The following is a 64002-nucleotide window of genomic DNA, read 5'->3' on the forward strand; positions in this document are numbered from 1 at the left end:
CTCCGTTGTGCATCTGGTTTACAAGGTCCTGTAGTATCGAACTGGGATCTTTAGGCTTCACAGGCAACCCTGTAAGCCATCTCTCCAGCCCTAGACAACGGATCTTATTTGAGCCTTTAAGATCCCCAAACTGGGTCACACAAGCCACTTGGAACCTCAAAAAGCATCAGAAAGTCATCCTGGGATTAGCTTTAGGCTGTGGGCTAACAGCTGGCAGGGCTCAGGTTGGGGACCTGGGAGCTACTCCAATCCTGAGGCCTAATTGAGTAGAGTCTCCTCTTGGTAACTGCTGATTTAGTGAAGGGTTCCTGGGATCTGAGAGGCCCATCAAACGTCTGAAATGTGAAGCCACACAGTTACAACCCACTCATTATCCCTGTGGCCACTGGAGGCCCTCTTAAGAGGTGACACCCTTCAGGAGAAAAGCAGCCATCAGTTAAATACTATATACTTCATTACACTGAGGACACCAGTGCCTGCTGCTGCCCGGCTGCCTCTTCGTGGAAATGCCTGGTAGTCTTTCAGGAGAGAAGGAAGCACCCAGCCAGACAGTCCTCCTATTCCAGGCTTAACCGCTGGGTTAAGGCACACATAGTGGTTTGGCACTTATTTACTGGAATATCTGGGGCTCTTTAGGAAGGGCTGGGTAGAGTCCTATCTGTATCTCCCACAGCATTTTTTTTTTTTTTTTTTTGGCACAAAATGCCATGCCATGCCATTTGCCTGACTACAAACTGCAGGGGGTGAGCATTAACTCTGAGAAGACCTGCGGTAGGATGGACTAGGGCGCTTCGACCCACTTGCCAGGACTCCCTCTCCGTGTTGTGAACAAGAATGCGAGACCCAACCAGGGAAGTCTGGAGATTTGCCAACGTTCCTCCACCCCTGAAAGCTCTGGAACCTTCTGGGATGCACGGAAGATGCCAGCAGCCCTGGACGTTCCCATTGGTCAGGGGAGGTTGGACTGGGGTTGGAGAAAGCACTTCTCTGGCTTCCTATTGGAGGATGCGTGTTCCATTCGCTACCATAGCAACCCTGCTTAAAGGGCCAGCCAGCCATTAGAGGGCTCCTTTTTAATTTAAGAGGCTAAACTTACTTAGGGTGATAGATAGGGTCTCCAAGCTGGGAATACAAGGATCTAGGTATATGTGCCCCTGTGGCAAGCCCTCCCTATACTCATGGGTTCGCTTTCAACTCTGCTGTCAGCTTGGGTATTCTAAGGAAGGCATTCTGGCCTCCTTAGCTCCTGGGTGGCTGGGAGGGCCACGGGCGAGGAGCACATGTTTCCAAAGCTTGTGTGTGTACCTGCCTGGCTTGAATATTCATGCAGGCAAGCACCGATATCTGCTTGGTATGCGTGGACGTTGTGAGTGTACGTTCACATAAGGCTCTATGTATAAATGCCCATTGTAGGAGAGTGTATATATGTACTACGTTCTCAAACAACCTGAGCACACGTGTCCACACGCCGGTCCCCACCTGCGAGGCCTGGAAAGAGAGAAGACTCTTTAAAGGAAGGGAATGGGCAGCTGTGTGCGCGCATGCGCGTGTAGTTGGAGCTGGAACCTAAATGCTGGAGTTGGGGCACCTGCGTTTGCTAGGGAGGTGCGCACTCACTGAGCTGTGCTCACAACCTTGGTGAGTTATTTAATACAGGAATTAGCAACTTCCTTAAGCGTTGGGAATGTATCTGAATGGGGCAAGGCTCCACATTCAGGTCGGGTTCCCAGCTCCGATGTGCAAGTGAAAGACGGACCCTCTCCCAGGTCCTATCAGGATTGCTGGCACAATGCCTGGGGGCCAGACCACCATCCAACCCAGGCTGAAGGCAGCCGAGCTGTGTCAGCCAGTACCAGCGCCGGGGGGGCAGGGCAAGCTAGCCAGGCTATGTGAACAGAGGGTGTTGTCAATCCTCTGGGTGGAGATGAGGGCAGATCCCGTCTGGCGGGTTTGTCACCCCCATCTCGGCTTACACTCTCAGGGAAACTGGTCACCCTGAGTAGAGACTGGCCCCAGATATCAAGGCCCTGAGGATCCAACACCTGACCTCCTGGCAGAGGGGCCTGGGGTCACCCTTGGCTGGATCTCCTTAACCTGAGGGCGCTGGAGAGAGCAGGGTTATGAAAGGAAAGTAGCGCTGGGAGCCCAGGGTTCAGACCATTTTGAGGGGCCAGGGTCACTTCCAAGTGTACAGGCCCTGTCCATCCTCTAGGGGGCAGTGCCTTTCAGTGTGGCATGAAGAGCCTTGCTGGTTTCTCCTCAGCCCTCTTGCCCATACCCATTGGTCCTCCCCTATTCCTCTGGGGATCTCTTAGTGACATACACCTGGATTCCAGGTTTCCTGCAGAAGCTGCTGAGAGTGGAGGGCCCAGGGTCCAGAGGTTGAACCCCATCTCCAGCTAAATGCCAGGAGCTTCTGCCACTCACGGCCCATCTGGCTTTCCTGGTGGGTCCGTGCCATTTCCCCTGCCTGCGAGAAGCACCTTGGTGAGTGAAGACAGCATTGGAAAAGTCTTCAGGCGGCGAAGTGGCACCTGAATCCTTCTTGCCAAGGTGTCTTTAAGCCTTGGTGTCTGTCCTCAAGCGCCCCCCCCCCTCCCGCCCTCACCTTTGCTGCCCCAACCACTTCGGAAGTGGGTGAGGAGGAAAGCTGTGTAGAGATCCAGGCTAGGAAGGCTAGGGATGGGAGCATTTATTTTTATTTGTTGTTTTCCCTGAAATTTTTTTTTTTTTTTTTTTTTGGTGGAAGGAAGGGCTTTGGTCTCATCTCAACAAATGGCCCTTCTGCTTCCATAGGTTAGGGCAGAGGATTTGGGGACTGCCCCAGGAGGTGGAAATTTAGAGCCTCACCCGGCTTTGTCTACCCCTCCCTCCATGAAGCTGGGTCAGATGGCCTGCCCCAGGGGAGTGAGGCTGTCATGGATAAGGGCCCAGGGCACAGACAGACACAAACAATGCACAGTTGTCTAGAGACGCCAAAGCACCATTTATCCAGGTTCCACGGGGCCAAGTGCACCCAACTCGCTTGTTCCCTAGTCCTCAGGGGGACATGGCCACCGCGGTGACCCTCCACACTCCCAGTCCAGCCTGCTCCGGGCTTGCCCACGAATGCTTCATGGTGGGGCCCTGAGGGTGCACCGACTTCAGACCTTCCTCAGACTCACACCTGATGGGCTCCACCAGGCCTGGCTACCCCAGCACCATGGCAAATAGCTTTCTTGCTTTAAATAAACCATCCCCAGAGCAAACCACCCACCCTGTACCCTGAATATATTAATCTATTGGATAACCCTCTGCTCTGCTCTATGAAGTCTCATCCCCTAGAACACCAAAGGCTGAGAGAGTTCTCACTGCTCTAGGGCAGAGATAAGGGGGAGGCCTAGGTTGGGCTGGAAAGCCCAGGGTACCCTCTTCTCCTGTCTTGGCAACGTGGATCAGGTGTGACTTACCCAAGGTCACAGACCCAGGCGCCAGAGTCCTAACCCATCTAGGATGTCACTCTAGTTTAGGCAGGGGGGCTCACGGTAGCTTGCCGCCCGCCTTGGCCCCCCTGGTTCTCCAACTCTGAGTGAGTCGAGGGGGGGTTCCCACTCCAGACTCCACTCTGTCGAGCATCCCCAAGTCTTATCTCCCAGCGCCCTCCACCCCTGGCATCTCCAGGTCTCTTTTGCTCTGGGGCAATCCTCAGGGCATGGAAGCTGTGGTCCTCGGTTGCGGGCAGCATCTGAACCCAGGCCAGTTCTCACACCCAGTACTGGCCATTCCTGAGAGCGGCGTTTGGTGTCCTGCAGAACTGCAGCAGCTCTGGATCGGGCTGGCCTCCCGGCGAGGGCCCCTGGCCAGGCACTGCCGTGAGGGGGATGTTTTGGCCCGGCTCCACCTTGCGGAAGGTCTCCGTGTCGCCGCTGGCCAGCCCATTGCGAGGCTTGGCCGCCAGCACCTGGACGTCATGCTTGCCTGTCCTGTTGCGTTTGCGGAGGTAGAAGAGCAAGGGCAAGATGAGCGCCAGCAGCAGGAGGACGAGGCACACGGGGATGATGACGCTGAACATGTTGGCCTCGAGGAAGCCCAGAAAACCGCTCCTGGCTACGGTGGGCACTGGGCTGGATGCCGCCGGGCCCAGCTCACTCATGGGGGTACTGCCCTGTGGCTTCCCCGTTTCTGTCCGAGCCGCCTCGGGGACACTGAGCAAAGCCACGCTGTAGGGCCGGGCTGCGTGGTAAGGCTCGGTGGCAAAGTCCAGCAAGGCCACGGCAGGTGGGACACCCCTTGCCCACAGTTCCAGAGTGAGGCTGTCACCCGCTGGGCCAGGGGAGCTCCCCTCTGGCCTGCCAACCTCCAGCCCCAGCCTCCCTTCCTCCAGGTCCTGCTGAGTGAAATGCTCCACCAGCTGGTGGCTCCTGGGCTCTGTCCGGGCCTGGGCCACGCGAATCACACGGCCATGCCGAGGTCCCGCCAAGAGCCGGAAGCGAGGCACACTGCCCGTGCGGTTGGCTAGCTCACTGGCATCTAGCACGGAGGGGTCCAGGCGGAGGGTGGCGCCCTGGGGCCACGGCCCACCTGCCCACACGTGCAGCAGAGCCCTCACGGTGACGTTTACGGTGGCCGATGCATTCACACCCCTGGCCAGGGCCAAGACTTTGAAGTGATCGTGAGGGGAGGAGAAGTTGGTGAAGGCAAAGACCACCTCCCCCTGGTCGACCTGCTGCTGGCTGAAAGCAGAGGCGGGCTGGCCACGCACCAAGAGCTGCCCGTACCCAGGCCCCTGGGTGAGGCGGTAGGTTGCATCGGGCTCCTCCCGATCGGACACCACCTGGAGCTGCTGCCGGCCCAGTGGGACGCGCCCCAAAGCTTGAGGCACTTCTAGGGGTGCTTGCAGCTGCACCTCAATGGCAGATGGCAAGACATCCACAGCCAGGGACATAGGCAGTGGGGGGCTGGCCCCGTCGGACATGCTGAGCCGGAAGGTGCCGGCCACACTGCTTCCATTGGCCACGAAGGCCAGTCGCCCGGCATCTACGTCGGCCTGGGTGAAGCGGGTCACCGGCCCTGGATTGCCCCCCACCAGGCTCAGGAAGCCATTGTGGGGTGCCCGCTTCACTTCATACTCAATCTCTCCCGGAGCTGAGTCTGGGTCCACCACACTCAGCTGGGCTCGAGAGACGGGGGCGCGGGAACCCCTGGTTAGCCGCAGTGGGATGGAAGCCTGTGGCCGAGGGGGTCGCTCATTCACATCCCTCACAGTGATAGCAAAGGCCTCAGAAGTTTGGGGTCCCGCCACCGAGGTCCCTATTGGTCTCTGAAGGTGGGCACGGAAGCGGAAGCCATCCTGCTGGGTGCCCCCTCCACCGTGGGCATACACCAGCTGCCCAGCTACCAGCTCCGATTGCAGGAAGTGGGGCCTCCCAGCGTGGAGGGGCTCCTCGGACACCAACAGCTGGCCCCGGGTGGGGAACTGTGTGACCTGGAAGAGCACATCATGTTCTGGGCGCTGGGGCATTGGAACACTGGCCAGGAAGTTGGAGGCATCAAGGGCAGCTACGGTGATCTTGGCTCGTTGGCCTTCTGGGACCCAGAGACCTAAGGGTGAGATAGGCACTGATGGGCCAGTCTGTTGGAAGAAGAGCCATGGGCCCTCAGAAGGGACACCCCAGGACAAGCTTGTGCTTCACAGTAGATCACACTGCCCCTGGGAGAACAAGGACTGTGTCTCCCCCTGATGTCAGTGTCCCTCTTCCGCCTGCCCTAATGCCTTCCCAAAGTCTTGGGGCGAAGACAGAAGCTTGTGTCCCTCCTCTAGGGGCCTCTCCCTGCTCCTCAACTTTGCCACCTCGTCACGTTACCTTTGTTCCTCCAGAGGCGGCTGGGACGCTGGGGACAGGCCGCGTCGAAAGATACAACCACAGTAAGGGTGGCAGCCACATCCTGGGCAGGTGGTGAGGACAGCAGGAGCCCTATAGTGTCGTGGGCTTCCCAGAAGGGCTCAGAGGACATCTCATGCTCATACAGAACATTCCCAGCATACACCTGGAGGCGACATCATGGGTGGATGTGACAGACAGGTCCAGCCGATAGCTCTCTACCAGGTCTCAGCAGGACACTGGGCACTCTGTTTGTTTGTATCTTGGAGGAAGGGTCTCACTCTAGCCCAGGCTGAGCTGGAATTTACTATGTAGTGTCAGGGTAGCTGCGAACTCACAGTGATCATCCTACCTCTGCCTCCTGAGAGTGGGGAGTGTGCCACAACGCCCAGCTTTACTGGGCATTCTGGTCTCTTTTTAAAATTTATTTTTATTTTTATTTTTTGGTACTTTTAATTTGAGAGCGACAGACAGAGAGAGAAAGAGGCAGATAGACAGAGAGAGGGAGAGAATGGGCGCGTCAGGGCCTCCAGCCAGTGCAAATGAACTCCAGACATGTGCGCCCCCTTGTGCATCTGTCTAATGTGGGTTCTGGGGAATCGAGCCTCGAACGGGGGTCCTTAGGCTTTACAGCGATTAACCACTAAGCCATCTCTGCAGCCCCATTCTGGTCTCTTTAACACACCCTGGTGTCTAGCCACCTAGCCTTGCTCTGGGCTCCTGTGGTTGGACCGACCCAGGTTTCTTTGTCACCATTAAGCTACTGTGTGGCAGGGAAGAGCTGGGCTTTCGAGCCAGAAACCCCAGCTCTGATAGCTGCTCAAATCCTCTCAGGTCTTTTTTTTTTTTTTTTTTAAATTTTCCCCAAGGTAAGGTCTCACTCTAGCCCAGGCTGACCTGGAACTCACTATGTAGTCTCAGGGTGGCCTCGAATTCACGGTGATCCTTCTACCTCAGCCTTCTGAGTGCTGGGATTAAAGGCGTGTGCCACTATGGCCGACCTCCTCAGCTCTTTAGTCATCTATCTATGCTTCCATTTAAAGCCAGTCTTGGGCTGGAGAGATGGCTTAGCAGTTAAGGTGTTTGCCTCGATTCTCCAGGACTCACGTAAGCCAGATGCACAAGGGGAGCATGCCACGCGTCTGGAGTTGGTTTACAGTGGCTGGAGGCCCTGGTGCACCCAATTCTCTTTCTCTCCCTCCCTCTGCCTCTTTTTTTCTCTAATAAATAAATAAAATAAAAATAAAGTAAAGCCAGTCTGTCCTTTGCTATGGCTCTCATCCTCTCTTGCCTACCAAAGATGCCACTTCCAGAGGTTTCTCCCCCTGATGTGTTACCTTTCCCTCAAAGTGCATCACCTTTTTGTTACATAGAGCTTGCTTTTTCTTCCAGCATTGCCTCCTCCCCCTTCCACTGCCTATCTTGGCAGCGGAATTCACTAATAGGGCTGAGGAAATGGCTTAGCAATTAAGGCATTTGCCTGTGAAGCCTAAGGACCCCTGTTTGATTTCCCAGGACCCACGTATGCCAGATGCACAAGGGGCGCACGTGTCACGAGTTCATTTACAGTGGCTGGAGGCCCTGGCGCACCTCTTCACTCTCTCTCTTTCTCTAAAATAAATAAAGAAATAAAATATTAAAAAAAAATTCACCAGTAGTCTCCATGGTCACCATACTTCCTCAGCTTGCTCCATTCAGGCGCTTTTCTCATGGTATCACCTATTTATTCTCACCAAGGACACTAGTGACCCCGCCCCCCCCCCCCCCCCCGCATTAGATCCAGGGACTGGGTCTTAGGCTTCACTGACTGCTCAGGACCATTCGACTCAGCGGAGCTTCCGGAATGTTCTACTCTGGGTTTCCCTCGCACCCGGCTCTTCACTCCCAGCATGGTCCCTGACTTGTGTAGCCTCAGGGCCTCAGTGGTCCTTATTTGGATCTCCAGAGCAGTCCACTCACACTCTCGGCTGGACCCCAGGCTCAGAGGTCCACCTGTGTTCTCAGCAGCTTCGTGGGGAACGTCCGATGGACATCTCAAATGCCACAGGCCTAGACGGACCTGATGGACTTGTCTCCCAAGTCCCCAGCATCGTGACACAACTGTGCTGTCCAGTGGCTCAGGAGAGACCCCGGAGGCCTCCTTGGCTCCTCTCCCACCCACTTCCTGCCTGGATTCTCACAGTTTCCACCTAAGGATGACTGTATCAGCCTTGGCCCCTGCCCAATGCCTCTGTGGTGTGTCCTTTGTAATATAGAAGCCAGAGTGAGTCTTTGAACATGTACGCTTAGGGTTGGAGAGATGCCTTAGTGGTTAAGGCACGTGCTTGTGAGGCCTAAGAACCCTGGTTCAATTCCCCAGTACCCACGTAAAGTCAGATGCACAAAAAGGTGGCGCATGCTTCTGGAGTTCATTGGCCGTGGCTAGAGGCCCTGGTGCATCCATTCTCTCTTGCTATGTGCTCTTTCTCTCTCTCATAAATAAATAAATATTTAAATATTTAAAAGAAAAAAAATACATGAGGTTAGGTCACTGTGTTGCCCAGGCTGGCCTCAAACTCCCAGGCTCAAGATATTTTCCTGCTTCAGCCTTCCAAGGGGCTGGTGTGAGCCAATGCATTTGGCTTGTCAGCTCCCTCTTGTTCTCACGTAACGGCTCGCTGTTATGACCTCGTTACTCCCGTGATCTCAACCTCCCCACCCCACAGAGACCCCTTGCCAACTACATTTGCTCTTTAGGGAAACTTACGATGCTGAACCCCAAGTAATATTTTTCTTTTTCATAAAGAAATCTGTTCCTTCCCCCCATATCTAAATGTTTCCTGTGCCTTATCTTTTGCCCCCTCCCCTTTCCTTTTAGGAGACACAAGAAATGTTTTTCCTTTTAGTAAGGCAAACTTGTGCAATAGTAAAGCAGAAATGAAGCACAGAGACTCTTAAGAGTCCGGAATAGCGCAGCAGGCCTTGTGCTGAGGGAGAAGTGAGCTGTCTATGCGGGCGCAGATCCTATGCCGGGGAGGTAGCTGCTCTCCTGCAATTTGCTACAAGAGGCCTTTTAAGAATCAGAGAATCAGGGCTGGAGAAGATGGCGTAGCAGTTAAGGCCTTTGCCTGCAAAGCCAAAGGACCCCGGTTCAATTCCCAGGACCCACGTAAGCCAGATGCACAAGGTGGCACATGCATCTGGACTTCGTTTGCAGTGGCTGGGGGCCCTGGAGCACCCATTCCCTCTCTCTCTCTAATAAGTAAATAAAGTATATTAAAAGCCGAAAAGAATCAGAGAATCACGTTTGTGTAAAATCTCCTAAGCAGTGCTGACAACTGTTAAAATAGTAAATGCAGTGTGTGGCCAAATAGAACACACTTGCAGGCCAGATGTACGCAAAAGGACAGAGGACTGTCAATCCTAACTCTTAGGCAGGAAGGGAATGGAGGTTCCCGACAGAGGGTGTGGAAGCCATCGGCCTGGCTGGCAATCCTCTTGTGAACAAGAAGTTTCTGGGCGGGAATATGGGCAAAATGTAGGCCAGGTTTGGGTAGGGAATCCTCTAAGCTGTGGGGAGCAGGTGGCACCCTTAGGTGGAAGGCATCACAGATGAGCAGTCCAAAGGCTTAGTCTTGGTTTTGTGTCTTACTAGCCCTGTGTGCTGAATGAAGCTACCTGACCCCCATAAGCATGTCCTTGTCTGCAAATTGGCAGGTCCTGAGCTCTGCCCTACCCTGTCCAGAGTCTTGCAGGACCATGGTACTATAAAGCCACTGCATAGTCCTGCCCTGTCCCCTCCCCATGGAGGAGAAGGAGGAGGGTGTCTTTGCCACGTGGCCTCTTCCCAGACTCTCTGGGTGGCACTGCCAGCCTGGCCCCCTGGTGGCCAGGCAGTCTGGCCCTTCATGTGGTAGGGTGTGGGGAGAAACTCTGGGTTAATGATGGGTGATTGCTGAATGGGGGGTGGGGTGGGAACGACACTCGTGGCCTTATTGCTGTTCTGTTCCCTTTCCTGGCATCTGATGATAAGGCTCCCCGTGACTCGGGGCATACAGCTGCCCCAGCCACTGGCCTCTTGGGGGAGGGGACAGGAAGGAGCCCTAGCATATGCTAGATGTCCAGGAGAAAAGAGAGCACGCGGTGCTGATGAGACAGACCTGAGGCACCTTAGTTCACATCAGTCAAGCTACCCCCTCCTCTCTCTGAACCACCTGCTGAGTAAGGACTTGGCTTTTCCTATTCTTCCTAGGAGGGAGCTTACACTCTGTTGGGGAAGGAGCTTGCAGGGCCCAGGAAGCCCCTGGGATGAGGTGGGGGAAGGGTTGGAAAAGGACCTGGAGTGTGCTCAGCAGTTTTCAAGGTTGGACCCCCGTGGGAGGTTTTGGGAGCAGCATCAGCGTGCTGGAATAGTTCCTGAGTGAACAGTCAGCTCCCCTGAGACCTTTCCTCACCCAGAGCTAACTGGCCGAGCTATTCTCCCTTCTGGAAGGGCCGAGGTGCTCCTGCACGCAGTGTCCCTGTGGGGACAAGACCTGAGGACACCAGGTGAGGTGGTGGCTGATGGCCCCACTGGCACGTGGCCCACAAAGCCTCACCATCCAGCAGTGCAGTCTGCCTCCAAGATCGAGTTCTGATTTATTTATTTGTTTTTTAGATAGGGCCTCACTGTAGCCCAGGCTGACCTGGAAGTCACTATGTAGTCTCAGGGTGGCCTCGAACTCATGACTACTTTTGTTTTCTTGATCAAAGCAAAAGAGCCCATAAGTTACTCTTGATGTAGATTGTTTCAAGTTTTTCTTAAAGACTTTTTTTTTTTTTTTGTAATTTTGTTTGTTTGTTTTGTTTTTTTCAAGGTAGGGTCTCACTCTAGCCCAGGCTGACCTATATAATTCACTATGTAGTCGCAGGGTGGCCTCAAACTCACAGTAATCTTCCTACCTTGGCTTCCCAGGTGCTGGACCATGCCTGGTTGAGAGTACTAATTTTGGCCAGTGACCCTGGTGTGCCCTGGGACGGTTCTGCCCTGGGGTGGCTCTGATGGGTGGCTTGGTCTACTCAGCTGCCCTGAATCTGACTGATCCTTGCTCTGGGTCCTGCAGCTCTCTGAGCTCCAGTCTTCTCCCAGTCTCTCCTTTTCTGTGTGTATGGGATACATGTGGGTGCAAGCATGTTCACATGTTCATATGCATGTGGGCACTTGGAGTGTGTGTGGGTATGTGTGCACATGTGTGGGTGGTGGGATCAAAGGTCAACATCAGGTGTCTTTCTCAATTGGTCATTTTTTTTTTTTTTTTTTAGTTTTTGAGGTAGGGTCTCACTAGCCCAGGCTGACCTGGAATTTGTGTCTCAGGGTGGCCTCAAACTCATGGCGATCCACCTACCTCTGCCTCCTGAGTGCTGGGATTAGCATGTGTCATCACTCCTGGCTTTGTCTTTATTTATTTACTTGTTTTAAAATATTTTATTTCATTTTTTTTATTAGAGAGAGAGAGAATAGGCACACCAGGGCCTCTTGCCACTGCAAATGAACTCCAGATGCATGCACCACCTTGTGCATCTGGCTTATGTGGGTCCTGGGGAGTCAAACCTGGGTCCTTAGGCTTTGCAGGCAAACACCTTAACAGCTAAGCCATCTCTCCAGCCCTCTCTCTTACTGTTTTTATGCTGCTGAGAAAGTCAGCCTAGCTGACCTGTGAGCTTCAGAATTTCCTTGGCTCTGCTTTTCCATTACTGTAGGCTCGATGGGATTATAGACATGTGTGCACTGTTTTATATGGGTGTGGGGAATCAAACTCAGGTTGGTAGGCTTACAGAGCAAGTACCTGTAACTGCTGAGCCATCCCTCCAACCACGCCTTCACCTTATTTTATTTATTTATTTATTCTTTGTTTTTCAAGGCAAGAGTCTCACTCTAGTTCAGGCTGACCCGGAATTCACTATGTGGTTTCAGAGTGACCTTGAATTCACAGCACTTCTCCTACCTCTGCCTCCCAAGTGCAGAGATTAAGGGCATGTGCCACCATGCCCGGCTCTCTTCACTTTTTGTTTTTTAAATTTTATCTATTTGTTTGAGAGCAAGAGACAGAAAGAGAGAGAGAGAGAGAGAGAGAGAGAGAGAGAGAGCAAACGAACTCCAGACGCGTGCGCCCCCTTGTGCATCTGGCTTATGTGGGTCCTGGGGAATCGAGCCTCGAACCAGGGTCCTTAGGCTTCACAGGCAAGCGTTGAACCGCTAAGCCATCTCTCCAGCCCTCTTCACCTTATTTTTGAAACCGGGTCTCACCCTGAACCTGGAGCTCACTGATCCAGTAGACTGCTCAGCGAGCCCTAGGGCTTCTCCTGCTCGGCCTCCTCAGCCACGGTGGTGCCCAGCGTTACCCTGATGCTGGTGATCCAAATTCAGATCCTTGTTTGTAGAACAGGCTCTTTTGCTCGCTGAGCTGTCTCCCTGGCCCCTCTCTGAGTTCCTTGACCAAAGTCTCCCCTTGTTGCACCCTATCTGGTGGCTCCTGGAGCAGGGCACAGAACACCCGGGCCACAGTGACATCAGTGATGTATCTGCACTCACTGCTTGAGGTCCCGTGGGATCTCCACGTTGGCTGAGGGGGGGGGGGTCCTTACCTCGGCCTGAGTGAAGTTCACCAGGGCTTCTCCAGCGCCGTTCTGCTGGGCATGTAAGAGCCGGCCAAGCCGGGGTGCCCGGACCACCCTGTAGAGCAGATGGTGGGCATCGGTGCCCGAGCTGGAGCTGGCTCTCAGGCTCTGGCTGCTGAGCGGCTGCACGGACTCTGTAAAAGGGGGCGAAGGAGCCCTTGTCAGCCTTGGATGAGAACCCAGGCAATCCCCGCCCCCTGCCACCCTCAGCTCTGCCCAGCGGGCAGGCATGGCCGGGTTGGGCAGACTCACCCGGGCAGACCGTCAGTGTCCGGCTGCCCTCCAGCGACAGGAGCACCTGCTTCTGGGCCACCACGCGAAAGAAATGCCCACGCGAGGCGTGCACACCGTCGGAGAGGTCAAAGTGGAAACCTCCATCCAGGGCTCCTGAGCACAGGAATGAAGCTGGGTCCCCACTGGCCCAAAGATGGTGCCCTACCCTCGGGGCATCCCTCTAGGCTATGAAGATCCCTCCCCGGACCCACCTGTGTGTGAGAACAGCACCAGCCCCCCGTCCAGCTGGGCCTGCGTGAAGCGCCGGACCTCGGTGTCTGGCGCCCCCTGCAGCACGACCCGGCCATTGCTGGGCTGCTCCACGGTGTAGACCAGGTCTTGGGGCCCTGAGTCGTTGTCGGTGGTCCTGAGGGCTTCGGGAGGGATCGGCACAGTGGTCCCCTCCCAGATCTGGGGAGACAGTCCTGTGAAAATTCTATCCCCACCTGTCCCCCTCCTTCTTGCCTGGGGCTGCCATTGGCGCCCCAACTTGCTGCACCGAGGCCCTGAGTCATTTTGGGCTCTCTCCTTCCCCTGGTGCTCTAGCCTCAGGCTCTCTCTTCTCCAGCTATCCCAACTCCGCGGGCTCTTCAAGGCCAGATCACTACTCTCTACATGGGAAGACCCCTGTTTCCACTCTCACCAAATTTTCTCCTCCCTGAGACCCCCCCCCCCAGTCCTGGCCAACTTGTCTGTCTTGCTGAAGGGCAGGGGTCTCCCTTCTCTACTGCTAGAATAGTGGATTTGGCCTACCCAGGAGACTTAAAAAAAAAAAAAATGTTCTCAGCCAGCCAGGCGTGGTGGTGCACATCTTTAATCCCAGCACTCGGGAGACAGAGGTAGGAGGATTGCCATGAGTTCGAGGCCACCCTGAGTTACATAGTGAGTTCCAGGTCAGCCTGGGCTACTACAGTGAGACTCTACCTGGAAAAAAAAAATAAGAAATTGCCGGGCATGGTTGTGCAAGTCTTTAATCCCAGCATTTAGGAAGCAGATGTAGGAGGATCACTGTGAGTTTGAGGACAGCCTCAGACCACATAGTGAATTCCAGGTCAGCCTGGGCCAGAGCGAGGCCCTACCTGGAAAAAAGAAAACACAAAAAGGAAACAAATGTATTCTGTCAGCTGAGGGCTGGGCAGGAGGTGCAGAGGCAGAAGCACAGAAGCCCAGGAGCCTCCCCATGTAGAATGAAGGAGACCCTCAAGCCTGACTCGGAGCAGGGTAGGTGCTCTTCCTGGGCCCTGCTTCATGTCATGCAGGCTCTGTCATTGGGGCCACATTATGGAAGGGACCCTCCTACATTTATATATAAATAAATATATATATAAAAATATATAAATAAATTATATATATATATATGTCTCTGGGCATCTCGGGTCTTTTCCCTCCCACAGTCCCAGGCTTCAGAGCTGGGCTCCTGGGAGCAAACATGGGTAGATGGCACCACCTGGTGGCCATCCTGCCACATGGCACTCTTGGCTCGTGTTCCTAAGTATCCTTTAGTGTATTTAGACTTAAGTTCCACTCCTCGGCTGGTATCTCCACCCAGCCACCTCCCACAGGTGCATTATATAGTACAAAAGACTTAGCAGCACAGACCGTCCTAACCCTCCTTTGGAACTTTCCACACCTCTTGCTGGTGGTTAGTCTATATCTTAGAAGCTGGCATTCAAAGCCTGGTCCGTTCACTATTATGTCGTGTGGTCTTGTCAAGCTGCACCCTTCCTGCTACACTAATTATATATATATAATTATATACATAATTATATATATATTCAAGGAAGGGTCTTGCTGAAGCCAGGCTGACCTGAAATTCACTATGTAGTATCAGGATGGCCTCAAAATCACGGTGATCCTCCTACCTCTGTCTCCCAAGTGCTGGGATTAAAGGTGTGTGCCACCATGCCCGGCTTCCACTAATATTTAAAAAAAAAAAACTTAAGGGCTGGAGAGATGGCTTAGCGGTTAAGCGCTTGCCTGAGAAGCCTAAGGACCCTGGTTCGAGGCTCGGTTCCCCAGGTCCCACGTTAGCCAGATGCACAAGGGGGCGCACGCGTCTGGAGTTCATTTGCAGAGGCTGGAAGCCCTGGCGCGCCCATTCTCTCTCTCTCTCTCTCCCTCTATGTGTCTTTCTCTCTGTGTCTGTAGCTCTCAAATAAATAATATTAAAAAAAACTTAAAAAATATTTTATTTGGGCCGGAGAGATGGCTTAGGAGTCAAGGTGCTTACCTGCAAACCCTAAAGACCTTAGTTTGATTCCCCAGTACCCAGGTAAAGCCAGATGCAAAAACTATCCCATGCATCTGGAGTCTGTTTGCAGTAGCTGGAGGCCCTGGCATGCCCATTCTCTCTGTATCTCTTTTCTCTATCTCTCTCTGCTTGCAAATAAATAAGTAAGAGTATTTTAAAATATTTATCTATTTTTGGGAGGGGGGGCAAACATAGAGAGAGTGAGCATGGGTGTGCCAGAGCCTCCAGCCACTGCAGACAAAACTCCAGACACATGCACCACTTTGTGATCTGGCTCTACGTGGGTACTGGAGAATTGAACCTGGGGTATCAGGCTTTGCAGGCGAGCGTCTTTAACCACTGAACCATTTCCCCAGCCCTCCACTAGTATTTTTTTTTTTTTTTTTTTGTGAACATGGAGTTCTATCCTATCTCTGTGTGGGTCTCAGTCTTTATGCCTGTTATGCCTGTCACTGCTCTAAGCAGGAGCGTGGAGAGCTCCTGTCACCAGCAGTTACGTTGCTTCCCCCTCCTCCAAAGCCCACCCTTTAGGGCTTCTAAGAAATTTTGTCAGGTGCTTTGGTCGTGAGTCAGAGGAAAAGCCTTCTGTTACAGGTGATTCTGGGAAACAGCAAGGCCAAGCGCGGCCATTCATGAGGCAGTCCACTGTACATATATGTAAGTGTTCAACAACAAAACCTCACCACTGTGTTCCGTTCTCAACGCAACCACAGACTTCCTCCCAACAACCTAGTAAGGCATGCGACAGTGAGCCCATTTTACAGAGAAGGAAACGGAGGCTCAGAGGAGAAGAGGGAAGGAAGGGACCCTGGCCTCTTTCCAGGAGCAGGGGGACGGGTGGTCCCACGGGTGAGCTTACCTGCAGGCCTGTGTTTGTGGTGAGGATGGGGGGTTGGTCATTAACTGGTAGGATGTTGACAATGAAAGCCACGGGGTGGCTCTGGCGATCCATCTCCGAGGCATTAGCCACCAGGACAAAGCTGTCTATCAACGTCTCACTCCCATCATGCACGTAGCGGATCAGCTGCTCTTCAACCTATAGGCAGAGCCAGGGGCAGCTGTCAGGCTGTGAACTTATTAGAGGCCTTGGGCCCAATCTCCACTTTTTTTTTTGTTTTCGAGTTAGGGTCTCACTCTAGCCTAGGCTGACCTGGAATGCACTATGGAGTCTCAGGGTGGCCTTAGCTCACCGCTCACAGCTCACAGTCATCCTATCTCTGCTGCCTGCGTGCTGGGATTAAAGGCGTACACCACCATGCCTGGCCCAATACCCTTTTACGCCCTGCTATTGTGTGCATAAGGAGACGCACTCCTTCAGACCCCAGCTTCCATGATTGGGAGGTGGGGACGGTAGGTGCCATCTCCCAGAGGAAGATGAAGACATAAGGCATTGATTTCCTGTCTCCCGTCTGTGCATATTCCTGGACTAGAAGTCCCAGAGCTGGGTTGCAGCCCCCGGGGTCTCCCGAATAGCCATACCTCTCTCCAGGAGAAGGTGCTGAGGGTCCCACCTTGCGGCTGGTCCTCTCTCTGTAGGGCCCCATGCCGTGGCGGCTCAAGCACTTGCAGGTCAAGGGCCGGCAGTGTGGGAAAGAAGGGACCAGTGATGCTGAGCAGCGGGGGGGCCAGGGTGCGGGCCCCACCTTCAGGGACGCTGAAGTTCTGCGCTTCCACCGGGATGGCCGTGGGTAGCACCTCCAGGTCCACACGGACACCCTCGAGGGAGGTGCCCAGGCCCGAGGTCACATCCAGGGAGAAGGAATCGCTCCAGGCCTCGGGGCGTGAGTGCAGGTAGAGGACCCTGCCTGTGTCCACCGCCTCCTGGGAGAAGCTCCGCACGGGGTCCAGGCTGGGCGGCTCTTCTGCTGAGGTGCCATGTGATACCATCACCAGGTAGCCGGCGCTTGGAGGGCTCTTCACTGAGAAAATGATGTCTGCCGGCTGCACCGCCTCCTGGGCTGCCTGGTCAACAGAGGTGGTGGGGACACGTGGGGTCACAGGGGAGGCTGCTGAGGCTCTCAGCAAGGAGACCAGGCTCAAGCTTCATATGCTTTTCCTGCCCTCAAGACATTGCTTCTCGTGCACACTTGGGTTTAAACTTAACACACACATGGCCTCTTCAGGCTCAAATCCCCCCCCCCCTCTCTCTCTCTCTCTCACACACACACACACACACACACACACACACACACACACACACACACGGCCTCACAGGCTACTTTGTGCCTGGGACCTTTCGCTCCCAATCCTGCTATTGTGAGGGCCTACCACAAGAGGGCGCCCCTACCATTTCCAGAAGCACAGACCCCCAACCTCCAGGCCTTAAAGGAAGGTCCAGCCTATAGGTAGCTTAGGTACTCCTCTTCTGTGATGATCTAGCCATAGGAGGTCCAAAATCTACCCCTCAACACACACACTTCTGATTTATGCCCTTGCAAGGAACGTTCCCTTTGCCTGGAATATGACATCCCGTGGTCTTTGCTATCGATAGCCCTGTATTTTTCAAAGCATGATTCAAATGTTACCTCCTCCAGCATGGGCCCTTCCTGACATCGGACATGTTTAGTCATGTTCTGCCCAAAAGTCCAGGAACCCAGAACCAGAAGGATCTCAGAAATTGGTGGTGAGGAGAATAAGGCCAAGAGAGAGGACAAGGGACCAGCCTAGTCACATAGCAAGTCAATGAGCCTGCTGCATGGCCTATGGTGGCCCTGGGTGGTTCGAAGTCCCTTCACAGACGCTCATTGTATTGATGTAGGGTCTGGGAAAGAGCTGAGGGCACAAGGATCTGAGAGGCAGCAGTCCTCAAAGTGCGGTAGCCATGATAACCTCCCAAGGACTTAACTGGAATACAGATTCTCAGGCTCCACGTCAGAGATTCTGTGGGTCTGGCTGGAGCCCAGATTCTGCAAGGTTAGTTACAGCACAGACTCATGGGTATATATGAGGAGATGCCAGCCTCACAGGTAGATGTATATCTAACGGACTCTCCAAAGACCTGTGGGACCACATCACAGGCAGGTGCATTCCCAAGGCACTCGCAGTCCTAAATCCCACAGCCCACCACAGTCACACAGTCATGTCTCTCTACTTAGTCCTTGACCCCGCCCATCACCTCCCGCTTCTTACCTCCAGTTGATCCTTTCTGATCTCGGCTGCCTCCCCCTGGAAGACATAGATCTTTTTGTGATGGACTAGTTGCAATGGGGTCAGGGGGCCCTCTAGGGCGATGGTCACTTGTAAGGTGGTATCTGTGTGTACTGGTCCTGCTTCCACAGAGAGGCCCAGGGTATCATGGGGGCTGAGGCTGCCATTGTGGCTGTAGAGAATGGCTCCATCCAGCAAGTCCTGCTGTGAGAAGGCTGTGGCTGGTTGGCCAGCCCGGAGCAGCTGTCCCCAGTGAGGGCCAGCTGTGACGTGGTAGTGGACCTCATATCCACTGCGGACATCCAGGTTGGTGTCCAGGTGGAGCACAGCTGTGTCAATGGTGCCCTGGCCCCCTTGAGGGACCACAAGGCTGGAGCCATTGGCCACCCGGAGGTAGGGCTCTGAGGCCTGGACCTCCAACATGGCGGTGGCCTGGTGTTGCCCATCGGACACCTGCAGCTGGAGCCAGCCGTGGTCGGCCCCTGAGTGCACGAAGAGGACTTGCTTCTTCCTGAGGTCCTCCTGAGTGAAGCGGTAGATGGGTCGTGTGGGCTCTTCCACGGCCACAATGCTACCGAAGAGGAGGTCCTTCCGGGTCAGCACCAGCTGAGCATCGGAGAAGCCCGAGTCCGCATCGCTGAAGGCCACGTCATCCGTGGTCAGCAGCCGCCGTCCACCCCGGGCCACGTGGAAGACGCGGCTGACGGTCTGCACCGGGGCGTGGTCATTTACAGGCTGAATGGCCACTCGGAAGACACCACGCACCTCCTCCCAGGCCACGTCACCGCTGCCCTCACCCTGGCGTGTGGCCACAAAAGGTATATCATCCTCTGTGGTCTCAGAGTCATCATGCTGGTAGACCAGTTGGCCACGCATCAGGTCTTCATTGGTGAAAGATGTCACTGGGGTGCCCTTGCCCCGTTGTTCCCGCCATGCCAGTCTGCCATGGCGGGGCTGCTCCATGACCTCGTAGAGGTAGTTGGCACTGTTGAGGCTCTTGACGAAGAGGTGGTCAGCTGAGAGGACTCCTTCTCCACCTTCAGGCACCACCAGGAGGACGTTAGTGAGGACGGGAGCGTCCGGGTCACCCCCGATGTGGATGGGGAAGGTATAGAGCGGGGAAAAATGTGGTGGAGCTGTGACACGGAAACGGAAGGAGTCATCAGCTGCCTCAGACACCCGTACGGTGGCCCCGTAGGTCACCCTGCCGGCCTGCAGGTCATCCTGGCTAAAGCTTTGGCCTTCTGACAGCCTTGTGCCCTGAAGTTGGAGGTTGCCTTTCCTGGGTGCCTGAACCAGCTCGTAGTTGAAGGTATGGGGGCGCGAGCCTGTCTCCTCCTTCAGGGTGGCCTCTAGGTGGGCTGGGGTGAGGGCCTCCTGATGCGAGTTCTGGGTGTTCAGTGGCTCCAGCCTCAGCATCCACACTGTGGCCCTCTGGATGGTCACGGGGAAGGACAGATTGCTCAGGGTCTCTTGGCCCACCTGCACCTCTAGGGCCAGGTCTTCCATGGTGTCTTGGGTGTGGTACTGGGGATCCGTGCTCAGGTACCTCACCCGGCCCTGCTCCACGTCGCGCTGGTGAAAAGCCTGCGTGGCCCACCACTCGGCGCCCTCCACGCCCCCTGCCCCCTGTTTCTGCAGCTCCCCAAACTTCAGGGTGCCGGTGACTCGGAAGAGCACGCTCACGTCCTGCCCCACGGCGTTGGTCTCCACCGACAGGTTGGTGGGCAGGATGGGCGCCGCGGAGCCCTGGGCCAGGCGCAAGCCGGTGCTGTGGCGGATCCGAATGGCCGGCCGCACGGCCACGATTTTCAGCGTGGCCTGGGGGCTGGCCTGCATGCCGTCGCTGACTCGGAACGTCAGGTCCTGCGCGGGGCCACCGCGGTGGACATAGACGACGTCGCCCGCCTCCAGCTCCCGGCACGAGAACTCGGCCAGCGGCTCCCCAGGCCGGTCTCGATGCTCCACAGGGGCGTTGGCGGAGCCCCCCAGGAGCTGGACGGTGAGGCTCTCGCAGGCAGAGTCTGGGTCGTAGATCTGGAAGATGTCGGGTCCCAGCGGCTTCTGCGTGTGCTCCAGGAGCACCATGAGGCTGCCGTGCGGGAAGATGACGCGGGGTGGGTCGTTGACCGGGTTCACCTGGATGGGCAGGACGTACGTTTGGCCCCTCCGCAGACACGAGGGCACGGGGACCCGAGCCGTCACCGACACCTCCAGCACCACCTGGTCAGAGGTGTCCTCGGAGCCATCGTGGACGAAGCGGGCCTTGCGGTTCACCACGTCCAGCAAGGTGAACATTTGCCGGGCTTGGGCCCCCGGGATGTCCAGCTCCAGCGCCCCGTGGCGCGCCCCGCGGCTCACGCTGAACAGCACCTGGGACTTGCGCAGCTCGGCCTCCGTCAGGTCCAGCGTGGGCTGCACGTGTCGCCACTCCAGCCAGGCCGTGCCACCCTCGGCCACCACCAGTGGGCTGATGCTCAGGAGCTGGGTGAAGTTGGCAAAGACCGGAGGCAGCTGTGGCTCAGGAACGCACGGCTCTGGCAGCTGGACGGCTGGCCAGACCTCTGGGGCCTGGGTGGAGAAAGCTTCGTAGGGGCCGTAGGCCTCTTCTTCATACTCCTCTTCCTCGGACACGCAATCCGCTGCCATGTTGCGGGTCAGCCAGGCATCCCGGAGCCCCTGCCTCTGCCCATTGACGCTGAGGTCTTCCATGCAGCCCACCAGGGAGGCATTGATAGTCCCTGGTGCCAGGCCCAGACGGTGTTCCTGGAGGTGGTGAGAAGCCTCTGCGTCCAGCCCCCCAAGGAGGAGATTGCCCCGGGGCTTCAGGTAGCTGAGGACGCCACGGTTGGAAGTGCGTGTTGGGTACTGGTCTACGGAGATTTCCAACCTGTGAGCGTCGATGTGCACGAGGACCTCATGGGGCTGCCCATCAGCCACTGGCACACTGTTGTGGAGTAACACGGTGCCCTGGCCCTTCTCAACTACAGCCCGCAGGTGACCATCAAATATGTCCACATAGATGAATTCTCCCCGCTGGCCCCCAGCTTGGAAGGCCAGGGGTGCCTGCTGACTCCATGTGGTGAGGGTAAACTGTAGGGTGCCTTCCTCCTGAGTGCTCCAAGCAGGGAAAACAGCCAATGAGTGGGGCCCAGAGAAGCCCAGGGCCACATCGTCACCGGCGGAGAACTCTTTGGCACAACCTTCGTGCACATCAGGGGTCAGCGGACGGAGGAGGTTGCGGCCATTGAGGGTAGCTGAGTGGAGGCAGCCCCTCAGGGGCCTGCTGACCCCCTTCAGGTAGGGCAGTCCAAGCCTCCCAGAGCCCCCCACAAAGAGCCCATAGGCAACTTCAAGGGGGGCCACTGGGGCTGGGGCAGACGTGTTCAGCCGTCCATCGATGGACAGTGTAGCCCAGCTGTCGGAAACAGTGAGGGCCACGGTGTGGGGGGTGGAGTCACTCAGCGGTATGTCTGCTGGGGTTTGCAGCCTCAGCTCTTCCTCGCTCAGGACAAGTCTGACCTGGGGTGGGGAGGGTGACAAGGGAGATCAAGGGTGGTGGTGATACTTGGATCTATTACCCTACAAAAGCACAGTGGGTCTCCCACATTTGCAGTCCCCTGGGAAAGGGGCTAAGACAAGACCTTCCCATCCCATCCCATCCCACTCCTCTCCTTGCCATTGTTCTTTTTATTTTCTTTTCTTTCTTTTTTTTTTGGTTTTTTGAGGTAGGGTCTCTCTCTAGCCCAGGCTTACCTGGAATTCACTATGAGTCTCAGGGTGGCCTCCAAATCTCAGCAGTTCTCCTACCTCTGCCTCCCAAGTGGTGGGATTAAAGGCATGCACCACCACACCTGGCTGGCTGGCTGGCTGGCTTTCTTTCTTTTCTTTTTTTTTTTTTTTTGAGGTAGCGTCTCACTCTAGCTCAGGCTGACCTGGAATTCACTATGTAGTCTCAGGGTGGTCTCCAAATCTCAGCAATCCTCCTACCTCTGCCTCCTGAATGCTGGGGTTAAAGGCATGTGCCACCATGCTCGGCTTTTGTGTGTGTGTGTTTTAATATATATTTTGGGCTGGAGGGATGGCTTAATGGTTAAGCGCTTGCCTGTGAAGCCTAAGGGCCCCAGTTTGAGGCTCGATTCCCCAGGACCCACGTTAGCCAGATGCACAAGGGGGCGCATGTGTCTGGAGTTCGTTTGCAGTGGCTGGAGGCCCTGGCACACCCATTCTCTGTCTCTCTCTCTCTTTGCCTCTTTCTCTCTCTGTCTCTCTTAAATTTGTTTATTTATTTGAGAGAGAGAGAGAGAGAGAGAGAGAGATATTGAGAGAGAAAGAATGGGCACGCCAAGGCCTCTAGCCATTGCAAACGAACTCCAGATGCATGTGCCTCCTTGTGCATCTGGCTAATGTGGGTCCTGAAGAGTTGAACCAGGATCCTTCGGCTTTGCAGGCAAACACCTTAACCGCTAAGCCATCTCTTCAGTATCCCCCCCCCTTTTTTTTTTGAGGTAGGGTCTTGCTCTAGGCCAGTTTGACCTGGAACTCACTATGTAGTCTTAGGGTGGCCTCGAACTCATAGTGATCCTCCAACCTCAGCCTCACCAGTGTTGGGGTTAAAGGTATGTGCCACCACCATGCCTACATCATTTCTTTTTCTTTCTAAAGTACTTGCTTATTTATTTATTTGAGAGAGAGAAGAGAAAGAGGGAAGGAGGAGAGAGAGAGAGAGAGAATGGGCACACCAGAGCCTCTAGCCACTGCAAATGAATTCTAGACCTAGGTCCATGCACCACCTTGTGCATCTGGCTTTACGTGGGTACTAGGGAATGAAATCTGGGTCCTTGGGCTTTGCAGGAGAGACAGCCATCTCTCCATCCCTGCTTCACTTATGTCTAAACACTGCTACAAATGAACTGGATGGACTCAAGGTCCTGATGTGACTCAGATATGATCCTCGCTCACCAAGGGCTTATACCAAGCTCTCTGAAAGAACCACCTTAGATATTTTCATCCTTCCCCTCTTCCCTAGGGTGAGCAGTGCCAGAAAATGCACCTTGGACTGTACAAAATTCTGGAGTGATGGGTATTTGGGAATCTTTTGATGAGCCCCGTCTCCTCAGTAGGACAACATAGCTTGGACGGGGATTTAGTGACATGCTGTGTGTTTGGAAGGTCCAGCAGAGAAGGCTCCCTGCCTGGGCTGGAAATCCTCCATGACCTGGACACCAGAACCAGCTCTGGGGTGGCGTCCCACAAACACATGGCGGCGGAGGAGTGGCAGGGCCTTGGGAATCCAAGCATGGGCGTCCCTGTTACGTAAGCATCACCATTCCTGGTGGGAGGAGTGGAACTGCACCTTGTGGCCCTGAGAGGCCACAGAAAGCAGATAAGCTCCGGTCCCCAGGGACTGTGAGAGCAGATGGGTCCAGGTCTGTATTAAGATACTGGGTTTTGGGCTGGACAGATGGCTCAGTGCTTAAGGCGCTAGCCTGGGAAACCTAAGGACCCGGGTTTGATTCCCCAGTACCCACTCATTTGCAGTGGCTAGAGGTCCTAACGTGCCCATTCTCTCTCTTGCTGTCTCTCATAAATAAATAAATAAAAGTAATTTTTTTTTTTTAAAAAGATACTGGGCTTGGGGCTAGAGAGATGGCTCAGTGATTAAGGGCACTTGCTGCATGTAAAAAGTGGCACATGTGTCTGGGGTTCACTTCTAGTGGCAAGAGAGCCTCGTATGCCCCCTCTGCCCCCAATAAATACAAAATAAATAAAATAAAATTTAAAGACACTGCATTCTCCAGCTGCTCATGAGGGGACTCATGAGCGAGCCGGGAGACTCCTTGCTAATAAAGTTTGTCTTAAAGCATGCAATAAAAAACAAGGGGTTGGTGGCAGGTGGTATTGGCACTGTTACCGTGACAGATGGCCCTGCCATGCCGAGGGATGCCTAGGGAGATGTGGGAGCTCAAGGGAGAGGACGGAGGCCAGGTGAACAGCAGGGGCCCCTTCCTGGGGGACAGAATAGAGATGTCCAGGAGGGGTGAGAGCTGGGAAGGGAGAGACAGGCAGTGCAGTTAGTCCAGCATGATGCCACAGCTGAGGAAAGGAAGCAGTCCGACCAGCTAGTTGGTTGTGAGGCGAAGCGAGATTGGAGACGGTCGGCGGACAGAGCCTGCGTGCCAGGGGCTTACACTTTCTGGGATGCTACCGTTCCACGCACAGTGGAGAGACCCCAAGGTGCGGGTGACTTGTAACAAGGCTATACAGCCAAGTTGGGGGGGGCATTCTAAACTAGAAAAGGAAACCCAGGGGTGGCACTCACCTGCAGGCGTCCAGAGTCGAGCTGGAGTAACAGATGGTCAGCTTGACCTGCTGCCAGGAGGAGAAAGGCTTCGGGCTGAGACGTGGAGAGTTCGAGCTGCAGGTCTATGCTGGTCAGGGCTGTGGGCATGGGCACCTCCAGGTGGTTCTCTCCATAGAAGGAGGCTGGTGAGAGAGGGAGCTGTGGTCAAGGCACAGACTCCGTCCGGCCATGAGGTGGCCAGGCGCCGCTGACATGGGTGGGTGGGGTGCAGGGAGCGGAGTCCATGCTAACACACCCCATGATTCTAACATTGCTAGAGTCCAGCAATTTGTGTCTCATTAGAGCTTCTCCAGGCCATGATCCTGTACCAATTCTGGCCCCAGAGGAATCTCCATCCTGGGTCTGGTCCAAAGGGGAGGGGGGTTTGCCATCATTGTCCTGACTTGGTGGGTACAGCTCCTGGGAATAGAATTTTGGGACTTTCCTCCCCCCACCCCAAATGCCAGCATAGACCATTCCTGCTCACATCTCTTCTAAGCGCTCTCCCTTGTGGTTGGGCTCCAGGTAACCCTTGCCACATCATGCCATGCCTCATGTCCATGGCTTGTACCCGATGATGGCATTCAGACAAGCAGCCCCTTTCCACCTTTGCTTCTCTCAGGACTGCAGGAGTGTGTGTGTGTGTGTGTGCGCAGGGCAGGGGAATGGTCAGCTTGTTCCTCTAAGCTTGCCAAGAGGCAAAGGTTCCAAGGCCAGATGGAGACCACGTGCAGTGTCAAACCCCAAACGGGCCAACGCTTCCTCCATCGGCCCTGTGATTGCTTCCTGCTGCACAGCTATCGCCAGTCTCTGGTGAGTAGTCACATCCGGCCCCTTTGTTTCCAACACGGCCAAGGATAAAGGGAGGACAGCAGTGGACTGCCCTTCCCCAGGCCAAGCCAGGGATGAATCTGAACAGAGGGCCTAGGAAGGACCACAGGTCTGCTGGCTGGGCCAAAGAGAGCCTTGTTAGGCAGCAGGCTAGAGCTGGACTGTCCAGGGTTATGGATTACCATCTAGGCTCCTTTTATACCACACTGGACACTTCCCCTCTTTTTTGGGGGGGGGGTTTGAGGTGGGGTCTTGCACTAGCCCGGGTTAACCTGGAATTCACTATACAGTCTCAGGCTAGCCTTGAACTCACAGCGATTGATTCTTCTACCTCAGCCTCCCAAGTGCTGGGATTAAAGGTGTGCACCACCACCACCTGCAAGTTCCCACTTTGGTTTTTTTTTTTTTTTTTTTCAAGGTAAGGTCTCACTCTAGCCCAGGCTGACCTGGAATTCACTATGGAGTCTCAGGGTGGCCTCGAACTCACGGTGATCCTCCTAACTCTGCCTCTCGAGTGCTGGGATTAAAGGCGTGTGCCACCACACTCAGCAAGTTCCCACTTTGAAAGTGGCACTTCCTCCAGACAGCACCACAATTTCTAGGCCATTCCTTTTGGGTGATTAGAACCCTCCTGTCCGCAGATGTCTAGGGTTGGGGACAGACCAGAAATGGAAGAAAAGGAGACACATCCTTATTGGTCTTTCTGGCCTTGAACTCACAGTGATCCTCCTACCTCTGTCTCCGGACTGCTGGTATTAAAGGCGTGTACCACCACACCTGTTCCTTATTGGTCTCTCTGAAACTACAGGGGCCAGCCAGGCTGATGGTTTTGTTTTTTAATATTGCTATTTATTTATTTAATACTTTATTTTTATTTATTTATTTGATAGAGAAAGAAGTGGGGAGAGAGAGAGAGAGGATGGGCGCGCCAGGGCTTCCAGCCACTGCAAACAAATTCCAGAAGCATGCGCCCCCTTGTGCATCTGGCTAATGTGGGTCCTGGGGAATAGAACTCCAGTCATTTGATTTTGCAAGCAAACACCTTAACCACTAAGCCATCCCTTCAGCTCTTGTTATTTACTTTAAAAAATATTTTCATTTTTATTTATTTATTTGAGAGAGAGAGAAAGAGACAGATAGAGAATGGTCGCTCAGGGCCTCCAGCCACTGAAAACGAACTCCAGATGCATAAGCCCCCTTGTGCATCTGGCTAATGTGGGTTCTGGGGAGCTGAACCTGGGTCCTTTGGCTTTGCAGGCAAATGCCTTAATAGCTAAACCATCTCACCAGCCCTTGTTCTTTATTTAGAAGCTCAGAAAGAGAAAGAGATAGTAAGAGAGAGAGAGAGAGAGAGAGAGAGAGAGAGAGAGAGAGAATGCCAGGGACTCTTGCCACTGCAAACGAGCTCTAGAAGCATGTGTTACTTGCGCATCTGGCTTTACGTGGGTCCTGGGGAATCGACCCCCAGTCATTCGGCTTTGCAAGCAAGAGCCTTAGCTCCCGAGCCATCTCTCCAGCCTCGGGCTGATGCTTTGATAGAGCTATCTGGCACCAGCCACATGCGCTGGGCCCCAGCCAGGCCTAGCCAGCTGACATCCGCCCAAGGAAGCAACATCAGCCACTGGATGGGCCTGCGCCTTGTCTGTCCTGTGAGAGATGGCCAAGAAGGATAATTCTGTGGCCTCCGGACTGAGCTGAAATCCCCTCCAGGAGGCTTCTTGTGCTTGGAGCTAAAGAGATGCAGTGAGAACTTAAAGCTACCTACACAGGTGGTGGTCAGTAATCCCTGACCAGGAAATTGGCAGGTAGTGGATGCTTTGGGGGAGGACTGTGCCTTGTCTGCCTGTTTAAGAGTAAAAGGCAGCTTGCTAAACTGAGGGAGGGCAACCATGGCATGAAGTGTGGGGCACACGGCCCCCACAGGATGGAGCCACCACTGTGGTGGGCTGGAGTGGCTTGGAATAGCCGGCGAGAGAGGAGTGTGACACTGTCAGGAGCCAGGTCATGCTGCCCACGGGGAGAATATTTATAACACCAAAGAGGTAAACATTTCACGCCAGGACTGGGCTGCTCACTCCCTGCGAGGAACAGGGGCACATCTTCCTCCCTCCAGTAGGAGACGGGGCCACCCACACGTCTCTGCACTGAAGGTCTTGTGTTAACTTCCCAGGGCCCTGGGCCAGGCAGGTACTGAGGTATACAGCTGGCCCTACCCACTGCACCACCCTACCCTAGCACCCTCCCCACTCGAGAGAGCAGCAGCTTGTTTGGCTAGAGTGGGTGGCAGGAAGCAGAGGTACTTTCCAGAAAGCTGGGGTGTGAATGAGCCCATTGAGGGGGGCTGGACCCTGCTGTTTCCTGTCGGGCTGGGCGGGCAAGGGCTCACACTGGTTGCCTTGTACTGCTGGAGGCTCAGGCCAGGCAGCCCCCTTGTCCCAACGGAGGTTTCTGAGGCTGAGCTGGCTGGGGCTTTGGAAACTGTGCCATCCCTTACCTGTGTCCTTGTGCCCATCTTGCCACTTCTGTTATACTACAGTTACCAAGAAACCGTCTTTAAGTAGGGGGAAGCTGGAGGAGGGTTTCAAAAGCAGATGGGGGGCGGTTCAGGATAAGGAAGTAATAAGCTAGGAGTCAATCCAAGAGGGCTTCTTGGAGGAGGCAAGGGTGGCTTATACATCCTGGAGGAAAGAGAATACAACAGTGGTCTCAGAGGAGAGGCCCTGTGTGTGTGTGGGGAGTCAGAGGAGGTTTCTGCTCCCTTGCCCCTTGGTGGTGCTGAATAACTTATGGCAGAGGGTTAGCAGTGTGGACTGTGGGGTGTGTGTGCGTGTGTGTGTACGGGTTAAGCCTTCGGCAAAGAAGAGGCAGGGTGCCCTAGGTCCTGGGGGCCAAGTGGGAGGGGCAGGAGGACTGCTGTCTGTGTGGGCCGCTCTGTGTGGAAGAAGGTCCCAGGTGAGTGTCCAAGATTACACAGATGTGCATTTGCTTGTGTGTGTATGCGTGCGCGCCCAGGAGTGTGTGGGTGGCTGCCTGAGGGTGTCTTTTTGGGTTTGCATAAGGCCGTGTGTGTGTGTGTGTGTGTGTGTGTGTGTACTCAGAGCCGCCAGCACAGAGCGGCGATTGTACCCAGCCTGTCCGGCTCCTCTTGCCGTTATGTTACTTGGCTGGGCCAGGCTCCCTCAAAGAGCCGTGTGTTCCTGGAGGGGACTCCCGCCCACCCCTGAGCTGAGCTGAAGGTGGGGCAGTCATCATGGCTTTGCACCCTTCCTCCCATAAACAGGCCGCTGCTGTCCGAGCCCCGGGGCGGGGTGGCTCTGCGCTTTTTCCTGAGACCCAGGGCTAGAGGCACAGAAAGAGCGTGTGTCCCGCTGTGCCAACCCGCTTCTCAGATGGGCAGGTGATGCCCAGGTCACGGTCCCTTAGCTAGACAGTTGCACTAGCATTTCCTGGCTCCCTAGGACAGCGTTTGTGGGAAATCCTCAGGGAGCCCTTAATAGGAGCCTTTCTTCCCCTCATTTAGCTTTCTTCTCCTCCTTCTTCCTCTCCTTCTCCTCCTTCCTTTCCTCTTCCTCCTCCTCCTTTTTCTTTTCTCTCTGTTTTTTTCTGAAGTAGGGTCTCATCATGTAGCCAAAATTGGCCTTGAATACTCCACCCTCCTCTCTTCCTCCCAAGTGCTGGGTTTCTGGATATGCACCACCTTGATTCTTTTTTTTAAAGTTTTTTTTTTTTTTTGTAAATATTTTACTTTATTTACTTATGTGTGTGTGTGAGAGAGAAAGAGAGGCAGCAGAGAAAGAGCATGGGTGCTCTAGCCACTGCAAACAAACTCCAGACACATGTACCGCCTCGTGCATCCGGCTTACGTGGGTACTGGGGAATTGAACCTGGCTCCTTAAGCTTCGCAGGCAAGCACCTTAACCTCTGAGCAATTTCTCTAGGATCCACCAGCCCATGCCACCTTGATTCTTACGATGCTCAACCCTCTGCTTGTCAGCAGGCTCTTGGGACAAGGGGTCGCTACGTGGGCAACACCTGTGCACATCAGCCTCCTCCTGAGCCAGGTTCAGGGCAAAGTCTCCAGCACGGACACTTCCCAGCCCGGGGGGGGGGGGGGCTGCTGCAGACCCGGCTCCTCTGAGTCCTTGGAACCGCGAGTGAGCAAGCCGTCTCTCTTCGGGTCTCTGCTCCATTCTCCCTGCCCCCGCCTTGCCTACTGCCCACCCCAGGCCTCTGCTGCCCTCCCTGGAGTCTTCTCTCCCGCTCTGTCTTTGACACCCCACGACCCCGGCCTCCCGTCACTGACAGCACCACACTGTGCCCTGAGACAGTCTGGGCATTTCCAGGCTTTGGGTTTCCAGTTGTCCCTGGCCTGGGCCTCCTACTCCTGGAGACCCGCGTTCCCCAATATCAAGGCTCTCTGCAGAAGTAGGCTTCGCTTCCCCACACAGACACATGTGGGGCTACAAGGGAGATGCCATCCCGCGGAGTTGCAGAAAGGGGGGCTGCACAGCCAAGCCCAGTCACTGTATAAAGTAACTCCAAGGCCTCTCTATGGCACCTCATTCTTTGGCAGTAGACCCCCGTGTTCTCCCTGCAACCTCCTCCCCCCGCCCCACCAATCGCCTGAGGCTGCCAGGCGGGCCCCACAGCTGGCATACGTCATGAGCAGTGGAGGCATTCCTGGGTGTCTGCCGCCTCCTGACTTTATAAGGGAGAAAGTGGGAGCCCAGAGCCGCTGGGCAGGATGGGTGGTGAGAAGTGCCTAATTCCCATCTGAGGTGTGTGTGGGGGGGTGGGAACCCTGGGTATGTGAATATGGGGGTGACACCCAGTGCCGCTGTGAGCGGGCAGGCAAGAGGTGGGATAGGAGAGAAAGGGAACCCATCTTGACCATTCATTCATTTGTTCATTCACTCATTCACACACATCCTCACAAAGACCACGGTGCAGTCATTAGGGATGGAAAAGGAGAGCCAGCCAGGGAGAGAGAGAAAGCCTGAGAATGATACAGAAATGGAGAATGAGAGACTCTTCTTCCCAAAGACTGAACTGAAGGGACACAGGCCAGGGAGAGAGAGAGAGGGACAGCGAAAGAGAGAGAGGGAAGACAGAAGCCTGCTACTGTAGACTGGAGTGAGGGGTGTCCAGCCAGCCAGTGGAGACAGAAGGGGGTCCCTTTCCAGGGAGAAGCTAGACTTCTCCTCAGTATCCCATGAGGTTTAGCACCGGGGGTAGCAGCGCATCCTCCTCGTTCCAGGTCTGGACAGGCAGAGGTGAGACTGGAGTTTCTCTGAGGAGCTGAAGGGTGGAGTGCTTGGGAGGGCCAAGGAAGTGACAAAGGGCTCTCTGTCTCCCCTCATCAGTGTGTGTGTGTGTGTGTGTGTGTGTGTGTGTGTGTGAGAGAGAGAGAGAGAGAGAGAGAGAGAGAGAGAGAGAGAGAGAGAGGGAGAGAGAGAGGGAGGAGACACCACCCGAGGCTAAATAGGCTTTATGAGAGCTGCTATGGGCCAGGTGCCCCAGCCACAAGGCTCTTCCTGAGGCCACCTAGCCCTCAAGCCAGCTCCTCAGCACTTGTACCTCCCAGAGACTGCCTCCCTTTCCCCCTACCAGCTTCTGTTGCCAAGCCAGGGGATCATGGAAGAGCCTCAGAGTGGGCGGACAGTTTTTGCTGACATACAAACAGGATCTGAATGGCTGGCACTCTGGGCACTGGCTCTCCTGATTCTGGGCTGGGGATTTCAGGGATATGCGGGCAGGAGAAGCAGCCCATGGAGCCTCTACAGACCTGCATGGCCAATGGGATGTATGTGGGGTGTGTGGGGGGGTGTCTGTGTCACTGGGTAGGATGTGCAGGTGAGTGTGTGTGTATGGGACCTGGGATGATGCCACACTGGGCCTATGGTCAACAGGAATGGAGGGCTCCAGTCCATCACACCTTCCTCTTCTCTTAGCCCCTTGGTGAGGAAGAAACTGCTTGGTGAAGCTGGGGGGCCATCCTGAACGTGCACCTCCACAGGCCTTCCTTCCACTGGCATGTCCTACACTCCAAGGCCCAGTCCCCTGGAGCCAGGTTATCTCCTTCCCACCAACTCCATGACTTCAAAGATGCCAAGGGCCGAGCTGGAGAGAGGGCTTAGCTGTTAAGGTGCTTGACTGCAGAGCCAAAACATCCCAGTTTGATTCTCCAGGACCCATGTTAGCCAGATGCACAAGGGTGCACATGTGTCTGGAGTTCCTTTGCAGTGGCTAGAGGCCTTGACACACCCATTTTTCTCTCTTTTTCTCTTTCTCTCTCTCAAATAAATAAACCTTAATTAAAAAAAATGCCAGGGGAGGGTCAGACTTTACACCAAAGAAACAAAAACCTGCCCAGGGCTGGAAAGATGGCTTAGCAGTTAAGGTGCTTGCCTGTGAAGCCTAAGGACCCATGTTCGACTCTCCAGATCCCACTTAAGCCAGCAACACAGAGGTGAGGCAAGCGCAAGGTTGCACATGCCCACTAGGTGGCGCAAACATCTGGAGTTCGATTTCAGAGGCTGAGGCCCAGGCACGCCAATTTCCTCTCTCCCTCTCTCTTCATCTCTCTCACTTTCTCTAAAAAATGAAAAAACAATAAAAAAGCCTGCCTGGAGCCGGGTGTGGTGGCGCACACCTTTAATCCCAGCACTTGGGGGACAGTGGTAGGAGGATCATGGTGGGCTTGAGGCCACCCTGACACTACATAGTGAATTCTAGGTCAGCCTGGGCTACAGTGAGACCCTACCTCAAAAAACAAACAAACAAACAAACAGAAAAACAACTAACCAACCAAAACAAAAAAGCCTACCCGGCACTTGGTTTCCCACCAGGAATATATGGTAAGACCCTGTTGCTGAAGACTCCACATACTTGGGCTGCAAGGTCACTGAGAAACTCTGCTGGAGCTGAGCTGAAAACCTCCTCCATGTAGACCAGATGACAGAAGGCTGGAAAAAGCCATGCTGCATGCAGTTCAATGAGAGAAATCTAAAGATACCCAACAATGGATACTGCAAGCCTTATATTTGGCCAACCAGGCCAAATGAGCCAATGGGTACAATAGTGGCACGTCTGTTATGGGGGAAACCAGTAGCCCTCTAACGTGACTGGAGGCATGCTCTATGGGAGGAAATATATCCCTGATACTAAAAACCTACAACAAGGATAGTCATGAGCCCTAGGAATGTAATGTCTGCTGGTGTCTGGCTAAAAGTATATACTATGCCCACCAAACTGCCCAGTAAGCACTTCTCTTAATGTCCATACCCATATATTAATGCTACCCTCACTTTTGGTACAGAACCTTCTCTTTTCAGATGTCAGTGACCTTGGGATGACTTAGGAGGCAGCATGGTGCTGAGAAGAAGTGACAGAGGAGCGCTCAGCACAGAAATATCTCAATCACACCTTCCATGGCTCAGGGTCCATTGAGGAAGAGGTGGTGGAAAGAATGTAAGAGCCAAAGGCAGGGTAGGACTCCTTACAACGTGCTCCTCCAGACACAAAATGGCCTGGATATCCATGACCTCACAGTGCCTGACACTACCTACACAAGACCATCATAATAGGAATGAAAGATGATGACATCAAAATAAGAGACTGATTGAGAGGGGGAGGGGTTATAATGGGGTGTGGAGTTTCAAAGGGGAAAGTGGGGGGGGGGAGGGGGAGAATTACCATGGGATATTATTTATAATTATGGAAGTTGTTAATTAAAAAATATTTTTAAAAAAGCCTGCCTGGGGTGACACTTGTGTCACTGGCCAAGGTTACGTGGCTTACCATGGAGAGCCACCCACACTCCTGTAGACCTCACAGTGTTTGGCTCAACTCCATACCCCAGGTCTCCCAGCCATCACTCACTGCTTCTTCCTTTGCTGGCCCAAGAGCTGTTGTCATATAACGAACAGTAAGTTAGTTCAAAGAGTCACATGGGACTCTCCCACTGAGGAGACCAGCTCCCACCCCAGGGCAGTGCTGGCTCTGTGGGGCTCAAGGCAGACAACTGGGATTGAAGCATACTCTCACTCTCACCCTGAGAACTCCTGGGCCATCAGACTCACACTTGGCCTTTATTTTTTGGTCTTTCAAGGTAGGGTCTCATTCAAGCTCAGGCTGATGTGGAATTCACTATGTAGTCTGTCTCAGGCTGGCCTTGAACTCACAATGATCCTCCTACCTTAGCCGGGATTAAAAGAGTGCACCACCATGCCTGGCCTCACCCTCAAGACTTTGACCCTCTCAGCTTTTTGGTCCATTGCAAGGCCAAGGAGGCCAGGGCAGAATCCCGGTCACCTCAAGCTCTGGCTCCGGACCCTGGTTCTCCGCCAAGTGTCTCAAGTCAGCCATGTTGAGGAGTATGTACTAGGGAATTAGGAGCTCCTCTAGAGGGTGAATGCCCGGGAGAGAGCGAAGGGATGGGTGGAGCCGGACAGGCTGAGCTTGGTGCAGGAGGCGCATAGGGGCAAGGCTAGTGCCCTGGGTTGCCAGCCACATGTCCCAGTCCTGGGGCCATGTGGGGCACAGAGGAAGTGGGAGGGGAAACGAGAGGTTTTGATGGCAGCAGCAGCTCAGAGTCCACCCATGCTGGAGGCTGCCACAGGGAGGAAGCAGGCTTCAATGGAGTCTTTGTGGAGCATCACCGCTCCTCCGCCTCGGGCGTGGAGGGCGGGCTTGCTGCGGTGGCTAGCAATTCCAAGAGGCTTTTCCCTGCCTTATAATTTTCCTCCTCTTTCAGACGGGTGGGTTTCCAGGTCCCTTTTCTCACTCCCTGCCTCCTGCTCTCTAGGCCTTAGGGGATGTGTGGCCCCCACCCCCATCTCAGTGGGTCTAGGCTGGTGTAGGATTTCTGGCAGGCCAAGGAAAGAGGAGGGAAGCTGGGAGTGGTGGCGCACGCCTTTAATCCCAGCACTCAGGAGGCAGAGGTGGGAGGATTGCCATGAGTTCGAGGCCACCCTGAGACTACATAGTGAATTCCAGAAGTGAGACCCTACCTTGAAAAACCCAAAGAAACCTCCCCCACCCCCCCAAAAAAGAAAGAGGAGGGAGCTTCCCTTGGCATGGGGCCTGTTAGTTTCCCAGTCCTAGCAGAGTCACTGTGAGGCACCTTTCATTTCATTTCATTTTATTTTACTTTTTTAAATTTAATGAAGAAAAAGAAAGAGGGGGAGAGAGAGATCGGGCGCCGCAGAGCCTCCAGCCACTGCAAACGAACTCCAGGTGCATGCGCCCCCTTGTGCATCTGGCTAACGTGGGTCCTGGGGAATCGAACCGGGATTTGCAGGCAAATGCCTTCACTGCTGAGCCATCCCTCCAGCCCCACCTTTCACTTATTAGCGAGGACACTGATACTCAGAGAAGACACTTTGGGGGCGGGGGCTGGAGCCCCTGTGGGTGTGGCTCCCGAGCTGGGCGGTGTGGGTGCCGGAGGCGAGGCGCGGGGCGAGCGCGCACAGAAGCGATGGCTTTAGCATGCGCGCCGGAGGGGAGCATCTGCGCGCGGGTTTCAGCAGGAAGAGGGTGTGAGGGCTGGCCCTCTGCCTGGGGAACACACACTTTTTCCCTTCCTATCCCCCTGAGGCGCCTTCCGTCAGGCTTGGGTGGAAGAGGGAGGGGTGGAGGGCTGAGGGGAATGCATCTGTGCTGGCCAGCGAGGTGGGGTAGCCTGGACTGTCCCCCAGCATCTGCTGAAGAGGGAGAGGCTGACAAGTACCAGCCAGCCCTGCACCCAGGGGGTGGCGGGGGTGGGGAATGGGGGGGAGGCTGGAGATCTGAAAGGGGTAGGTAGATAAGGGGTCTGGGCTCTCTAGGCAGAGTGGCAAGTTACCCCAGGGGTTACTGCTAAGCTGAGCCCCCTCACAGGGAGAATCCAGGGCCTAGGAACCTGGTATCCATCTCTCAGTCCCCCTTAGTGCCACAGCCATGGTTGGAGGTTGGCACTGGGCTGCTGGGGAGGTGTCTCAGGGATGACTTGCCTGGCAGGCTGGGCTCGGAGAGAGTGAGTGTGTGTGAGCCCAGATGGGAACTAATGACTGCGGGTCTGGACAGTGCCCGTCCTGGAGCTGAAGCCTGGGGGCCTAGCTCGTACAGGAGAAGCTGTGGGCCTTGGAAAAGTCGCTACCCTATCTGACTGACATCTACAGAAGAGGGTGGGATGTCCCATGTCACATGCTGGATCAGGGATCAGCAGGGGCCCCCCCAACACACACGCACCACATACTTTCTCTCCCAGTGACCAGTATCCCACATTCTTTTTTTTTTTTTTTTTCTGGTTCTTCTAGTCCAGGCTGACCTGGAACTCACTATGCAGTCTCAGGGTGACCTCGAACTCTTGGCAATCCTCCTACCTCTGCCCCCCAAGTGCTGGGATTAAAGGCGTGCGTCACCATGCCCAGATTTTTTTTTTTTTTTTCCCTGACGTAGGGTATCACTCTAGCCCAGGTTGACCTGGAATTCACTATGTAGTCTCAGGGTGGTCTCGAACTCACGGTGATCTTCCTACTTCTGCCTCCCAAGTGTTGGGATTAAAGTCTTGTGCCACCATGCCTGGCTGTTTTTCTTTTTAAGTATTTTATTTTTATTTATTTATTTATTTGACAGAGAAACAGGGAGAGAGAGAGAGAATGAGCGTGCCAGGGCCTCCAGCCACTGCAAACGAAGAATTCCAGACGTGTGCGCCCCCTTGTGCATCTGGCTAGCGTGGGTCCTGGGGAATCGAACGTGGGTCCTTTGGCTTTGCAGGCAAACACCTTAACCGCTAAGCCATCCCTCCAGCCCCCCACATTCTTTTTAGCCTCAGTCTTCCCACTCGGGAAAGAAGACCTATAGCTAAGGAGACTGTTCCACACCTGGTCTCGGGCCAGCTATGATCACTACGGCTAGTACACAGGAGTCATTTTTTTGTCTAAAGGAGCCATTTTTTGGCCCAAACAACAAGCCTAGCCAGGGCCTTATTCACCAAGCATGTGTTTTTACCCCACGTGCTGGAAGCTCTCCAGGACAGGATCTGGGGCCTGTCTCCCTGCCTTGCACTTGCACATCCACAAAGCTGGTAGGTGCATTGATGGACGAGGCATCAGCAGTGTGGCAGGTATTTGCAACCTGTGGCCTGTGGGCTGCATGTAGGCCAGGGCAATTATGTATGTGACCCAATACAAGATAGTCAACTTAAAATATTCTGAAAATAAATTTTTTGTGTGTGCAATTTTTTTTGTTTGTTTTTTCATGGCAGGGTCTTACTTTAGCCCAGGCTGACCTGGAACTCACTCTATAGTCCCATGCCGTCTTCAAACTCATGGCGATCCTCCTGCCTCTGCCTCCCGAGTGCTGAGTGCTGGATTTAAGGTATGCGCCACCATGCCAGGCTTTGTAATTATTATTATAATAATTTTTTTTGGAATTTGATTGCACAGTTCTTGAATGAGTGTGAACTTTGTAGGTGACCACATCATGTCACAACGACAGAGGTTGGACATGCCTAACAGGGGGATCAAATGATCAAATGGAGGTACTTGGCAGAGCTGTCTCACACAGGCAGAGTAGCAAGCACAAGCCTGGCCAGCGCTCACAGGAGGGTGGACAGGAAACCACAGGGTTCCTGCCAGTAGCCGTTGGGCTAACTGAGCCTTCCAGAGACCCCCAGATTGAGGCCTCACCTGAATAGTAGGTGGGCTTGTCTACTGTTGGAATAGGTTCCCAGCAAGGGAAGGACTGTGCCCAGAGCTTTTCTCCTCCAGGCATGACCTCTGCTCAGATGCCTCCTCCCCCGAGTGTGCATGTGTATTCTGTGTCTAGTCCTAAGTTTCCAGGGCCCTGGACCACTGGTAATACCCTTGGACATCTGGGCCAGGAACCCCTACGCCCACCCCTGAGCCCCATTGCAAGCAGGGTCATCTCTCCCCTATCTGCTCACTGACCCAGTGAAGGATCCCTACCATTCAGCCACTGCTAGTTGCAGAGAGATCTGAGCTGTTCTGGTCGCTCCCCTTCCTCCCTCCGCACAGTGATGAACATTCATCTCCCATCCATCTTGCCTCTAAATTCTCCTTCAAATTCATCTCCCTTCCCTGTGTGTCATCCCACAGGGCATATCACCGCCATCCTGTGCCTGGCTTAATGAACTTTCCGCCTCTATTGCTAGTGGCAGCCAGTTAATCTAAACCCTCGTCCTCTTGCTTTGCTGGGAGGCCCTGGGTGACTCCCTGCTTCCCCAGACTCAGGCTCCAGACTCTGAGCATGGTGTGGAAGGTCCTAGGTGACCTTGCTTGTGCCTGGGCAAATGCCCATTCACCTCCTGCAAGTGTGCCATTTGCTTTTGGTTTTGTAAGGTAGGGTCTGCCTCTAGCCCAGGCTGACCTGGAACTCACTATGGAGTCTCAGGCTGGCCTTGAACTCATGGAGATCCTCCTACCTCTGCCTCCCAAGTGCTGGGATTAAAGGTGTGCGTCACCATGTGCATCTAAGACTGTGGCCTTTTCCATCCATACCTAGCCTGTCCCCCATGCCCTGCCTGGCTCCAGCTCGTGTCTCCTTTCTGCCACATTCTTGCAGGAAGAAGTCCTTCTCACCCTTCCTCACAGCCAAGTATGCCTTTCTGCATTTGGGGGCATAAGGACACTCAACTGTGGCCTGGGGGGGTAGTCATGTTCCTGTCACCTCTCTCTACGGACACTGTAAGCTTTGGGGACAAGACCGACCTTGTTTGGTGAAGGAGAGTAGGAGGAAAGGAGTCTAGGAGGGTTTGAAGGGTGGCCACAGGCTTCCTGGTGACCCAGCTGTACAGGGTGGCACGTGGGAGCTTGACCCAGCTCTCTTGTACCCTGCCCCCCTCCTTTCCATCCCTGCTGGTCCTATACGGAGCTAGACACAGTGGCTGAGGAGGGGTGGGGGACGGTCCCAACCAGGGAGGGCTTTTCTTAGCCATGGTGACCCAGTCTGGTGCTTGTTTTTAAAGAAAATAGACTCGGAGCCCCTATTTATAGCTGTAGATGTAGCCACAGATGGAGGCCAGGGTTTGAGGTTGTGCAGGCTCTGGCTCTAGCCGGCTCCGGGAGGGGCTGTTCCCAGGCTTCTCCCTCCCCCAGCCTCCAAGGAAGTGCCTGTGGGATCCTGACGTTCGTTCGTTCGCTGGGACAGGATGTAGCCTGTGCTTTAGGGAAGGGGACGGGAGCCTGGGTGAAAGGGATGGAAAATTTCTCCTGGGATCATGGGTCCCCAGGGCCTAGAGTCCCATGTGGGAATGGGTGGAGGCGGGTCTGTTATGTCTACCGAGGAGACAGAGGAAGGTCTTAAGGTGCCAGCTGTGGAGAAGGGTCTTGAGACTGTGGCTCACACCGGGTATAAAGGATGGCAGAAAGGGCAGGGGCAGATGTGGGGGGGGAAGAGCGGAGACGGAGAGTCAGCCGTGGGGGAGAATAAGATGGAGAGACAGGGATGGGGAAAGAAGAGATGGAGGAGGCAGAGACAGATGAGAGAAATGGAGACGGAGAGCCAGGGGTGGGGATGGTTGAGGTGGAGAGAGAACAATACGGTGAGACCCCGAGAGAACGGCTGCACAGTGGACGGAGAGAGAAGTAGCAGGGAAGCCGGAAGTGGTTGTTTCTTTCTTTTTTTAATTAATTTTTTTAATCTGAGAGCGACAGAGAAAAAGAGAGAGAGAGAGAGAGAGAGAGAGAGAGAGAGAGAGAGGGAGAGTCTCTAGCCACTGCAAACGAACTCCAGATGCGTGCCACCTCTTGCGCATCTGGCTAACGTGGGACCTGGGGAATCGAGCCTCGAACCGGGGTCCTTAGGCTTCACAGACCAGCGCTTAGCCGCTAAGCCATCTCTCCAGCCCAAGCGGTTGTTTCTTTCTACAAGGGAGACTTCAGAGTGTCGTAGGCATGTTGCAGCCCACTCCTAGCCCCTGGCAATCTCAAGGGGCAGCCCCAGGCCTAGTGGAGGCCATGAAACAGTATGAGCAAAGCAGGGCGCTTAGGGCCAGCTCCATCTCCGCCTTGCCAGGGAGGGAGAGCTCCCTAGGCCTGAGAGGTGACCAGCTGGGGCGGTGGCAGGGGCTTCCACCTGCTGCCAGGCGCCCTGCAGGCCCTCTCTTGGTTGTGCTTATTAGGGGCTGTGGACTGGCGGCACCCTGGGCATGTGTCATGGAGCTGTAGCCACAACCGGTGACTCAGATAGTTAAAAAAAGGAACAGCCCCGAGCAGTGACTCAACTGGCTTTGGAGGGGCTGGGTGGGTCTGGCTGGGACAAGATGGGGTGGTCTGAGTTTATTTTTGGCAGGGTGGGGCCAAGCCAGGGGGTAGAAGATGGGAACGGGGGGGGGGGGGAGTTGGGGAGGGTTGAAAAGAGCTCTTATCCCGGGAGAGCCTGAGGGCTCGGTGCCAACTTTGGGAAGTGGTTTCCCAATGCTCGAGAGCTCCCGTTAAGCCCCACGGGAGGCCTGGCCCACCCTGATGAATGGCTCAGAACGAGCAACGGGCTAGAAGCAGAACCCCTCTGAGAGGGACAAGTTCAGGATTTTGCAGTTGACCTACAAGCTGAGCGTCCGTGGAGAGGCCCCACAGCTGGGCCAGGAGCCTCAACTTGTCGCATAGTAAGCCTGGGCTCAGGTGCCTACAGCACCTCCCCTATCCCATGGCTGTCAGTAGTTGAAGGAAGAAGTCCCCCAAATAGGTCCCTATCCTTACTTAGAATGGGCTCAGCTGGCCTACAGATGGGTGGACAGAAGCACATGGACCCCAGATGCCTGGAGATGGAAACTTAGCTGGGCACAGGCGCCCGGATTCTGTTAGCACACATCCGGGGAGCTGGCTGGGTCCTTGCCCATTGCTGTGAGGCACCCACACAGTGGCCTCTCAACTTGCAGGCCAAGGCTTTGGCCAGCCTTTTATCCAGAGGGCCCTTCCAGGTATCACTGGGCCATGCTGGAGACCCTCTTCCCTCACCTCCCCAACTCCGAACTCACACATACACAGACCTCCTATGGCATCGTCACCCCACGAGACCCCATTACCTCCCTTGGCCTGGACTTCTGCGCCTCATGATGCAGCCACTGTTGCAGGTCATGAATGGTGGTAAAGCTTTCGTGGTGCTCTGGCCAATGAGCCCTCTCATGTCCGGGTCACTGGACCCTGGCCAGCGTATGGGTATGTATGAAGAGGGCCCTACAGGGTTGGCAGAGGGCAGGAAAAAGATGGGCTTCTAAGCCCATAAGCAATGCTGGTGCCCATTCTCTTCTCTCTGCCCACCCGCTCTGGGGACAGGGTCTGAGTGCCACTTGGTCATCTACTCAACATCCTCTTCCTGTGCTGGAGCTCCGTGTGCCCCATGCAGGGTTGTGAGGTCTTGGGGAATAGGTTCTGGGCGTGCAGGAAGGCCTGTCTGCTTCTGTCAGCGGGAGAGGTGGGGCCTCAACCCTCTGAGGGACGGATGCAGAACCTGACCTCTACTTTTTTACTGGGGGGCAGAAATTGGCTTATACTATGCTGAGGAACCCACATCATTTGGTCCCACACAGACTCTCTCACAAGGCCGCCTCATCCAAGCCTTCACCTGTTGAACCTCTCTTAAAGGTTCCTGACAAGGGGAGCTGGAGAGATGGCTCAGCGGTTAAGGCGTTTGCCTGCAAAGCCTAATGAACCAGGTTCGATTCCCCAGCACCCATGTAAAGCCAGATGCACAAAGTGGTGCATGAGTCTGGAGTTTGTAGCAGCTAGAGACCCTGGTGCACCCATTCTTTCTCTCCCTGTCTCTCTCTGCTTGCAAGTAAGTAAACAAAAATTAAACAAAATTCGGTTCTCTAAAGGCGTCTGACAGGAATTATGTGTACATTGCTGGGTCACCCGGCTCAGGTACAGGACAGGGGGAATGAACAGCAGCAGCCTCACACACAGGTACTTGAAGGGCATTTATTCTAAGCTACTACCTGGTTTCATCCTCAACACATGTAAGAGGGAGGAATTATCTATTCCCATTTTAGAGAGGGGAAAGCTGAGGCTATGAGAAGCCTGGTCACTCGCTCAAAGTCACACACACACAGAGTGGTAGGTTCGAATCTAATCTGGAAGGAGCACTCCAACCCCATGTTTCAGCAAGAGCCTCTAACCACTGAGCCTTTCCTCAGCCCTAACACCACGTTCATAACCACTCTGGGCCTGGCTTCCTGCCTTCCCATAAGATCCCCAAGGAGCTGGGAGCTCAGAGTGAGAGAGTGGGACTGAGTCAGGATGAGGGTGGGAGGGAAGCTCACCTGTACCTCAGAGACTCCCCAAAACTAAAGGGAGTGTGTGTGAGAGAGAGAGAGAAAGAGAGAGAGAGAGAGAGAGCATGCAAGAGAGAGCCAGGTGTGGTTAATCCCAGCATTTGGGAGTTGGGAGGCAGAGGTAGGAGGATCGACTTGACCACCCTGAGACTCCATAGTGAATTCCAGGTCAGCCTGGGCTAGAGTGAGGCCCTACCTTGAAAAACCAAAAAGGGAGAGAGAGAGAGACAGGGAGAGAGACGGAGAACATGAGAGAGAGCTGCAGAAAGAGACAGAGACGGGAAACAGACAGAGACAAAGAGACAGACACAGACAGAGCCTGGCCTGCCTGATCTCCAACGCAGGAGAGCGGCCCGCACAAGTGAAGGGGGCAGGGAGGAGCTGCAGCCGTGGGAATCAGCGTCCTGGGCCCACTGATATTTATAGCTGCCCCCTCCTGAAATGTGGGCGGGAAAGGGGCTGCTCTTAGGTGGGAACGGAAGTTGGTTTTCTCTCCCCAGTCTCCTCTGTGTCCCCGGGGAGCAGACTGGCCCAGACAGCGGCTTTGCTCTGGCCAGGGGGTGTGTCCTGACTTGGGGGGGGGTTCCCCAGGGCTGCTGGCTGGAGAACTGGACATTGTCCTTGCCGTAGCCCCCTGAACAACGCTGTTGTGCATCCTGCACACTCATGTATGCACCCCTGCTGATTTTCTGTTTTTATTTATTCATTTATTTTTTTTTGAGGTAGGGTCTCACTCTAGCTCAGGCTGACCTGGAATTCACTATGTAGTCTCAGGGTGACTTCGAACTCACGGTGATCCTCCTACCTCTGCCTCCTGAGTGCTGGGATTAAAGGTGTGTGCCACCATGCCCAGCCCTTATCTACTTATTTTTAAAATACCTGATTTTATTTATTTATTGGAGAGAGAGAGAGAGAGAAAGAGAGTGAAGCAGATAGAAGCAATGGGTGTACCAGGGCTTCCAGCCACTGCAAAGGAACTCCAGACGCATGTGCCACCTTGTGCATCTGGCTTACGTGGGGACTGAGGAATTGAACCTGTGTCCTTAGGTTTCACAGGCAAGCACCTTAACTGCTAAACTATCTCCCTAGCCCCTGTTGTTATTTTATTTATTTATTTATTTATTTTTTTTTGTTTATCGAGGTAGGGTCTCACTCTGGTCCAGGCTGACCTGGAATTAACTCTGTAGTCTCAGGGTGGCCTTGAACTCACGGCGATCCTCCTACCTCTGTCTCCCGAGTGCTAGGATTAAAGGCGTGTGCCACCATGCCCGGCCTCCCTGTTGTTATTTTTTGAGGCAGAGTCTCACTCTAGTCCAGCTGACCTGGAACTCACTTTGTAGCCCAGGCTGGGCCTTGAACTCATGGTGAGCCTCCTACCTTACTTAGCCTCCTAAATGCTAGGATTAAAAGCTTGAGCCACCATGCCTAGCTCAGAGTGTCTTAATGAAACAGGTCATGGGGCCGGGGCGTGGTGGTGCATACCTTTAAGCCCAGCACTCAGGAGGCAGAGGTAGGAGGATGGCTGTGAGTTCAAGGCCAGCCTGGGCTAGAGTGAAATCCTACCTTGAGAAAACAACAACAACAACAAAAAAAAGAAAGAAAGAAAGAAAGAAAAGAAAAGAAGAAGAAGAAAGGTCATGGGCCTGGGGGCAGAGGACAGGTAGTGTAGGCAATTGCACTAGGGTCTGTGGGAGAGAAGCTGGCCAGGCCATGGATCTCAAAGCCATCAGTAGTTAGGAAGACCTCCCAGGGGCTGAGCCCTAAAGGATGGGGAAGGGAGGGCCAGTTGCAGAACACAAACTGAACAGAGGAGGAAGGGTGATGGGAAAAGTGGACATTTATTTATTTATTTTTTTAAGGTAGGGTCTCACTCTAGCCCAGGCTGACTTGGAACTCATTCTGTAGTCCCAGGCTGGCCTCAAACTCATAGCAATCCTCCTACCTCTCTGCCCCCCGAGTGCTGGGATTAAAGGCGTGTGCCACCACGCTCGGTTCTCTTTATTTATTTATTTATTTATTTGAGAGCGACAGACAGACAGACAAAGAGGCAGCTAGAGAGACAGAATGGGTGCTCCAGGGCCTCCAACCACTGCAAACGAACTCCAGATGCATGCGCCCCCTTGTGCATCTGCCTCACGTGGGTCCTGGAGAATCGAGCCTCAAATCGGGGTCTTTAGGTTTCATAGGCAAGCACTAACTGCTAAGCCATCTCTCCAGCCCTCTGTTGTTTTTTTTTTTTTAAGCCATAGAATACTCTATTAAAAGTACATCTTTAAAAATATTATTATTTGTGACAGGGTCTTGCTATGTAGCCCAAGCTGGCCATGAACTTTCATTCCTCCTATCTCCTCCTCTCAAACACAGGGATTATAGGCATGTGCCTCCACTTCTGACAAAAAACCACCCTGTATACAAAACCCCATGTATAAACATGTTCAGGGAGCTGTCATGCATGAACGGGTGTGGGGCAGGCATCTCACACTCCAGGCTCTGTCGCCTCTAAAGTGGGCTGGAGTGCGATCCCTGAAGCACCTTGAGTCATGGTCTGAAATTCCTGGCCCAGGGATCTCCTCAGTGGACCAGCCTCCGCCCAGCAAATGCGGTGGGATGTCTGAAAGAACAGATGGGGTGTCCGCTCCCATGGGGCTGCTGGTCCTGTGGACGAGGACACCACCCACACCAAGGAATAAGGACAAAGGGCGGGGAGGCCTGGCCCCCCAATCCATGCAGGAAGTACTTTGTAACTCTGGGCAAGCCAACTCCTATCTCTGATCCCCAGTTTCCCTGTGAGCCACTAGGGGCTGGTTTGGAGCTGGGGGTTTTCTTCAATGAGGACTGGGGGAGGGAGGCAGCCTTAATGGTGAACCAGGACCCTTGAGCCAAAGCAAGCAAGCAAACGCACACTCACACTCACACACACCGAAACATCCACACACGAGAGGCACGGCTGGCAGCCTGGCTAATGCACACCAGAGTTGGCAGAGCTTGGCTCCTCCGCAGGCTGCAAGCTGGCCGGCGTGGGTAGGTGCTGGGCAGGAAGGGACGGTCAACAAGACAGGCACTGTCCCTGGCCAGGCCACCCACATCATCTCCAGAACACGGCTGAGCTCTGCCACCAAGCCACCTTGATAGCAGCCCTAGGCTACATCTGGAATCAGAGACAAAAACATACCTTCATTCGCTGCTGAAGCTGGGAGACGGGGTGATGGGGGAGGGGGCTTTTAAAGGAGGATTTGCTTCTGCTGAGAGGTGGGGGGCTTCGAGAGGTGGGAACACTTGCTGGAGAGGCAGGAATGGAGTCTGAACTGCTTGGGGAGATGTAGCCCTCCATGGGATGCCCGGGCCACTAGTGGGTACCCCCAGCTGGTCTGACCCGGTAAGACCCGCTATTTGGGGTGCTTGAGAATGCCATAGCTTATGTGTCTACAGTCTCTGCTTCTCTCTGAGCTGTTTCGCCCTTTATAAAATGGGTATGTGGGACTGGGGACATGACTCAGTGGTTAAAGGCACTTGCTTGCAAAGCTGGTGGGCCTGGGTTCAATTCCCCAGTGCCCATGTAAAGCCAGATACACCAAGTGGCACATGTATCTAGATAGAGTAGGTTTGCAGTGACAGGAGGCTCTGGAGCACCCATTCTCATACATTCTGTCTCTCAAAAAAAAAATATTTTTTTAAGAAATGGGAAGCCAGGAGTGGTGGCTCATGCCTTTAATTCCAGCACTCAGGAGGCAGAGGTAGGAGGATCGCTGTGAGTTCGAGGCCACCCTGAGACTACAGAGTGAATTCCAGGTCAGCCGGGGTAACAGTGAGACCCCGACCTTGAATAAGGAAGGAAGAAAGAGGTGGGAATGTTTCTGTCTCAGCTGCAGGCTACAAGCCAGAGTGCCCGCGCCCACCGGGGCTGATTCTGGATGTGAAAGCTCAGTCGTAGTGATGAGCCGGCTCTGATCCCTCCCTGTCAGGGAGGTTTGGATTGTCCCGAAGCAGAAAGCTAGAAACCCCTGTCCTAGAGAGACACCAAGTACAAAACTTGATGTCAGGCTGGAGAGATGGCTTAGCAATTAAGGCACTTGCCTGTGAAGCCTAGAGACCTAGGTTCGATTCCCCAGTACCCACATAAAGCCAGATGACAAGTGTCTGGAGTTCGATTGCAGTGGCTGAGGCCCTGGCGCATCAATTATCTTCCTCTTTCCCTATCTCTCTCTCTCTCTTAAAAAAAAATAGTACTTGAGTCTCTGTAGTTCATTTGCAGTGACTGAGGCCCTGACGTGCTCATTTCTCTCTCTCACTCTGCTTTTTTTTCTCTCTCAAATCAATGAAGTATAGCAAAATAAAAAATTAAAAAATTAAAAAAAAACACCTATTAAGCTGGACATGGTGGCACATGCCTTTAATCCCAGCACTCGGGAGGCAGAGGTAGGAGGATCACCATGTGTTAGAGTGAATTCCAGGTCAGCCTGCGCTAGAGTGAGACTCTACCTCGAAAAAAACAAAACAAAACAAAACAAAAAACCCAAACACCCACCTATTGATGTAAATTCAGTTCAGTCCAAGATTATTCACATGCTTGGGACCCATGTAACATTGTGTCCAAACCCTCATTCCACGTGTACCTGGAGGAAAGTGTTACCTCTAGAAGACTTTACAAAGCTGGCATGGGGCAGAGGGTACGCTGGAGGCAAGAGGACCTGGCAAGGAGTTGGCCCAGGGAGGTAGCGGAGGACAAGGGGCCTGCAGCCCTGTGATCATTTGCTCCTGATCCTGGACAGAAGGACCCAGCTCTGGCCAGCGCTCCTTCCCCGTCCTGTGCGCTCTCTCCCCAAATCACACCTGGCCCAGGTCTGTCAGGAAGGGGGTTGGAGATGAGGCAGCCACTGCGGGCTCCCTGGCCCTTGCTGCTTGTCTTGGGGGTCCATGAAAGCAGCTTCGTGTGTGTACCCCATTTGTGTGGATCAGTGGGGGAGCATGGAGATTTCCAAGTCCCCTTTCCCTACCCCCCTCCTGGGCAGAGCGCCCAGTTCTCAAACACAGCCTATACACTTCCTCTGTGAGCTGCTCCCCTCCAGTTCGGCAGGGAGCAGCCTGGCCCACCTGGTGCGGCTCTCCCTCCCCATCCCCGCCCCCCAGCAGAACTAAAAGGCCCTTCTTGTCCTGCCTGGGCAAACGGGCGGACGTTGGGAGGGGCGACTGAGTTATACTTGGTTCTGGTACAGCTTTTCTAGAATCTGGGTGGGCTGGGCTCAGGCTCTGGCCTCTGCCCTGTTTCAGAGCTCTGGGGCAGCATGGGCAGTGCACCCACCAGGCTCATCTGTCCTCAGTATCACTGGCTCCCCCTACATCCCCGGGGGGGGGGGGGCATGTCATCCTCAGAGGCAGCGGAATCGAATTGGGTTCCATGTCTTGCACCTGCCTTTGTATTGTCTGACTCACTCCATCTTATTCAGGGCCCTATCCGGATAACCCCTGAAGGCCTCCGTGTCAGGCACACCATATGGGATCCACCTCGATCCCTCACAATCTACCTTTCACAGTTAGTGAGGCCAGGGCCAGGCAAGAAGCACAGGGCTTGCATGGTCTGCACACGCCTGACCCCTCCAGGTTTACATTCATGCCTTCCTGCACTGAATGCCATGTCTTTTCTCTTCTGTCTGTCCCTCTGCAGTCCTGTCCCTCTGCTGTGGGCCTCCCGTAGGGCTGAGAAGGAGCAGGAAACCTTGCTTCTCATTCAGTGAAGCAGGGCTGGGGATCCTCCCCGAAGGCACTGGGTGGTACTCAGACACGTTACTTCCTTTCTAGAGACTCAGTTTCCCTATCTGTACAGTTGGGAGGTTGGCCCAGAGGGTTTCCAAAAACACGTGACTGTTAGGATCTGTGACCTAGATGTTCAGGAATGCTGATAGGTGCAGGGGAGCTTCCTACTGTGCCTCACACTGGGGCATGAGAACTTGGGGAGCCTCTCTAGAGAGGCAGAGTAAGGCTTTTCTCCAAGTAGGGGCAGGTGGTTGAGCCAGCATGGGGATGTCACCTCTTCTTCATGCTTAAATCCTTCCTGAAGACCAGGGTGGGCTTAACATTACAAAACCCAGTGGGCACCACAATGGTTCTTGCCCTACACCCACACTGGCTCCCATTGCAAACAGTGTCCAGGCTGTGGGATTCATTTTGCCATTTAAGGTTTCAGTGTCCCAGCCCAAAAGACTCTTCCTGTCCTGTGCTCAAAATATGCCTTCCAGCCAGGCTGCCGACCTTCCTATTTCAACCCCCTGTTACGCCCGCCTCAGTACCCACGCCTGGGCTGAGAGTAAGCCTGCAGAACTAACTTCCTTCCCAACTTCCAAGGTTTGGTAAAGACCATCTCTGTCCCACCCAGCTTCTGCCCACATTTCACCTGGACTTTGTGTACATAACTAACAATTTCTCGTTGAGTTTTAATCTTCTTTTCTCTCTCCTGAATGAGTCCAAGTTCACTCTATTCACCCCTCTTTTCTTTTTTCTCTTTCTTCTTCTCTTCCTCTTTCCCTTCCTTCCATCCCCTCCCTCCCTCCTAACTTTCTTCTCCTTTTCTCCTTTCCCTTCTTCCCAAATTTCTTTCTTTCTTTTCTTTTTTTTTTTGGGTGGGGGGGGTTGAGGTAGGGTCTCATACTAGCCCAGGCTGACCTGGAATTCACTACGCAGTCTCAGGGTGGCCTCGAACTCATGGTGATCCTCCTACCTCTGCCTCCCAAGTGCTGGGATGAAAGGCATGAGCCACCATGCCTGGCTCCCTCCCTTCCTTCCTTCCCTCCGTCTCTCCTCCCTCCCTCCTTCCCTTCCTTCTTTTCTTGCTGCCCAGGCTGGGTTTGAATCCTCTAGCCTCTTGCTGCAGCCTCCAGCGTGCACCCCCACATCTAGCTTCAGCATATGTGAGCACACAATGGCTCATGTTGTCAGCGCTAAGAGTGTATCTGAGATTGACTCTCAGTTGAAGCCTACGGAGGGCCGTGTCCCTACTGGGGGTCTTCTCTCAGCTGGAGGTCTGGGAGCTAGGTGAGCCGAACTCCCGCCTCGCTCAGGTATTGCCTTTCGGATCGCATCTCCGAGGTCTTCCTCATAGCCAGGCCCCGAGATCCCAGGGCAGTGGGTCCCTGCAGCAGGAATCCAGCCCTGACTCACCTCAGTGCAGGGGTCCCCGCCTGCCTGCCTGCCTTTCTTTAGCTCCAGCTTCCCCATCTGATGGGGAGAAGGGTGTGGCCTGGGCCCCTAGAAGGCAGACTTCAGGCTCTTGCTCTGCTCCAAGTTGCTCTTGGAAATGGTCCTGAAAGATGTAGGCTGAAGCCCTGAATCACGCATGGGTAGTAATGACTGATGGGCCCCGAGGCCACAGATCTTATGGCATAACTAGACCATGCCTCCACTAGAGGAAGAATGCTGTAATAGCTGGCCCTGTGACAGGAGGGGATTCGGGCTAGCACCTCTCAGAAGGCGTCCTTTCATTCAGTCCGGGTTTGGGGACAAGCACCAGGGCTAGGGACAGAGAGGTGTGGCAGGGCTGTGAGAAGAATATCTGAGGGGTGCTAGCTCTGCCTCTGGAGCCTGACCAGTGGGTGGTCCCGTCTGTTGCCAACAGGTCCTCTCAGAGATAGGAAAGAAGGTAGTGGAGGGGTGGAGGTAGTGGCCTAGCTAGCCAGATCCCCCTGGGGATCAAGGGGAAGAGAGCCGAGCTAAGAGGCTGACGCCAGGTCAGAGGCAGCTGGCCGGGTAAGGTGCTCAGGGCGCCGGCAGGGTGGGGCACACCCCTATTCCTGGCTCAGGCTATGTGAGGCCAAGGTGCCCACTTCTCACTGTCACTGGGTGCCCTCGGGGTATTAACGTGGCCACCCCAAGTCTCTTTGACAAAGAGACTGGACTCCACTGGACCCAGTGGTGCCTTGGAGGGCAATCTGGGAGGGCAGAGCCACACCCTAGGCAATCTGACTCCAGGGTCACCAGAGTCCCCCCCATAAAGCGATCAGTACTTTTGCTCTGGTCTCCAGAGTCCCCCCCCCCCACACCCAACCACCACATTAATGCTTTTTCTCTGGAGGTCCCTGTCCACTCCAGTGCAGAGTCCTTACTTAGCCTGGGGTATATAAGTCCAGCCCCCCCTCCCCACCCAACCCCCCGCCGCCCTGGACTTCTAATCTGGAGTCTTCTTTACGAGGAACCCCTCCTAGGTTTCCCCCAGGCTGGATTGGGGCCGTGGGTGGGGGGCGGTCTCAGGCCCCTTACTCACCCGGAGTTGTAGGTCTGGCCAACAGAGTCAAGGTCAGCGCCAGGGCCAGGGCCGGGGCCGGGGCCGGGGCCGGGGAGGGGGCTGCGGGCCGGAGCCGCGGCCCGGGGCGCATCGCGGCGGGGCGGACTTGGGAGGAGCGGGAAGAGCGCGGGCTTCGCGGCTGCCAGCGAGCGGAGCGGAGCGGAGCGGAGGGAGCCGAGCTCGGCGCGGCCGGGGCTGGGGCTCTTAACTCCAGGGGCGGGGCGGGCGCCGGCCCGCGCGCTCGGGTTTCGGGGCGGGCGGGCGGGGGCTCCCTCCGTTTGCCCCCACCTCCACGCTTCTTAAAGGGCCCGTGTTGGGGACTCCTCCACCGGGGCAGGGGTGAGGGGGGGGGACCCTTTCTGCTACGTCAGACTCAAGCCTCACCCTGGAGATTTGGGACAAAAGCCCCTGAAGGGTCCAGACCCCTCTAGGACCCTTGGAGAGCCTCCCTAGGAGGAGGCAGGAGCTGGGGAAGCCCACCCTCCCCCACCCGCGCACCCCGCAACTTTCTGCCTTTGCAAGGTCGGGGGGGGGGGGGCCCGCTGCACACACACTCCAGGCTTAGTCGCCCACCAGTTGCAGAGGGCCAGTTTGCTCCCAGGTCTCAGCGTGTCACCAACAGAGAAGCACTTCGTGGGAGAGTCCTGGGGGCTCTGGCCACTAACAGGTCACCTTGACCTCTTCTGCCCCAAATGGCTTTCATTTCCCTGGGGGGGGGGGGCGCTGCAAAGGAGAGAGGTGTCTCGCACTGGGTAGATGTCCGCTCAGTCTATGAAATCATTAGCCTCAAAATAACCCTGCAAGGTGGGTGGGGAGGTAGGACCCTGGCCATTCCCTGGCTAGGAACCCCGGGCCTCCTGATCTCGGAATTCCCATGTTCCCGCTGCCTCCTGGAAATCTGGCCCTGGATTTAGCTCGTACCTAACAACTTCAGGCTGGGGCCTTCTCCTCCTGGCTACCTCCCAGGCAAAGAAAAACTGGCTGCCTAGTCCTAACCAGGAGCTAGAGAAAGCACAGCATTACTCTGGTGCCTCTAGACTCTAGCCTGGGTGCTCCATCGACTGAGAGCTCCCTTTTCTCCCTTCCCCCTCACCCCGCACCCCACCTTACACCTGTCTTCCCAGTCCTTGACCAGTGACAGGCCCGCCAAGCGAACATGCATTTCAAAAGAATGGAGCCCTACTTTGCGGATGGAGAAACTGCAGCTGAGAGAGATTAAAAGGCTTGAGCCAAATCTTTGAGCTGAAGCCCAATAGTGCTGTTACTGCCACAGCGGGGGGTGACAGTGACGGGTCACTGAAGGGTTGTCAGTATGACTACCGCTCTTGGATCTGGAGACCCGGGCTCACGTCTTCGCTCTCCTTGGCTGTCTGACCTCAAACAAGTCCTTTCACCTACCTGTGTCTTCGTTTATAAGGTGGGCTTGGTGGTACACGCCTTTAATCCCAGCAGAGACCAAGCTGAGACTACAGAGTTAGTTATAATTCATTCTGAGCAAGAGTGAGACCCTACCAAAAAAAAAAAAAAAAAGAAGTCTACGTTTTTTTTTTTTTTTTTTTTTTTTTTTTTTTCCTGAGGTAGAGTCTCTCTCTACTTAGGCTAACTTGGAACTCACTATATAGTTTCAGGCTGCCCTTGAACTCACAGCTATCCTCCTACCTCTGCCTCCAGAGTACTGGAGGGGTTAAGTGTTGTAATGTACTTCAAGTGCCTGGCACACAGTAGGTGCTCAATAAACAGTTGCTCTTTCTCCTTCTTCCCATCATTCTACACACATCCCACTGCTTCACAGTTCGCATACAATTTACACACATCCTCTCCCTTGATGGAATGTCAGTTATGATCCTCGAACTTCCCTTTCAAGAGGCAGTCCTATCCCACGGGTGTTTTAATAAATGCCGGCTGGGATTGACTAAGAAGCTGTTTATAGAGGGCGTGATGGTGCACACCTTTAATTCGAGCACTTGGGAGGCTGAGGTAGGACAAGGCCAGCCTGGACTACAGAGTAAATTCCAGGTCAGTTTGGGCTACACTTTGAAACCCTACTTTGAAAAAAAAAAAGTCATTTATTGAGCTGGAGAGATAGCTTAGCAGTTAAGGAGCCAGTTTTGATTCTGCAGCACCCACGTAAAGCCAGATGCAAAAAGTGGCACATGCATCTGGAGTTCATTTGCAGTGGCTACAGGCACTGGCATGCCCATTCTCTGTCTTTCTCCTTGCAAATAAATAAAAAAAATATTTAAAACTCATTTATTGATATTTTGCCGAGAGCTTAAGAACTTCTATCTAGGCACCTTACAAAGCCTGGGGCAGGGACTATGCCCAGCTGGCTTCACTGGCCATAAAACTACCGAGTCTACTGTTTTCCTTCTCCTGAGGTCAGCAAGACACTAGGTCCTCCTTAGGGGCTAATTACTAGACAAATATTGGTCCAAGGTAGGGGAGCTGCTGGAAAGGTTGTTTAGAGAAAAAGAACTTTCTTTTTAGGAATGAAATGGAGAGTTTTTTTTTTTTTTTTTAAATTAGAAACTTGGGTGATATCTACAAGACCCATGTCTCCATCTTCCTCCTCCCCTCTTCTCCCATCTTCCCTAGTCCCCACCCACAGATTTATCCTCCACCACCTGGAGTCATTTTTTTTTTTTTCCCCCTGTCTGGGAAGTCTCCAGACAGGGGGCTGCCGCCTACAGCTGAGATTCAAGTCAATATGAGCTCTGAGCTTCTCCAGGCCTTGCTGCTGGCTGGGCAGAGAAACACAGGCCTGGAAAAATAATGGAGCCAGCAGCAAAGCCACGGTGGTTCTCACATCTCTGCTGGGGCTTCCCAGTTTATACAGCATTCACAGGGGAAGGTAGCTCCATAACAGAGCACTTGCCTAGCTTGCACTAAGCATTGGATTAAAAAAAAAAAAAAAAGAAAAAAAAAAAAGAGGTGTGTGTTTGTGGGGGGGGATGTAGCTCAGTTGTTAGAGATCTTGTCTAACATGCACACAGCCTGCTCCTAAGCATCCCATAAAGTGGATAATTTGGTGGTGTGCACCTGTAATCCCAGCACTCAAGAAGCGGAGGCAGGAGGATCAGAAGTTTAAAGCCAGCCTGAGCTACATAAGACTGTGTCTCAAAACAAAACACAAGAGACAACCCCCCCAAAAAAGGAGGGGGGATGGAGAGGTGGCTTTGCAGTTAAGGTGCTTGTCTGTGAAGCCTAAGGACCTGGGTTTGATTCCCCAGTACCCACATAAGCCAGATACACGAGATGGCACATGCATCTGCGCTTTGGGCTCTGGCACACCCATTCCCTCTCTCCCTCTCTCTGTCTTTCTCTCTCAAATAAAATATTTTTAGAAAACGAAAAAAGAAGAACCCATTCTCTGTCTTTCTCAAATAAATAGATAAAATATTAAAAACATAAAAAAAATTAAGGGTTGGAGAGATGGCTTAATAGCAAAGATGCTTGCTTGCAAAGCGTAAGGACCCAGGTTTGATTCCCCAGTACTCACGTAATCCAGATGCACAAGATGGCACATGCATCTAGAGTTCATCTGCAGTGCCTAGAGGCCCTGGCATGCCCGCTGTCTATCTGCCTCTCTCAAGTAAATAAATAAATAAAATATAAAAAATGTATTAAAGAATAAGAAAAGAGTGCATTTCGGGTCTTGATGTATGGAAGAAATTCCTCAAAGGGCCAAATTAGGGAGTTAGGGAGATGGCTCGGGGATTAATTTGCTTGTCTGAAAAACCCAACAACCCAGGTTTGGTTCCCCAGAACCCACATAAAGGCAGATGCACAAAGTGGTGCATACATCTGGAGTTTGTTTGCAGTGGCTAGAGGTCCTGGTGTGCCCATTCTCTCTCTCTCCTTCTCCCCCCCCCCCTTTGCTTGCAAGTAAATAAATAAAATATTAATTTTTTTTAAGAAACCAAATTAGGATGTCACAAAATGCTATTTTTAAAAAATTTCATATGATGAAATTTGAACTAAGAGATTAGTTTCTTATTGGCATTAACAGAACATGCATGAATGTTGCCGCTCCAAGAAAGGGGAGGAGCAGACAAACATGAATGCTTGAGTTCAGATTCCCCATAACCCATGTAAAAGCCAGATGCTGTGGAAGAGTTGTAACTTCAGCGCACCTACAGTGAGATTGGAGGTAGACACCGCAGAACTTTCTGGAAGCTCATGACCAGTTAGCCTGTTGAATGTTGTGGCAACTATAGACATTGCTTCAAACAAGGTGGAAAGTGACTACATATACATGATGGTGCCCTCTGACCTCCTTTCTCTCTCTCTCTGTTTCTTTCTCACTTATACACACACACACACACACACACACACACACACACACACGAGCTGGGAATGTACTTCATTTGGAAGAGTGCATGCCTAACATCCCTGATACCACATAAACCAGGTGTGGTAGTGCATGCCTATAATTCCAGCCCTCAGGAGAATCAGAAGAATCAGAAGTTCAAGTCATCTTTAGCTACAAATTGAATTTGAGGCCAGCCAGGGATACATGAAACCCTGCTGGAGAGAGAGAGCGAGAAAAAGGAGAGAGAAGACAGAGGAAAGAGAAAGAGAAGAGAGAGGAGAGAAGAGAGAAAGGAGAAGAGAGAATAATAAAAATAAAAAAAAATTCAACTGGGTTCTTTTTAAAAAATAATTATATTTTTATTTATTTATTTGAGAGAGAGAAAGGGAGAGAGAGAGAGAGATAATGGGCTCACCAGGGTTTCCAGCCGCTGCAAACGAACTCCAGATGCATGGGCCACCTTGTGCATCTGGTTTACGTGGGTCCTGGGGAATCGAACCAGGGCCCTTTGGCTTTGCAGGCAAGTGCCTTAACCACTAAGCCATCTCTCCAGCCCTCACCTGGGCTCTTGACACCTTGGAAAGCATGAGTGTCGCAAACCCCAATGAGGAAACAGAGGTCTTCAGTGCAAAAGCGTCGCTGGAGCTCTGGCGAGCACAGATTTGGCCTCTGGTCAGCTTGTTGTAACACTGGAGTTGCATCCTGAGTGGTGTGGTGAAAGCTGAGGCCCCATATTGCATTGGAATAACTCCCTGACCTCCCTCTAACTCACTCAGAGCAAGGTCCTTGGGTGGGGGTAGCGAGAGCTCGTAGGTTGTTCCCAGCCCAGCCTCCTGGGCATGCTTGTCCTAGGAACTGATGTGGGCTTCCCTGGCATCCTCAGGGCTGGCTCTTGTCACTCTTCTGCATGCCAACTTTTGCCTTGACTTTCCTTGGCTTCACTTGGCCACACACTCAGGGTGACCATGCCTGACTGTCTCTACCTCCCTGACGCCACACACCCTTCCCCAACACTGGACCTTTCTTTCCAAAGACTCTAGATGCCTGTCCTACCTGGCTGGGGTCAGAAGGTGTAAGTCGATGTCTTCCCTGCTCACTAACCTGTCCTTCCCTAGCAAGACAGAGGACAGGGTGAATGGGGGGGGGGCGGGGGAGAGGGAGGACAAGAGGGTGACTGAGAACACACCCACCCACGAGTGAAAGAGGAATTCTAAATCCTCTGAAGCTCCAATGACCTGGGATGTGTGTAGCCTCAGTTTCTCCAAATGCCCTGGGAGAATGTGACGACAGCCCAGCAACACCCGTTTCTTTTTTCTGCCAAAGTTTAGCCCCATATGTTGATCAGTCACCTCTGGCCTCTCTTACACCCCCCCCCCCCCCCGCTGCTTCTTGGACTAAGGGGGCCCACTGCCGTGGTGGCTGTGGCCCCACCCTTTCCCTCGGCCCCAGTGTTTTGCACCCTGACGGCCTGGACCTCACCCAAGGAGCCTGCGGCCAAAGCCAGCCTGTGGGTTAATGATGTGTGCTTGTGCCCTCGTGGGGTGGTGCTGGGGCTGGGGTGTGCTTGGGTTGCCCGGCCCTGACCTCAGGGAACTGACTCACTGCCACAAAGGACACAGAAGCCAGGCTACCCTGTGCCCAAGGATATGGGCTTTAGGTGATTGGTCCATTGATCCTACAGTCTGCAGGAGACCAGGAGCTCCATACAGAGCCCCAGCCCTAACCTAGGCCTCTGCTAGGAGTGATCTCCCTCCGTCTTCTGGCCCCCCTGGCGCCTGTGGGTCTCCTCCAAGTGCAGGAAGCCAGGCTCAGGCTGGCGGGAGCAGCTAGTCCCAACAATTACACAATTCAGAAGCTGGAAAGTCGTCTTTGCTGCTCCAGGAGTGAGTCTGTGAACTAACGGGAGGCCTTTGGGTGGAGGGGGGGGGTGGCTTGATGGTTTAGCTTTGAGCCCCACCCATGCCTTACTGGGAAGATCGAGGAGGGAGCTGGGCTGGGCAACCCCTCTCAGAGCCTCTGCTCTTCTATGCCACACCATATCCACAAAGGCCTGTGGCTTTGGTGGCTGTGACCAGCTGGTCCCAGCTGACTCCCCCTGGGATATGCTATTTCTAAATATTAGTTCATGCTGTTAACCCTTGCTGTGCTGCCCTGACTCTGGGATATAGAGTGAACAGGCCCCAGCTGGGTGGGAAATCTGCGAGTGTGCTTGTTCAGGGGCTGACGTGGATGGGGTGGGCATGTTGGGGTTGGGGCCTTTCAGGAGGGTGATAAATGCCTGCTTGAGGCTCGCAGTGGGCATTAGGAGATGTGGGTCTGAGCCGGCAGCTGGGCAGGGCAATGGAAAGAATGTGGCTTGAGGAGCCAGGAGTCGGGTCCTGCCAAGCCTTTTCTGTGTGGTCTCAGACAAGTCCTGTCACCTATCTGTGCCTTTTCCCTCACTGGTATCGAGCTATCATGGTGCCCGGCTGACGGCCGCCGATGTAGGTGCTTGGGCTTCATAACCTGTAAAGGGCTATGCTTCGAGGTCATGAAAGGGCACTGCTCTCTTGGGACTCTCGGGAGTCCCTTGGAGGAGAAGTACCTGGAGCAAGCTGGCAAGGCTGCCATTCGTACATTAGCTTGAGGGGTATGCTTTCTGTCCTTGCACACTGAAAAACTGAAGGGGGCCTGGAGAGATGGCTTAGCGGTTAAGTCAGTTGCCTGTGAAACCTAAGGACCCAGGTTCGATCCCCTAGGACCCACATAAGCCAGATGCACAAGGTGGCACATGTGTCTGGAGCGCATTTGCATTGGATAGAGGTCCTGGCCCACTCCTTCTTTCTCTCTCTCTCTCTCTTTGTCTCAAATAAATACAAATAAAATGAAACAGAAAAACTTCATGAAAGCCAGGCTCCAAGAGGCCCTTAGCAGTTCTCACCTGCTATTCACATCCGGGTGGAGTCCCTGCCCTTAATGAATAGGGTTGGTTTATCCAGTGGAGAGGGCAGAGAAGGGATGTGTGACTTCCAAGGCAAGGTCTCAGAAGACCTGAGTGCTCTGGGGTCCACGCTACCAGCTGAGGACAGTTAAGCAGACCGTGGAGGGCCCACGTGTGGAGGAGCCGAGGCCTTTTGCTAACAGCCAGCATCAACTCACTGTGCATGGGCAGGAGCTGTCTTGGGTATTGATCTGTAAGTCACCTCCAAGCATACATTCAGGTGACTGCAGGCCCAACTGACTTATTTAGTTTAAGTAATTTTTTTTTTTATCATGCATGTGTGAGTGTGCATGAGCATGTGTGTGGAGGACAGAGGTGACGTTAGTTGTCTTAACCACTCTCCACTTTTCTTTTCCTTTTTAAATTAAATTTATTAGAGAGAGAGAGAGAGAGAGAGGGGGGGGGAGGGAGAGGGAGAGAAAGAATATATGGGGGAACCAAGGACACTAGCCACTGCAAATGAATTCCAGAAACATGTGCCACTTTTTGCATCTGGCTTTTTTCATGGTCATTAGGCTTTACAGGCAAGCACTTTTTAACTGCTGAGCCATCTCTTGAGCACCCCCACTATTCCTTTCTTTCTTTCCTCCTTCCTTCTTCATTCCTTCCCTCCCTCCTTCTCTTTCTTTCTTTCTTTCTTTCTTTCTTTTTTTTTTTTTTTTTTTGGTTTTTTGAGGTAGGGTCTCACTCTCACCCAGGCTGACCTGGAATTCACTATGTAGTCTCAGGGTGGCCTCGAACTCACAGCGATCCTCCTACCTCTGCCTCCTGAGTGCTGGGATTAAAGGAATTTGAGAGTGACAGAGAGAGAAAGAGGCAGATAGAGAGCAAGAGAGAGAATGGGTGCGCCCGGGCTTCCAGCCGCTGCAAACGAACTCCAGACGCGTGTGCCCCCTTGTGCATCTGGCTAAGTGGGTCCTGGGGAATCGAGCCTCGAACTGAGGTCCTTAGGCTTCACAGGCAAGCACTTAACCGCTACGCCATCTCTCCAGCCCCCCCCTTTTTTTTCTTGAAGTAGGGTTTCACTCTAGCCCAGGTTGACCTGGAATTCACTATGGAGTCTCGTGGTGGCCTCGAACTCTTGGCAATCCTCCTACCTCTGCCTCCAGAGCGCTGGAAGGAAAGGCGGGTGCCACCACACCGTGCTCCACTTAACTTTTCTAGACAGGGCTTCTCAAGGAACCTGGAGACCCTCACAGATTGGACTAGACAAGCTAGCATGCAAGTCCTAGAAGTTCTGCCCCTGTCTCTCCAATGTTGCATTTACATGAATGCTGAAGATCTGAGGTCCTCAGCGCCCACTAAGCCATCTCCTCTCTTGACTGCTACCTCTCACGGACTCTTGAGCCAGAGCCTCCACACAGACAGGTCCTTTCAAGGGCAGTCCAGTGAGCTAGACTGGCCTGTGCCTTGCTGGTACCCAGGAAGGGAGCTCTCTTCTGCTGGAGGAAGTGGCGCATTCCTGATCAACCAGTGGTCCACGGAATTCATTCATTCAACAAATGCCTCCCCTCTTCCTCCCTCCCTCCCTTCTTTTCCCTTCTCTACCTCCCTCCTTCTCTCCTTCCCTCCCACTAGGGATTGAACTCAGCCTCACTTGATGATTGATGTGGAAGTAAAGACAAGTTAGTTTCAAGGACAAGCCCAAGGCTCCGGCGCTCAGATTGGGATGGACTGGGGGCTGTGACGACTCACAAGAAGCTCTTTGGGCACACTGATTCTGCAGGGCTTGTCAGAAACCCCAGTGACACTGCGCAGGCGTGCATCTAATGCCGAGTATAGGAGGACGAGAGGAATACCCGTGTGGGGATTGCTCAGTGCCAGTAATGGATTTACAGGAGGAGTTGGGACTGCCTTGGACACAGGGAGGGGGAAGTGCAAGAGGTCCTGAGCCCACAGGTGCCAGACACTGACTTTTTTTTTTTTCCAAGGTAGGGTCTCACTGTAGTCCAGGCTGACCTGGAATTCACTATGCAGTCTCAGGCTGGCCTCGAACTCACAGCACTCCTCCTACCTCTGCCTCCTAAGTGCTGGGATTAAAGGTATGCGCCACCACGCCCGGCTCTGTCGTTTAACTTTTCTTTTTTCTTTTTGGTTTTTGGAGGTAGGGTGTCGCTCTGGCTCAGGCTGACCTGGATTCACTATGTAGTCTCAGGGTGGCCTCGAACTCCACAATGCCCGGCTCATTTAACTTTTTTTTTTTTTTTAAAAAAGTTTTTACTTATTTATTTGAGAGCAACAGACAGAGAGAAAGAGGCAGATAGAGAAGAGAGAGAGAGAGATAATTGGGTGCACTAGGGCTTCCAGCCTCTGCAAATGAACTCCAGACGCGTGCGCCCCCTTGTGCATCTGGCTAACGTGGGTCCTGGGGAATCGAGCCTTGAACCGAGGTCCTTAGGCGTCACAGGCAGGCGCTTAACCACTAAGCCATTTCTCCAGTACTGTCGTTTAACTTTTATTGTCACATACTTTCACCCTTATATAAAAATGACAAGGTATTTGCAAATAGTTCTCACATATTCTTCTTCTAGATTTCCCAAGTGTTTATGTATTACCAATTTTTTTTTTTTTTTTTACTCTCCTCTATGTACATACCTTTTTTCTTTTCCCCGAGGTAGGGTCTCACTCTGGCTCAGGCTGACCTGGAATTCACTATGTAGTCTCGGGGTGGCCTCAAACTCAAGGCGATCCTTCCACCTCTGCCTCCCAAGTGCTGGGATTAAAGGCGTGCGCCACCACGCCCGGCTGTACATACCTATTTTTTCTGAACCATTTGAGAGTAAGTTGCAGGAATGATCTTCCCTTAAACAGCTCAGTGGGCTATTTTCCAGGAAAGAGATCTTCTCTTTTACAACAGGAGTGCAGTGACCAAAACCAGGCAAGTAACATGAATTTAATACTTTGAAGTAAGCCGCAGGATTTTTGTTTCTGGTTTGGCCAGCTTTCCTATCAACATCCTTTCTAATAAAAGCAAACTCTGGCTTCCATGACATACTTAGTTGCTCTAATTTTTTTTTTTTTTTTTTTTTTTTTGCTTCTATGAATATGGCTTCGTTCTTCTGGGTTTCTTATCTTTGGCGACATAGCCATTTTTGGCAAGTCCAGGCCAGTTATCACATAGAGCGAATCTCTGGTTTGGTGTTCTCGTGATTAGTTTCAGACCGTACTGTACTTCCTCCGAAACGTCTCACGTTACAGTCACGTTATGTTCTCCTCCATATGCCCCACCAGGAAACACCAGCATTTCCCTGTGGCCATGGTGGGATCTTTAGGTGCTATCATCTGAGGTGGAACCTACGAGGCTGCCTCCTTGCGAGCCTACTGTTTTTCCCTTTGTGACTAATAAGCCTTTGCCAACGTTGAAAGGTCAGGCCGAGGAAGTGGAGCCAGAAGAAAGCCTGTGAAGGGGCAGTCAAAACCTGGAAGAAAAAACCAAGAGAACATTCTAGAACCAGGAGAGGTGCTGGGTGAAGGAGGGAATGGTCTGTCATGTTGTTCCAGCACTAAGAGGCCACTCTGGAAGAGGATATTAAAGTGTCTGCTGGGCACCACGGCCACGTGCAGGTCAGCAGGCATCTAGTCCCTGGGTGGAGCTGTGGGTCTGAAGCCAGCTTGCCGTGAGTCAAAAGGAAAAAGGAGCTGAAAGGAGTGAACACAGGGGAAACGCCTGCCAGGAAGTGTCTGTGGATGGGAGGGAACAGAGACCTGTGTAGAAGTGGGAGAAGCGTTGGTTTTTTCCAGGTAGGGTCTCACTATAGCCCAGATTGACCTGGAAATTCGCTATGCAGTCTCAGACTGGTCTCAAACTCAGCAATCTTCCTACCTCTGCCTCCTGAGTGCTGGGATTAAATGTGTGAGCCACCACCCCAGCAGGAAAAGAGAGAGAGAGAGAGAGAGAGAGAGAGAGAGAATGAATAGGAGTATCAGGGCCTCTTGCCACTGCAAATAAACTCCAGATGTATGTGCCATGTTGTGCATGTGGGCTTTACGTGGGTCCTGGGGAATCAAACTCTGGCCATTAGGCTTTACAGGCAAGTGCCTTAACTGCAGAGCCATCTCTCCGGCCCTGGGAGAAGGTTTTTAGTAGATGGAAGGGACCTCGCATAGAACAGAAGGTAGTAGGAAGACGCCAGATGACAGGTGGAAGTCGAAGCAGAGGATTGCTTCTAGTAAGACGTGGAAGTCAGTGAGCAGATGCCCTGGGTATGGATGTGGTGGCAAGACTTCCTTTTCTCTGCTAGGTTCAGGGGAGCAGGGCTACATGGAGGACAGGGCACGTGGAGGAAAGTAAACCACGCTGGGGCAGTGTCTGGGAACCATCAGCTTACACCATCCGTGATGCTGTCGAGCCCAAGGCTGAGGTCTCAGAAGGCAGGAGACAACTGAGGGTGAGGAGAAGGCGTACACTCAGCGGTGGAGTCCCTTGTACCATATCTTATAGGGTGAGAGGTGGAAGGTAGTGACCGACGTTCAGAGGCTGGGGCTGCAGGAGGAGGACAGAAGCTCAGGACTGCTGCTGGGGCCTGGGGCTGAGAGGGAGTTGGCAGAGGAGTTTGCACGTGATGAAGCCAGGGCATTGACTGAGAGGTGATCTCTGAGGAGGCTCAGGATGCCATGGTCCTGGCCAGAACTGGGGGTAGGGCACAGGTAGTAATGAGATAGGGCCATCAGATTTATAAGTGAGAGACGGGTTGCATTGAGGAGGTGAAGAGGGCCGTTCTTGAGCCCCTGGTGGCATGACAGAGGAACTCTAAGACTCAAGGAGGGGGCATGGATGCCAGAACCGCTAGCGGGGGAGGGCTGAGGACCAGCTGGGTGGGGACGGAGGGCAGGACTTCATCAAAGATGAAGGAAGCAGGGCTGAAGAAATGGCTCAGCCGTTAAAGCATTTACCTGAGAAGCCTAAGAACTCATATTAGAATCTACAGGTTCCACATAGCCAGATGCAGTGATGCAACTTGCAATGTTGCACATCTGCCACAAGGGCGTGCAAGCGTCTCGAGTTTGTTCACAGCACTCGGGAGGCAGGGGTAGGAGGATTGCTGTGAGTTCGAGGCCACCCTGAGACTACATAGTGGATTCTAGGTCAGCCTGAGCTAGAGTGAGACCCCACCTTGACAAACAAAAGCAAAAACAAACAAACAAACAAAAAAGATGATGGGCTGGAGAGATGGCTTAGCTGTTAAGGACCCAGGTTCGATTCTCCAGGTCCCACATAAGCCACATGCAATTGGCGGTACACGCGTCTGGAGTTCATTTGGAGTGGTTGGAGGCCCTGGCGTGCCCATTCTCCCTCTCTCCCTCTCTCTGCCTCTAATAAATAAATAAAAATAAATTAAAAAAAAAAGATGAAAGGGGGACTGGAGAGATGGCTTAGCGGTTAAGTGCTTGCCTGTGAATCCTAAGGACCCTGGTTCGAGACTCAATTGCCCAGGACCCACGTTAGCCAGATGCACAAGGGGGCGCACGCATCTGGAGTTTGTTTGCAGTGGCTGGAGGCCCTGACGTGCCCATTCTCCCTCTCTCTCTATCTGCCTCTTTCTCTCTCTGTCACTCTCAACCAAATAAATAAAGATGAACAAAAAAGATGAAAGAAGCAAACAGTTGGAGCAGAAGAGATCAGCTTGGGCCTGTGTGTGTGGGTTTGGGGGTCAGTTTCTGCAAAAGAGCTATGTACAAGGAAATGTGACAGGAACAGAACAAACTTGGGAAACTCATCGGAGAGGAGGGGCCTGGCCTGGGGGCACATTGAGGCTGACAGGATGGGGTAAGCAGGAGGCGCACCTCGTGTGAGTGTGCAGAGCCCACGGAGGGCCTCTGCTGCTGGCTTAGGAGCCTGTTCTCGGTTCTGAGCCTTCTAGTGCCCAAGGGCCTTGAGGAGCGCCCAGCCTGCCTGACAGTACATATGCCTGGCGATTGGCCTGAGTTCAGAGTATGCGCTGGTGACTGACTCTGTGAGCCCTAAGACTGTGATCCAGAGAAGAGTCCGTGGATTTTGTGTCTTTGCTCTTTCTATCCCTGCCTCTGATGAGGTAAGAGACTCTGGGAAGTCTTTGATCCCTGCTGGGTCTCAGTTTCCTTCTCTCTCTATATTGGGTGGTTACAGACCTTTCCTAAAAGCCTCTGTCCAAGGCTGGGGAGATGGCAAAGTGGTTAAAGTGCTTGCAAAGCCTGACAGCTGGACGTGACTCCCCAGTCCCCATGTACAGCCAGATGCACAAGATGGCACATGTGTCTGGAGTCCAGCAAGAGGCCCTGGTGCACCCATGCTCTTCCCTCTGTCTCTGTCTTTCAAATAAAGAAATAAAATACATAAAAATATTAAAAGAAGCCGGGCGTGGTGGCGCACGCCTTTAATCCCAGCACTCGGGAGGCAGAGGTAGGAGGATCGCCATGAGTTCGAGGCCACCCTGAGACTACAGAGTTAATTCCAGGTCAGCCTGGACCAGAGTGAGATCCTACCTTGAAAAACAAAAAAAAAAAAATATATATATATATATATAATATATATATAAAGAAAACGTCAGGTTAAAGAATGGACTTAAAAAACTAGGGATATGATGGAGAATAGAGTTTCAAAGGGAAAAGTGTTGGGGGGAGGGTATTACCATGGATATTTTTTATAATCATGGAAGTTGTTAATAAAACTTTGAAAAAAAAATACCCTAAACTAAAAAATAGCCAATCATGGTGGCGCATGCCTTTAATCCCAATACTCAGGAGGCAGAGTTGAGTGGATTGCCATGAGTTCGAGGCCACTCTGAGACTACATAGTGAATTCCGGGTCAGCCTCGGCTTGAGTGAGACCCTATCTTGAAAA

The 64002-nt window shown here is 53.5% G+C and overlaps 1 protein-coding gene across 1 annotated transcript; it reads right to left on the minus strand.

Annotated features, from left to right (window-relative positions):
* Positions 1–2967: 2967 nt before the first annotated feature.
* Positions 2968–49996, minus strand: Cspg4 (chondroitin sulfate proteoglycan 4). The gene is made up of 10 exons (XM_045161099.1): positions 49870–49996; positions 24491–24654; positions 18151–21690; positions 16501–16983; positions 15881–16057; positions 12983–13181; positions 12750–12884; positions 12465–12631; positions 5844–6027; positions 2968–5580 (listed from the first exon to the last, which is right to left on the minus strand). Exons 1-10 carry the CDS (start codon positions 49979–49981, stop codon positions 3743–3745), a joined length of 6999 nt encoding a protein of 2332 aa, XP_045017034.1. The 5' UTR covers positions 49982–49996; the 3' UTR covers positions 2968–3742.
* Between the last annotated feature and the right edge of the window lie 14006 nt (positions 49997–64002).

Source organism: Jaculus jaculus, chromosome 10 (assembly GCF_020740685.1).
Source record: "Jaculus jaculus isolate mJacJac1 chromosome 10, mJacJac1.mat.Y.cur, whole genome shotgun sequence".
In the NCBI taxonomy this organism is placed as follows: domain Eukaryota; kingdom Metazoa; phylum Chordata; class Mammalia; order Rodentia; family Dipodidae; genus Jaculus; species Jaculus jaculus.

What these genes read in the sequence shown, in the direction of transcription:
- Cspg4 (XM_045161099.1), bottom strand. Translation starts at nt 49,981, where the DNA reads ATGCGCCCCGGGCCGCGGCTCCGGCCCGCAGCCCCCTCCCCGGCCCCG. An exon ending in TCGACTCTGGACGCCTGCAG is followed by an intron (nt 21,691 to 24,490) that starts GTGAGTGCCACC and finishes TCCCCACCCCAG; the next exon opens with GTCAGACTTGTCCTGAGCGA. An exon ending in GGTGCTGTTCTCACACACAG is followed by an intron (nt 12,885 to 12,982) that starts GTGGGTCCGGGG and finishes TCCTGTGCTCAG; the next exon opens with GAGCCCTGGATGGAGGTTTC.